This window comes from Adiantum capillus-veneris, chromosome 19 (assembly GCF_014529385.1).
Source record: "Adiantum capillus-veneris isolate H3 chromosome 19, ASM1452938v2, whole genome shotgun sequence".
Lineage (NCBI taxonomy): Eukaryota > Viridiplantae > Streptophyta > Polypodiopsida > Polypodiales > Pteridaceae > Adiantum > Adiantum capillus-veneris.
Window position 1 is genome coordinate 131,440,244 of NC_140949.1, and position 72,089 is coordinate 131,512,332.

General features: G+C 41.1%; 3 protein-coding genes across 3 annotated transcripts; 2 read left to right on the forward strand and 1 right to left on the reverse strand.

The window, feature by feature from the left end:
• Positions 1 to 10,978: 10,978 nt before the first annotated feature.
• On the reverse strand, positions 10,979 to 11,296 carry LOC147434880 (zinc ion-binding protein). The gene has a single exon (XM_086490043.1). It carries the CDS (start codon positions 11,294 to 11,296, stop codon positions 10,979 to 10,981), a length of 318 nt encoding a protein of 105 aa, XP_086346169.1.
• A 19,888-nt stretch (positions 11,297 to 31,184) lies between these two features.
• Positions 31,185 to 32,681, forward strand: LOC147434881 (uncharacterized). The gene has a single exon (XM_086489695.1). The coding sequence runs from the start codon at positions 31,185 to 31,187 to the stop codon at positions 32,679 to 32,681; it is 1,497 nt and encodes a 498-aa protein (XP_086345821.1).
• A 381-nt stretch (positions 32,682 to 33,062) lies between these two features.
• Positions 33,063 to 33,938, forward strand: LOC147434882 (uncharacterized). Its single transcript, XM_086490044.1, has 4 exons — positions 33,063 to 33,118; positions 33,244 to 33,262; positions 33,331 to 33,405; positions 33,495 to 33,938. The coding sequence occupies exons 1-4, from the start codon at positions 33,063 to 33,065 to the stop codon at positions 33,936 to 33,938; spliced, it is 594 nt and encodes a 197-aa protein (XP_086346170.1).
• The last annotated feature ends 38,151 nt before the right edge of the window (positions 33,939 to 72,089 follow it).

Below are 72,089 nucleotides of genomic sequence, written 5' to 3' on the forward strand. Positions count from 1 at the left end.
GGTGTTGTTGAAGCTAGATTTTTCGGGTCTGTCTTTGAATTGTCCAAACAGCCCGTCATCGACATTTTTGCGTTGTCTTCCCCATCCAAGCCCTTCAGATTGTTTTGGTCCGATGGAGCTGGGCTTCCTGAGGCCTATCTTTCGGCCTACCAAACTTTGCGAAGTTCGTCCAAAGAGCAGCTTAAGAAAGAGAGAGAGGAGATGAAGGTTGAATTCCAGAAGCAATGGAACATGGTTGAGGTGCATTTTTTCGACAACAAGAAAGTAATGGAGTCGGAGTTTGCTAGCAATAAAGTAGCAATAGAGGCAGAATTTGCAAGTTACAAGCAAGCATTGGAGTCTCAATTGATTGACCTCAAGGAGAAAGTCGAGCATCTTTTGATTTGTAGAGTCTTTGCATGAATTTCGAGAAGACACATGTCCTCCGTCCTTGTGGCCATTTTTGGGCTTGCGAAGATTGCCTCAACCAGTGTCTGATTCTACAGGAAACAACCCCCTTCGGTGCTTGTGATGTTGCTCTCTCGTTCTGGAAGAACTAAAAATTATCCATTAATTGGTGCTGTTTATCTAGGTATTTAGTTATCTTGAGCTTTGTTGCTGACGTTTTGCACTGAGGTATTTAGTTATCTTGAGCTTTGTTGCTGACGTTTTGCACTGAAGTTTTGCTGCTGAAGTTTTCATCTATCATTATACATTGTTTAATTGCAGCTTTTCAATGGAAAGAACGGATCCTGTGGACGGAGCTTGAAACATGTCTTCTCGGAATTCATGCAAAGACTACAAATCAGAAGATGCTCGACTTTCTCCTTGAGTTCAGTCAATTGAGACTCCAATGCTTGTTTGTAACTTGCAAATTCTATCTCTATTGCATCTTTGTTGCTAGCAAACTCCTCATCTTCATTACTTTCTTGTTGTCGGCAAAATGCGCCTTAACCATGTTCCATTGCTTCTGGAATTCAACCTTCATCTCCTCTCTCTCTCTTTCTTAAGCTGCTCTTTGGACGAACTTCGCAAAGTTTCGTAGGCCGAAAGATAGGCCTCAGGAAGCCCAGCTCCATTGGGCCAAAACAATCTGAAGGGCTTGGATGGGGAAGACAACGCAAAAATGTCGGTGACGGGCTGTTTGGACAATTCAAAGACAGACTCGGAAAATCCAGCTTCAACAGCACCTCTGACAACAGACTTTGTAGTGAGCTTTATATCACTAGTCAAAGCTTCGGTGGAAGAAGCAATGGCTAGCAACCAGAACTTGCTAAGATAGATTATCAAATAGCAATAATAAACTGGTCTCGGCAAGAGCATCCACTTTAAAAAAGCGAGAGACTTTAACGCTTTTAATGAAATTACGAAACTTCTAGATTAAGAAGTTTTTAAACATATGCTAGCTTTAATAAGTATATGTATTTAAATAGGTTATGTATACTAATGGCGGCCCCGGATGATGGACGAGGGACAGAGAAAAGAATGAAGCCTTTCCCATGCGGCCCTAACTTCTCGGCCATTCGCATTGAGTACCTTAGAAACCCTACCCTTCACCCTCTCACCTGCGGCGTTGCAACTGGTAGGAGACGCAGGTCTTGCAGCCCCAGACGACCAAAAGAAAGTACTAACTGCTCGCGGCTCATCTTCTCGCTCATGCTGGTGGCGTAGCGAGCATCGTCCAGGATGCTGGGCATCGTCTTGAGAGCAGATGACAGAGAAATGAGAGCTTCAAGCACACTCTGCTTGGGAGGCGGCGGCCCTCTCTTTCCCCTTATGACTCTCCTCTCTCTCACCGACTAACTCGCCTTGCCCCCGCTCTTGACTCTGAAGTGAGACAGAGTGCCGTGACCTAAATTCCTTGGTGTGAGGCATCTTCAACAAGTGAAAAATGGCATGAGCAACAACCAAAGGAAACCGTTTGGAGAGAGGCAAAAGTTGGGAAGCCGACGAGCAAATGGGGTGGTTGAAGCCATCTACAAGAAAGGTCGACGAGCTTCTATAGAGCAAAGCCAACCGGCAAGGGTTTAATTTGAATGTTTTTTTGAAAGTTGCTTGCTTATTTTTTTAAAATAAAATGTTCGGTTCTCACGCACGTCGAGTCTCGGCACAACAATCAGTTAAAACAGATTGAAGACTTACTCTCTTTCAGATTCAGAAACTGGCAAGCAAGAGAGTTTTGACATAAAAGAGATGATAGAGAGGACCAAGATCGAGAAGACAAGCGTTCTGATTGATGAAGGTGACTTGTTTGCTTAAAGCAATAAGAAAGTGATCAGTGTGAAAGCGATTTGTGCAAATCAGAGCAAGGGAAGTGTAGGATCGGATAGAGTGTAGAAGGGTGACAAAAATGCACTGCGTGGCCAGTTTTTTGGCATATTCGGGGTTCAGTTGAGGTCAATCAAAAGGCCAAATGTGCCCAAGTGATAAAGTGAAGTGTGGATACTAAAAAACTTGAGAAAATATCAGCAGAACTTGGAGAGAAGAGGAGGCACATCCGCAACTCAATTTTTGCTGTTTTTGGAGCCGGTTTTGGCCATAAACTGCTCATCCGAGGTTCGAGCGCTTTGATATTGTAGACTGGGGTTTTTGGCTGCTCGAGATGCAATGGAGCCATCTACTTTGTCAAATTTCTCAATTTTACCTGTTGTTTTGGCTTTGTAAGTTTCTCTTGTGAGCGAAGCCTCTGTTCAAATTTGTGATTGTATCTGGCATATTTCATCTATATTGTGTGAACTATTTGTCCCAATGGTGTTGGCCAAGCTCAATTGTATATAAACATCATAAATTCTCCTCTTTTGAGCTGAGTTTTTTGGGTGTGTGTCTGTTTGTGTCTCTGTGTGTGTTGAGTGGGCAAATGAATAGTCTCTCTCCTCTCACTCCATCGGTGTGTTCTCTGTCTCGGCCAGGTGGGTTGTGTAAGTCGAGTGGTGTCCCATAGTTTGTGTGTGTATTATCCCAAGAGTGTGTCTCGGGTGATTATAGAGGTGCTGTGTGTGTTTCCATCCTGCTCACATTCTTTTGGCACCCCACGGAGGATCCTCAGCTTCGGGAGTACAGATTGCAGATTACAGGTTACAGGGACAGGTATAGGTGATTCACAGAAGTACAGGTAGCTGGAGTACAGTGATACACTGGCAAGTAGGAGTCACTTGCAGTTGCCGTGGGTATGCATCATTTGGTGCCTGTTTGAGCGCATTGTCTGGCTGGTATTATATGTTACTTGTGGATACTGTCATTGTAGGCCTTTGTGGAGCCATACTTGGTTTTATTTGACAGTCCCAATCATTTTTGAAACTTGGTCTAGAAGATAGTCATTTATGAGACTTGACTATACGAGATTTGAATAAGCTTTCATGAGAGTATCAATAGTGTGAGGTTTTATTGAGCTGGGGGATTCCTTAATGTGAGATCCTTTCGGTGATACAGGTGGTTGGAGCACCCTTTTTGTGACCTCGCCATAGGCTATGTACTAGTGATTCCTACTTGATGCTCGGGTTCTATTGTTAGTAGGTTATGCATACATATACAATTTATATTTTGGGTTCTTGCTACTCTGCTTCTGGGAAAACTTTGCCAAAATGTTTCCAAGTTGTGATGGTTAGTTTTTTGGTCTTTTGAGGGATTTATGTTGTTATGCTGTTGAAATTTTGGCAAAATCAAAGGATACGTCAGGTGTGCTTTCTTGGGAGTTGCATGGTTTGGCTTTAATGGATGATCAAAATGGACCTCAATTCACTCCTTTTCATTTAACACAAAGAATCTAGATAAATGTTCATGTGTATGGGAAGATTTTTTTCCAGCAGCGCATAGTCTTTATGTTCGGGTCAAGAAGATTAAGAGAGATACTGGAATCCCCTTTGCTTGTTATAATTTCGTTGATTAACTATGAAAACTCATTTGATGTGCATGTGTTTGTCCTTATCTAAAGACGAGATCCATTGAAGTTTTTGGGGATTGATTCAGTAAAAATTTTGGGTTCTCGCACGTGTGTTAGAAGGGGTTTTCAAAGCATTGAAACTTGGGTAGCCATGGCTTTCTCTTCTCTAGAATTTCATGAAAGAAGTGATGAAGATGTGGAAAACTTTTTGGAAAAGATGGAGGTTGCTTGCATTAGCAATTAGCTGCATGATCCGGCACAAATGTTACATCTTCTCCAGATTTGTTTGAAGAGTGATGCACGAGTTTGGTCCAAAGCATTTGAAGAGGAGTTGCGTGTGGCCGATCCACCTGTGAGATTAAGTTGGGATAATTTACGGCATGGATTAGAAGTGGAGTTTGTGAAGACAGAAGATCCTGAAAAAGTGTGGCAAGAAGTATAGGGTTTGGTACAAAGGGAAGGTGAGCCAATAGATGCGTACATACGTAATTTTTCAATGGCATGGGAGCGGATGTGCAAGGCCTTATCACCACAGGTACCTCCACCTGACATGATGAAGAAGGATAGGTTCTTGGCTGGTCTTTGGGAGAATATACATTGGAGAGTGGAGCTAAAGAAGCTTAGGACATATGAAGATGCACTAGATGTAGCAAGGAGCAAAGAGTGGAGGCTGAGAAGAATGAGTCAGCTAGTAGGAGTAGAGTTTTTGTCTAGGAGATTTGAGTTTCAATCTATGGATTTTTTGCAAGGTCGCATGCCGAGGGTTCATCATGAACCAGTGGTTTCTGTTACTCCTCAGGTTATGCCAGCATGGTCACTACAATAGTGCAAGATGATGGGCTAAGGCAAGACACGAGACAAGTGGTAGATTTAATGAAGAATCTCAGTTTAAACATGCTAGGTAATGTGGGAAATAATCGAGGTCAGGGGAGGTTTGTAAATTATCCAGGAGATGAAGAAAGACCCAAGAATGGTGTTGGACAAAGAAATGGTAGAGTCTGGAGGCAGACGTCCACGTGTTATAATTGCAAAGATTTGGGCCACATCAGCCTGCAATGTGATAAGCAACCAAGGCTGGGGGGAGACATGTATCCATTGCCAAGATAGGTGTGCTAACTAGGTCAAATGATTATAGCATTGAGATTAAGGGAGAAGAAGGAACCAATGGATTAACCCAAGAGGAAAAGGGAAAGACAAAAGTGATAAGTGTCGTCACCTTGGAGAAGGCAACAAAGCTGGAGGATACATTGGTGATACCTATTGAGAAGAGGACCACACAGGATAAGGAAGGAAGAAGTGCCCCAGGTCCTAGCAAGAAGAAGGGGAAGAGCTATGAAGGCGAAGATGTCAAGTCCAAGAGGAAAAGAAGAGCTCATCGCAAGTTTTATGTTTCAGATTTTCCACTAGGGGATGGGCAATTAAGCTATGACTTGAAGGAGAATTTTACAAGCAGGAAAGCAGATGTACTTTTGGGTAGCTTATAGAGATGGTGCCTAAGCTAAAGCGACAGGGGAAGAGGATGGTCAACCCAATGGAGAAAGAACTAAAGAGAGGTTCACTGAAGGTGTTGGTGATGGATGAGCTACCAGAAATTTGCCCAATAGTAGATGTGTGGCACAAAAGAAAAAATATGGGACAAAGTTATGTTGATGGCGGAGCCCAAATATGTGTCATAACACACTCATGCATTGAGAAGATGGGTCTTACAGTGACTAGGGTGTCGGGCTTTTGGATCAAATTGGCAAACCATTAAAAAGTAAAATGTTTGGGTGTTGTAAAGAGATTAGAAGTGGAGGCGTATGATGCAAAGGTGGTGGTTGATTTTCATGTGATGCTAGCGGGGTTGGGAGCATATCCTATTATACTACGCAGACTATGGTTACGTCCAGTGGGAGTTGTTCAAGATTGGCAACATGGTACGATTAGCCTCTATGGAAAGACAGGTACCAAGAAGCTATATGATATGGACACAAGGAAAGTATTGGAAGAGATTTATGAAGATGAGGATAGTCTAGTGATGAAGAGTATTCCACAGTGACTGATGAGGACAGTGATAGTACTACTAGCAGTGATGAGGATGTTGATGTTGCATTTCTTTTTATGGACAAAGAAATCTAGGAGTCTGGTTTAGTTGCATTTGCAAATGAGATTGAAGATGAAAGTGAAGGGTCTTATGAAGAGATTGAAGGGATGATGCAAACCAAGGTTGAATTGTCAAAGAAGCAAGAATTGATGACACAAATGATCAATGGAGACCTCTTAGCTATGGAGAAGGAGATATATTTGCACATGCTAGCTAGTTTTCGTGATTTGTTCATTACTTCATATGAAGAGATTAGAGGGTTCAAAGTAGAAGAGATGCATATAGAGCTGAAGGAAGGTGCTAAGCCAGTGTGACAAAGGCTAAGAAGGATGGGTCAAGAGTAAATGGAGGCCTTGCGGGAGGTGGACAAGTTATTGAAGGTAGGGTTCATAGTCCCAATGGAAACCACAGAATGGGTGAGTCCAGTAGTAGTTAGCCCAAAGAAGGATGGAAAGTAAAGGATTTGTGTAGATTTTAAACCCTTAAATGCGGCCACTAAGAAGAACCCATATCCTCTTCCATTCAGCGATCATATCTTGGATTCCGTGGCAGAGTATGAGAGGTACAGTGTGTGATGGTTTTTCAGGCTATTTTCAATTGAAGATTGCTCTTAAAGACCAAAGAAAGACAACTTTCATTACGTCGTGGGGTTGTTATTGTTACACGGTATTGACATTTCGGTTGTCAAATGGACCATCTTTCTATCAAGGGAGAGAAAATTGGATATTGGAACCATTCATTCGTAGTTGTGTTAAGATTTTATGGACGACTTCTGTGTCTATAGCAGGATGGTATTGGCTCGATATGATGAATGTGGAGGATAACTAAATCCAAAGAAATGTCATCTAGCACAGCCAAGGGTGAAGTTATTGGGCCATATGATGTCAGAAAATGGCATTGAGGCCGATCCAGACAAGGTTAAGACTATTATTCTTCTTCTATCACCTACGAGTACAAAGCAATTGGCAACCTTTATACACAAAGTGAAGTACATGGCACGGTTTATCCCATTGTCTTTGCAGCTCCTTTATCCATTACAACAAGTGGCAAAGCATGATCCATTGCAATGGGATGACAAGTGTGAAGAAGTGCTTCAAGAGGTGTAAGAGGTGTTAGGAGGTTGTCAGCCATGCAGGCTCTTGATTGGAAGCAAGTGTTTTATGTAAATCCATCAGTAAGGGATGATTCCATTGGGGCCATGTTATTGCAAAGGGGAAGGGAAGCCATTATATGAGGCCAGTGTATTGTGCAAGCCGAGTGAAGTTGGTAGTAGAGAGAAAATTCTCAGAAGTAGAGCTAGTGATGGCTAGTGTTATATTTGCTTGTCGACGATTTCATCATTACTTGCTACCACGACCTTTTGTTTTCTTAACAAGTTACGTCTTTTTCCCACAGTTAGTTAATGGCACTAACATGTCAAATGTGGTGAAGAAATGGGTAATTGAGCTGCAAGAGTTTGACTTATCGGTTTTAGTGGAAGACAGTATAAGAGATACCCTAGCTGATTTGCTGACTTACAAGGAGAATTCCCTTCTTGTTAAGGAAGAGGTGGTGAGAAAGGTAGTTGGAGAAGTGCCACATATCAGCAATGCACATGTGTTGTTCTTTGATGACTCATACAGAAAGAGCCATGATGCGGCTTCAAGGGGTATAGCAGTTTACGATCAAGAGGGGAAGCTAGTATGCAAGAGAGGGTTCAAATTGGATGCTCACAGTAACAATAAGGCTGAATATGCTACTTTGGAAGCCGGATTACATATTTGTTTGAAGCATGGGATTAGAAGGTTGAGCATAAAAGGTGATTCCTTGTTAGTTGTGAAGCAAGTGCTGGGTGTGTGGAAGAGCAAGAACACCTCATTGAAGGAAATGTGTTTCAGAATCAAAGGCCTGTTAAAAAGTTCAAATCATGGAGCATCAGACACATTGAATGTGCTCTAAATGGAGAGGCACATGAAGCAGCTCAAAGCATGATTGGGGAGCTATTTGTGTTGAGGACCAATTTACCTCTTTATCATGGCCGGGAAAGTTTGGCTCGAGAAGAGGAGTTTTTGCTAACAGGAATCATTCCGAAGGATATTCATAAGTCTAAGAAGTATGGTTTTGTGCATAGAGCATACAAATACAAATTGATTGGTGATGTCTTATACATGAAAGGGATTGACTTGTGTTGAGACGTGTACCTTGGCGGGAGGAGCTTTATAGAGTGTTGGAAGAGAATCATGAAGGCGCATGTAGCGGACATTTTTCTCTAAAGATCACCTTGCATAAGATCTTGCAAGAAGGGTATGTATGGCCTAGTTTTCACAAGGATGTTCACCATTGGTGTAGGTCTTGCAATAGGTGTCAAGCATTTGCGAAGAGAGTGTTGAGGCCAGAGCTACGAAAAACCATTATGGCCTGTTACTTATCACAAGCAGGGGCAAAAGCTATATTAATGCAATAGGCCCGTTACCTATCACAAGCAGGGGCAAAAGCTATATTTTGACTACAGTGGACTATCTTTCTAGATGGGCAAAGGCTATAGCAGTAAAACAAATCACTGCAAAGGATGTGGAAAAATTTGTGTACGATGAAATAGTTGCAAGTTTGGGGTGCCATTGAAGCTACTTTCAGATAAGGGGCTACGATTTAGAGCTAAACTACTAGACTTCTTATGTGTGAAGATGAAGATTAGGCACCAGCATACCACTCCTTATTACATACAATGTAATGGATTAAATGAAAGATTTAATGGTGAGTTGGTACGAATTCTTTTGAAAGTGACAGAGCACCAAAGAAAGAATTGGGATTTGGAATTGCCTAGTGCATTATGGGCTTATCGTACTTTGATGAAGACAAGTACAGGGTTTATACCATTTCATTTGGTATATGAAAAGGAAGCACTATTGCCTGCGGAAGTGAAGTTGCCTGCGATCAAGATGCTAGAACAGCTGTTGGACAGTACATTGATGCATTCAAAGAGAGGCTCTTACAATTACAAGAGGTTCAACTGGATAGGATGAGCACATTGGAACATTATGGGCAGATGCAAGATAAGACTTTAGCAAAGATAAATGACTTGGTTTTGCGCTACAACAGTAAGCTGGACAAGACATTCCAAAAGAAGTTTCAAATAAAGTGGGAAGGCCCCTTCAATATAGTTGAGTGTTTTCCGAATGGTACATATCAACTGGCTAACCTCGATGGGACTCTACAGAAGTCAAGGGTAAATGGATTGCGTCTTAAATTATATCATGCTAGATTAATGATGGTGGAGCAAGATGAGCTGTCTGCACAACAAGTAATGTATGTGAGGGATGAGAAGACTTGTGACGCGACGAGTCTCATATCACTTTTTGCTGCTACTGATCATGAATGATTTAGCAAGCTTAGGGGATTGTGCGCGTCTATTACACGTGTCAATGCAAGAGACTTGCCGATACACTGTGTGCTAGCCACAAATGGCTCCAAGCATGCAACTAGCCTAAACTAGTAAGCTCAAAGATGACGATGGTGTGTCATTCACCGCTCTACGCTTGCTGTCGTGGAGGATTCCTCGTTGCAAAGAAGGAGCCACCGCTATGCCGCACTCAACCGCTTTGCCGCCGCCATGCCGTCATTGCAATGCTCGATCGCACTCTCTCTCTCTCTCTCTCTCACGCATGCACACACACACAAAGAGATGAAGAAGAAGAAGATGGAGATGGAGCAAGAGAACTCTTCAATTGCACAAATGAGAGAATGAGTGATTTTTTAAAGGTTTAGTTGACTTTTATATGAGCTCGTCCCATTCACACTTGGGCTCCCATGCTTAGCCAACTAACCCTTGAATGTTCCAATTAGAGTGCGTCCTCTTATCGGCGATCACCCTTACCCTTTTCCTATTGGACCGACAAGCCTGGTACCTGACTCTACCAAATAAATAATATGGCGGCCGTCGTAGGTGATAGGAATGTGCGTGAGGGTTAACATGCCCCCCTTCTTGATGTAGATTCCATCCTTGGAAGCTGTTGAGTTGAAGCTGGTTCGTCGAGGTGGAAGAGCATTTGAGATGAATATCCTTAGCCTTCTTCAGTCACTGCAAAATCAAACAACATTGGCACAATAATTGGATTCTCATATACTATTAAAAAGCATATGCAGTTTTAGGCAAACAAATTGATTGGTAGCAAAATTTTAAACCATTTGTCAGCAATAAACATTAAATTGTAATATATTCAAACGCATAATCAGTTGTAATGGTAAAACATTAAACAAGTCTGGGGTCGCTAATTCAATGGTCGAAAGGTATTAGAGGTCAACTATTAATACCACGGGCAAGCTTCTCAATTTTCTCTAATCAATTAAGTTGTTTAATCACAAGAGCCAAGTATTTCATGTCCGAGGGTTGACTAGAGGCTATACCTAGAAGACCTTGTAGTTAAGCTACAATAAAAGGAATTTCTCATGAAATCATCACCTCACTTATTTCCTTTTCTTTAACCCCCCCAAGTCTTTTCACATTGTTTCAATTTTGATGTGTGTGCTTATTTTGTATGCCTTGGGTTTTTTGCTTTTCAAGGAAAAACGCTCACATTGGGAACCTCTAGGGCTCTAGTACCATAGGTGATACCATTAGGAAGGGAATGGGGTAAAGGAGGGCCTTTTTATTTGGCAGTTTAAGGAAATATTTAAAACTTGATCAAGCTTTGACCAAGGGCTAGAATGGTGGGATAGATAGCCTAGACGTGCCTTTATAAAAATACTTTTACTTATTTTTCTGGAGAATATATGAAGATTTTACTAGATCTGGTTGGAGTTACTCTCCCCCTAAAAGCACCTTTTCAATTTTCAAATATTAAAAGTTTCCCTCTCTTGTCCCCTCTTTTTCTTCTCTCTCTTCTTATTTCTCCCCCTCCAAAAGTTTCCCAAGCTCTCTTTCTCTCTCCTCAGCTGCTAAAAAGTGAAGATCTGCAATCTTTATCCCCAGTCTCTCTCTAAAATGCCCTAACATCTCTCTCTCTCTCTCCTCCTCTTCTCATGCTAGGGTATCTTTTTGTAAAGTAGCCTATCACAAATCATTCTACCTCTGTAACATCTCCCTCTAGATTTTCAACCTCTTCCTCCATAGCTACAACATATCCTTCTAAACCTGCAACCTCTTCCTCCATAGCTACCGCATCTCTTTGTAAACTTGCAACCTCTTTCTCCATAGCTAAAACATCTCCTTCTAGATCTGCAAACTCTTTCTCTATAGTTGCTACATTTCCTTCCAAATCTACAACTTCTTTCTTCATAGCTCTAACAGCTTCTCTTCCACATCTGCAACCTCTTTCTCCATAGATCCAATAGCTTCTCTTCAAGATTTGCAACCTCTTTCTCCATAGCTCCAACATCTCATTCTAGATCTGCAACTTCTATCTTCGTAGCTCCAACTTCTAGATTCCCAATCCACTTTCGCTCTCTTCCCAAGCTTGCATCTCTCTTCTGAGTTCCATAACCTCTTTCTTGATGTGCAACATCTCTAGCTGTCTATCTCCTTTCAAAATCCTTTTCATAGTTGCTACAACATCTCCTTCTTTACGGTGTGTATGTGTGTGTGTGAACTATGCACTATGCAAGTAATTTCTAGCAAGAGTGACTTAATCATAGCTACCCGGCAAAGGATTACAATGCAGTATAGATCTACTATACATAGTGCCAATGTAGCAGAATGCAAGGGGTGTATGTAAGGCTTATGAAGGGTCACAAGTTTCAATGTTGACAAAGGATCCTAAGGTAGGTGCCAATTCCTGCAAAGCATGTGTGGTGAGTGTATTTTTTCCATGAATGACTTATTAGAGCTCTTTTTTCTTTGAAACTAAAAGAATTATTTATTAATCATCTCTTGTTTTAGCAGATTCTCCTATATTCAACAACATTGAAAATTGGTACTAGTGCGTCCAAAAGATTTATTTGAAAGTTGTTGTCAATGGTTAGAAAACTTGACTCCAATGCATTTCAACAATGAAGGCCACAATATGGGTTGTCTAAATTCAACAATGTTCAAATACTTGCTCTTGGAAGAGGTAAAGTTGTAATGTTTATATTGCAATCAAGTTCACCTATGGATTTAAGAAACTCATATTGTATTTAGATTCTGATATTGTAGATCCATGTGTTCACTTTTGATCTGCAGAAGGTGTAGTGCAAAAGTTAATAACGTGGAATTTCATGCCTACAATATTTGAAAAGTTAAGCCCTAGCGAGATATAATCAGTCACTTTGTGGCTCAATTGTAGACCAAGAATCAACCAAGCCAAGATGGACATTCAAGTGTGGAACCAAATCTCAACAACCAAGAATTGGTTGAAAGTGTCTGCTAAGCTTACAGTTGCAAAGAAAGGTACTGCAAATGGAAGGCAAGACGAAGGGGCCAAAAGACAGAGCAATAGAGTGGTAGTGAGAGAGAGAGCCTAGCTCTGTTTTCCATGTACGAAACATTTAAGTGCACCACTCATATGCTAAGCGAGTGGACTCATGTAATTGATTAAGGCAATACAATTTTTACCATCTTATTGTGTCATCCCTTTACTTGCACTAAATTATGTCATTGTTTTGAAGTTACTTTATAATGTCATTCAAATAGTTGTTATCTATGTGCACTTGTCTTGAAATACTATTGTTTCTCTCATTTTTTAGGCCCGCAAAAATTTGTGTTGAGAATCAAGTTAGCCAATAACTTTTTTCGTTGATACATTCTTGTACATAATTGGATATCAATAGTGGCTGGTGAAGGGATGGTCAAAAGGCACCATAAAACAAAGGAAAGATCATTATTCATATTTCTTAATAAAAGACACCTAAATCTAAATGTGAACAAGAAACATATAGCTGCTAATAGTATAATCAACCTTTATAGAAATCAGGAAGAGAATGGGATATAGGAGGGCCTCTTATTTGGAATTTTAAGTATATATTTAAAACTTAATGAATCTTTGAACAAATTTTATAATGTGGGGGAGGTGGTGGAGTTTAGGACAAATGCACCAAAGTTCCTTGGACCAAGTTAGTGGCTTAGACCACGCAAGTCGTGGTAGATTTTGATAATCTCACCATAACTTATGTATACAACATGAAATATTGATGGAAGTATAGTAAGTACTTAAAACTTAAGGAATCTTTGATTAAATTTCAAAATGGTGGGGGAGGTGCTGGACTTTAGGACATATGCACAAAAGTTCCTTGGATCAAGTTAGTGGCTTAGACCATGCACTTCATGGTAGATTTTGGTAATCTCACCATAACTTATGTATACATATGAAATATTGATGGAAATATAGTTTTAATATGTCAAAAACATGATAAGACTCATATTTTGATTTGAAAGGACACAAAAAATTTATTTTTGAAAAAATAGAAGTTTATGCAATAGTTGCAGTTTATTGCTGAGCTTAAATGAGTATTGAATTCCATCAATCTTTATTGACATATCGTAGAAGCTTCACATTTGTACTACATACCTAAAAATGATATTTTCAAAATAAATTGAGTCAATTTAAGAAATACCTGACCTATATTCACGACTTAGTGTAAATTCTTGCGATTTAACTAATTATTCCATTGAAGATGAACATGGGAATGCATTAAATATGGACCTTGAAAGTTACCCTTGTAATTTTTATTTTAGAAAATCACATTTGTAAGACCTCCATAATGAGGAGAAGCCATCGTACATGAGAGAAATCACTCACCCGAAAACTAAAATAACTCGTCAAAACACCAAAAAGGCTCACCGGAATATTCCCATTTGTAAGAATATATTTGTGGGTTGTGGCTGAAAGAACGGAACTTTCCATGCGAGGTCATGTTCTTGGGGTAGATTACGGCTAAATCACGCCTATTTTGCACCAAAAAACCCGGCCGGGTGGGATTTTGAGACCCGAGGGACCCGGATCTAGCCCCGTGCGCCACGGCGTGAAAATGGCCTGTTTGACATGGTCAACCCGGCCATTTTCGCGCCGTGGTGTACGGGGCTAGATCCGTGTCCCTCGGGTCTCGAAAACCCACCCGGCCAGGTTCTTTGGTGCAAAATAGGCATGATTTGACAGCCATTTTTGCATCGTTGTGCACTAGGCTAGATCCGGGCCCCTCGGGTCTCGAAAACCCACCCGACCGGGTTCTTTGGTGCAAAATAGTACATGCTACATTTTTTGAGAGAAAGAATGGAACTTTCCATGCGAGGTCATGTTCCGAGGACAGATTATGGCCAAATCACGCCGATTTTGCACCAAAGAACCTGGTCGGGTGGGTTTTCGAGACCCGAGGGCCCCGGATCTAGCCCCGTGCGCCACGGCGCGAAAATTGCCTGTTTGACCAGGACACCTATTTTGCACCAAAGAACCCGGTCGGGTGGGTTTTCGAGACCCGAGGGGCCCGGATCTAGCCGCGTGCACCACGGCGCGAAAATGGCATGTTTGGTCAAACAGGCCATTTGGTCAAACATGCCATTTACGTGCCGTGGCGCCCGCGGCTAGATCCGGGCCCCCGGGTCTCGAAAACCCACCCGACCGGGTTCTTTGGTGCAAAATAGGTGTGATTTGGCCATAATCTGTCCCGAGAACATGACCTCGCATGGAAAGTTCCATTCTTTCTGTGATTTGGCTGTAATCTGTCCCGGGAACATGACCTCGCATGGAAAGTTCCATTCTTTCTCTCCAAAAATGTAGCATGTACCTTGATCGTGGTGCAAAAAAATCTCACACTTTGATGGACCCAACAGTCTCCAATGCAACACATTCTTTCAGGTCTTTTTTGAAGTGACCACATTTTCTCAGATAAGTAGACTTCTTACAAAGAGGGTACACAAGATTAGATCCTTAGTGAACATGCCAAAGAAAGTTTAAAAGAGGAAGTGTAATACTTCTCAAACCATAGAGGAACAAACAATTGTAGAGAGTGAAAAAAAAAGTACAAGAATGATGTCCTTGCATGGAAACAACAATCACCTCCTCCCACACCACCATTGAATAAGAAGAACAGGACATGGAGAGTCATCATAGTGGCTTTGCATGATATACAAAAATATTAAAGAGCATGAATCCCATAATACCCAAAGCTCCATACTAAAGGCTAAATCGTGAAATAATTAAGAATTTTCCTATACTACTAGAGTCCAACAGTCTTTGGAATGTCATTGACAAAAAGAAATTGATGACCCTTTATCACCATTGCATACAAAGTGAGTAGATTAAAGTGTGGAACCTCCTCCATCACCTCTCTTTATCTAGTACTTAAGTTATGTTTTCCATCAGGTTAGAGTCATGTAGGAGCGCAAGCTTCATTGAGGATTCTTCATGCTCACTTTTAGATCTTCAACCTCCCTATTTATCTTCATCCTATTTCCTTTGTTCTTATTTCTCTCTGTGTCCTCAAGCACTAGCAAATCTAGGTCCATGTCCCAATCAGAAAACTGGATACCTATACACTTCATGCCCAAGTCGATGAGGCCATTGTGATCATCTACCTTGCAGTCCCTCTTAGAAATCCCTTTGACAAATTTCAACATGCAATATAAAAAATTCTTGTGAGTTTTGTATACATGCTTTAGAAAATCAATCGATAATTATATGGTGTAAGCTCTTTAAAACAATTCATATTAACACATGTGTGCCTGCATGTAGTACTAATTAGAATTCACTTAATTATTAAAAATTGAGTTCAAAAATATTTTTTTGTGGAGAAGATAAATACAGAACTAAACTTGTGTACTTGCACAATAATACAACTCTTGGATGTCATTATCTAAGACTTAATTACTTTTAATATTGAAACACCAGAACTTGAAAATTTCATGAAATACCAAAATAATCATACCAAAATTGAATTAAAGATTAAAAGAACTTAAATTAAACTTTACAAAAAGTTATGCACATAGTTAGGATGCAATACAAGTTTTCATTAAGATAATGCCCCGTGGTTGAGCTTGTACAATGATACATCATGGGAATGAGATGTGCTTACAAGTACAACCCTTCTCTTCTCCTTATCTTACAATTTTTCTATTCACTCAAAAGGAATTCTATTCAAGGACTGAGGTACTTGTAAAAATTGTAAAGATGTCAGTCATCATTGACACAACTATTGGGCACAATATCAGTGTGGGGGAATACTTGAAGGTCCATGAGCTCCTCAAAAACAATATCGAAGTCAAGCACCTCCCATACTCCCATTCATCTTCAGTATGGAAATTTCATTGACAGGCCTTCATTTACAGATTGGTATCTGCGTACCAATTTTTGCCAATAATAGAGCATTTGATGTGGCATAAGCATGGCCATATAAGAATCTCTCTTGTGAGGGAATCTCTCAACGTAAACACTCTGCATATAAAAACTTGCCAACACCCACATGGATAGATTCAAAGCCGCTGCAAAATATTCCATCGGCTCCCACTCTGCAAAGTCAGATGGAAAATATATGAAGGAAAAACACACCAAATTATGCATATATTGAAACAACCTAAGAGGTAAAATCATAAATGGTACAATCCAAAACATTTAAATATAAGCAGAACATGTACACTTTTCAAGAAATCCAGGTTGAGGCAAAGACATGTCAAGCACCAATAGAGAAGCTATATACACATGTTGTACCTTCGTAGACGCTTGCCATCTTGAGTTTGCTTGAAACCCACAATCTTCCCTTCCAATGATGTGTCTGAGAAGCCATATATTTGCTTTACACCTTGTGTAAACTCCATGAACTTGGCTGCATTTTCACCCACATAAATCATTTGTAGTCATGATAACAAGTGAAGAATCACTATCTTCTTGCATATTGTTGCAACTTATTGAGTCAATAAAACTCCCACATTGATGAGCACCTAAACAATCCATGAAAGCAATGTAACACATGCTCTGACAAAAATGAAGATTAGTTTATATACACGATTTTTATTAGTGCAAGGTAACAAGAAGTGCTAAGATATATACAAAGACAGACAATGACACTGCCACAAATCTCTACAAGAAAGATGGAAACAGAAACCAGTATGGCGATGAGAAAAGATACAAGAACATTGAAAATAGGAACGAAGCTCACTATTCTTACCAACACATATGTTGAAGAAGCCTAACAATCTTACCTAACAATGCTCCTATGTAAAATCTCCCAAAGATGTGGATGAGTGAGGGGAGATCATTTCAGATCTAGATGAGGAACAAGGACCGCGGAAGGTGTTGATGAAGATACTCAAGAAGCATCCCCCACTGCTTTAGATCTATACTTTCATGTCAAGGTTTGAAGGCGAGATTAAGTGATTAACCTCACCTTCACACCTAGATGAGGAAGAAGGATCAAAGAAGGTGTCGATGAGGATACTCCAAAAGCAGTTGTGTTGCAGATCTGTAGCTTTCCATAGAGGTGTGAAGGTGAGGCTAAGTGATCAATGGAGAAGGGAGGTGTTGATGAAGATACCATAGAAGTATCCAATGTTGTAAATCTACAGCTTTCTGTAGAGGTGTGAAGGTGAGGCTGACTGATCAATGGAGAAGAGAGGTTTCAAACCTCTGCTGCAACAAGTATTTGGAGGGAAAAGTGGACTTGAAGAGGGAGATGCAAATCTCATAGATAGAGGGGAGAGAGTAGATGTAGCAGCCTTAGAGAGAGTAAATAGGAGAGAGAGAATGTCAACACGTTTTTTGAAAGACCCCCTTTTAGGAAAGAAGGTGGGGGGAGTCAATAGCCTCTAGAGAGATAAAGAGTGGTTTTTTACCCGAGCTTTATAAAAAAAAGTTCAAATATTGTTATTTTCTTGTTTTATTAGTAAAGAAAAGACCCCTCCACCTCTAGGCCTATAAGTTTGACCACTCAATTTTAGAACCTGCCACACCCACCATTTTAGTCCACATGGCATTCCCCCATTTGCTCATTCCTTAATCTCATTTTTAATCCCATGGAAAATAAAGAGCCCCTCTTATATCCCATTCCCTTCCTAATGCATGTGAGTGGAGTACCAAATCAAGCTGAGATTTCTCTCCAGCTTAAGATTTTACATTGTGGCACTTTGATTTTTTTGTTTGTTCGTTTTCAGCATTTTAATTTTGTAACTTTGGGGGATCATATAACACTGTTACCCTCCCTAGGCTCATCACACTAGTAAATCCATTTATAATACTTAAGCTAAAGATCTAGGGACTAAGCCCACTAGAAAGCCCTAGTAAATTTCACACAATGCTGCCTAAATCGGATTAAGAACCTAAGTAACCATTGATTATTAGGAAGGCATTCCCCATGGTATTAAGAGAAGATCTCTAACGCTTAGCTTGGTCAAACTAGCTTAGTCGGACTGCTTGTTTTGTAAACTTAGACAAGTGCTTATGACAAAAAATTACATTTAATTTAATGTTTGATACTAAGCAAATGCGTTGAATATTTGCTACCAATTACAAGTAAAGCAGACAAATATGGATGCAAAAAAGATAAGGGTCAATGCTAATGGGCAAGAAACACCTGTTTGCGTTAATGATTGCTCTTGATTTGAAGTGTGAATGAGAGAAAGATTCCATGAAGGTTCAAATCCTGACAACAGCAACATGTTCCTGTACACGTGTAGAAACAAAAGAATATATTGTTGACCGCTGGGTCAACAACACAACATAACTCAAGTTTCGTACCAAAGTCTTATCTTTTGCGAGTTATGAAATGCTGCCGATTATGGCTATAAACGTCATTTGTAATGAGTAGTTATTCTAGTTTCAGAAGCTGGGGTGCAATGGCACTTCCAGATTGTAAATACAAAGCCATTTGACCCTTTCAACCCCATTTTTGGTTAAACCTAAGGTAGCCTTAGTATATAAGGTACCTAGGTCATTTTGTAAGAAAGACTTTTTTTATAATCAAAACTGAGCGCTGCCGTCTACTGTGTGTGAGAGAGAAAGAGAGTGAGTGTGAGCTTCATCCTCTTGCTACGCCCGGATCACTCAACACATTGGAGATCCGACTGCACCATTGCAGTAGGCTCGATGAGAGCTACGCGACAACGCCAAGCATTCCACGCGAGACGAAACGCACACGCCGACGCATCTAGGAGCTATTTGTGGCCGTAAGTGTATCAAACGATGTCTGTTTTCTGCGTGCTAGTAGTCTATAGAATCGTGGCGACATAAGCTACGCATAGGTACTCATAAATTTCAGTTTCGGGCACTTTCAAAATTCTGTTCTGTCATCCTACGCGTTTTCCGCAGATGGGTTTAGAGTGAGGGTTTTGAGTGTAGAAGCTTAGGGACAGGTGTATCCTAGTGAGGAGATGGCGTTCCTTAAGTTTCGTAGGAATCTGGCATGATTAGGTGAGTTACCTTCCGTATGTGTGTATGTGGCTAGGTGGTGTAGTTGAGAGCAGTGAGGTCCTTGATTGTGGTTTAGTTGGCCTTCTTGAGTGTTGTATGTGTAGGATGGTCTCAGCCTGACAAGCTTAAGAGATTTCCTCCGTGTGCCTATCGTGTCATTTGTGTCCTCGATTGACATTATGTTGATCTAGGTAGTGTTTACATGCACTTCATGGGTGTGTGAGTAGCTTCCCGTCCAACATTGGCGCCGTTGCCGGGGACACAAGGACCTAAGTAGGTTTCCTACTAACACTCGTGTGATGGTTGCTTGATTTAGTTTCGGCTAAAGAAAGCGTTTTTCTTAAGTGGATCCGGAAGAGGATATTCCGTGATCAAGTGGATAGCCAGGAAGCATGTGTCTTGCCGAGGGTCTGCGACTAGATAGGTTTAGTTAGGATCTGTGGATTAGAGTAGTTGTTGGTGGTCGAGTGATTTGTGAGGTGATAAAAGCGTTTACTAGTCCGTGTGTGGCAGTGAAGCGTTTTTCTACTCATAGATGCAAAATCCCATATGATTTGTAGGAGTAGCTTTAGGTAAGTGATCCGATTCTGATCTAGAGCTATTCATCACTGAATTATTTGCTAAAGTGCTTGATTGCATTTGAAATCACGGAAAAGTGTGCTTTTGTGGGTAAAAATGCATTAAACAAGCTTTTGTGGATATTTTTGTATGACTGACTGATGTTGTGCATATAAAAGAGCATTTGCAAGGGTTTTGTGAAGAAAACCTGCAATTCTGTAAACATAGACATCCTACGCGTAGGATGTCTCAATGGGGTACTGGAGACCAAATTTGAAAATTCTGACTGCACCAGTGGGTTCAGAGGGTAGGTTTTACCCTAGTAACATATTGACTTGAGTGTTTTTCCCTATTTTTGTTGACCAAAATCCAAAAGGCGGAGTCAGAAAATGTAAAATTTCAGAAAAGGCTTAAATTGAGTGATTTTTGCATGTTTTTGCAATTGTGAAGCATACTTGCACTTGCTGAGAGCATAAGGAAGCATCAGGGACATTTCAGTCTCAAAAAATCAGTAGTAGACATCCTACGCGTAGGATGTCTACAAGGTGATCTGGGCATTTTTTTGAAAATCTGAGTTGACCAGTGTGTTCAGAAGGTAGGTTTTACCCTATTTTCACCTGGAAAGTGGAAATTTGACCAAATTTTGACAGATCAAAGCCAAAAGACGAGAATTGCTAGACATCCTACCCAAATTGTGTTCAAAGCCTAATTTTGAGACCAAACCATAGGGTGACTTCATGTGCATGTTATACATGATGTTTTGAGTGCATGTGATAAATGTCATCTCATTTGGGTTAGTGAAAGGGAAGATTGAGCGGACTTTAGCATTTTGACTGAAAAAGGCAAGAACAACTAGTTTTGGGGTCTTTTGACATCCAAATTAAAATCTAAGCATACCATTGGGTTACTGACATCAAGGGGAAGCTGTGGGACAAGTCTGGGGTCAAACATGCCAAAAAGACATCCTACGCGTAGGATGTCATATGTGTGATTTTGCACTCCAAACTTAATTTTGAGCATACCACAGTGATCAACACCTTAAGGAGAGTCTGTGGTTCAAATTTGGATTCATTCTGAGCAGTTAGACATCCTACGCGTAGGATGTCTAAGGCATGATTTTGAAACCGAAATTCTACTGTGACCATACCATGCTGTCATATAGCCTTAGGCAAGCCTCCTAGTCAAATTTGGTCCAATTTGGAGTTGATTTGATTTAGGAATTCATCAGAATAAATATCAAGCTTTTGGAACAGATTCTTGATCATTTGACCAACCTATAGGTGTCAGAATCAAAAAGTAAAAATAGATGTGAGCTTAGCACATCAACGGGAAGCTACAGTGCAAGTTTGAGCTGAAACAGAGCAAAAACACATCCTACGCGTAGGATGTCTCCAGCTTGATTTAGGACTGCAAACCAACCTATGAGCACACCACTGTGATCAGCACATCAAGGAGAGTCTGGGGTGAAAATTTCAAGTCATTCTGAGCAAAAAGACATCCTACGCGTATGATGTCTCAAGGCCATTTTAAAATCCAAATGAAATTCTGAGCATACCATTGTGTTGATGGACTTAAGGGGAGTCTCTGGACCAAATTTTGTTAAATTCTTAGCAAAAAGACATCCTACGCGTAGGATGTCTCTAGGCCATTTTTAGGGTCCAACTGTAATTTTGACCATACAGAAGTGTTCACAGTGTCACGGAGATCCCATTTTTTTTTTCAAAATTGAATTTGGACTCATTTTGACCATTCTAAACTGCATTTCACTGTTTTGGCCATAACTTTCACAAACGGTATCGGATTGAAAAAGTTTTTATATCAAAATGTAGCCTGAGAGCGGCCTCAAAATTCATCCGGAAGTCAGGGGTGTCTGAAAGCGACAATTTGCGAGAATTGTGACGAAATGGTTGCGGTTTTGGACATAGTTTCGACTTTTCCCTAACCAAAGAACTTGAACACAGTGGACTAAGTCTACTCGAACCAAGCAAAAGCTCTTAAGCCCAAAAATCATGTCTACCCTGGATTCAAACACAGCTTACACAAGCTTGGAGATCCCGACGATAGAGGAATATCCTCCCACAATGGATCTTCCAAACTTGCAATTGATAAAGACCCATCTTGTTGAGAGAGTTTGGATGATTAGTCATGAGAGTGAAGGACTATATAGATACATTGATGACAATGAGGTCAATCTTTATAGGTGCTCAGATCCATACCTAGAAGAGATAACGGATTACAAGCTCTTATATGTCTACACATACGGAGTCGACTGTCAATGGAGATCTATAGTTGTCGACAAGTATGGACGAGAATACAGAGTTGTAGAAAGCACAAATCCACAGACTGTACTAGAAAGAGGTGGATATTTGGTCAATGAAGGACCACAAATGCCTCCACCAAACATGGGAATTCCTATAGGAATTCCAAGAAGAGAGCCACCAGGATTCCCTTCAAGAGCGATAACGAGAGAAGGATTGGGAGAGTCTCTGGTTAGATTTGTAGACAATCGGCGAGTTAGACCATCCCAAGTCCAGAAATGGTTAAACAGAAAATACTCTGGAGATAAAGATCCGAGAGATCACGTAGCGGCTTTTAGAAGAGTGATTAGAGCAGAGGAAGTTTCAGATTTTGCAACACAGCTTGCGGGATTTGGATTGACTCTAGAAGATGATGCTGCTACATGGTTTGACTCGGTGGAAAAATGGGATTTTGAGACCCTAGATGAGCTGTTTGAGGAGTTTAATGAAGAATTCTCGCCAAAAGGCATTGCTCACAACATGGTCTCGCAAATCCATATATTCAAACAGAAAGAGGATGAATCAGTACGCAAAGCATCATTACGGCTCAAGAGATACGTTAAGCTCTGTCTAAGAGCGGAATTACCTATGCAAGCACGACTGATGCTGATCTTTATCTAGGGAATGAGACATGCGGGCCTTCAGAAGGATCTGTATATGATAAGGAGGATGACGCTAAACGAGTTGATCAAAGAAGCTCTTTATCTAGTGGATAACTGTGAGGCATACAAAGAAACGGACTTAAAGAGTCAAGGAGATGACACATCCTCTCAGCACAGTGTTTCACAGATAAGTGAGTCCATTGCCAAGCCAACGGCACCTATTGATCAAGAAAAGCTTATCGACGACTTGGTCAAGAGGTTGATTCCTCTTGCAAGGTCTGATTCAGGAGAGCCAAAGTGGTGTGAAATTGAGAGAAAATGGACGAACCATACGGGGGAAGAGTGATATTATAGCATGGAAAATACTAGGGAGAGGTATGTACAACCTGTTCCAGAAGCACCTACTCCACCTAGATACATTACGGGGAATGCGCCAGGACCAGTAGGAGTTTTAAGGCCACAGCTTGTCTTAGGACAACAACCTCCGCTGCCAGGTGCTAGAATGCCGGTAGACATCAGATACATGCCAATGATGGAAGCATCAAATAAACAAACGCGAGTACCAGCTACAATGTGGTATAGCAACCAAAGTGAGTACTACCCTTTGGAGCAACAAAATGTGAGAGAAACACATGGAGTGGTGAGGCCGGTACAACCTCCACCTCCTGGGTTTCAGTCGAAAGAAAGAAGGTATGAAATGGATGAAAGGACATTGCGATTCATTGCAAATAGCGGCTTATTTAGGTCAAAGCTTGCTTATAGCCAAGAGGAAATGCTAAAAGAATCTCCTCAACCAGAGACAGATTGTCACAAAAGTCATGACAACCACTTGGTCAAACAATGTCCTCATACGGAGATCACTGAAGTAAAAGCTTATTGTCTTGAGTGTGGCATCACTCACTTGATCCCCGATTGCCCGAAAAAAACAAACCAAATCAGGAAAATCACGACAAATGTATCAGGGATTGTTCAGCTCCCTAGTAGCTCAGAAAATGAAAATGTCGTACCAGTTCAAGTGGTTACGAGAGCACAAGCTCAAAAGAAAGCTGATGAGAATCCAGAGACAAAGAACACGGAAAGTGACACGAGTCCAAAGACAGATGATGGTGGACCAAAGACAGACGTACCTAGTAAGAAAACCAAGAGCAAACAAAATAGTTGGAAAGCTAGAAAGACTAGGATGAAAGCACGCAGGGAACGAGAGCAAAAATCCCTAGCTGAGAAGCTTACCAAAGCTGAGGAGAAGATAAATCAACATGAGGAAAAGGAGGCACCTTCTCTTACACAGATGGTTAAACCTCTAGAAGAACCATCCACGGATGAGAAACCGAGAAGTGCTAGTTCAGGAGGATCTGTGTTGGCAGAGAAGGTTAATGAGACATTAGATGCCCTCTTGAAAGCTTATGATGCGAGGCTCAAAAACAACCAAACCTAAGAACACAGGTGGATGACATATCCCTATACGGAACTAGAAAAGCAAAGGTTTGAAATGTGCAAGAAAATGATTCAAACAGCCCAAGCTTTACTAGAACCAACAGTTGCAAAACCTGAGGATGTGATCCGTGTCATGCCTACACAAGTAATCCCACCAAACCAGGAAGTAAAAGAGCCAGATTCTAGTCATGAGCACAGACCAAACCTCAAAGACCTAGCATTAGAACCAAGGATAGTATTGAATACCACGGATAACTCTTCCTAGGGATTTCACCAAGCTATACCTGAGGATTGTAAAGAGATAGATGGTCTTGACGAATTGTGGAAACAAGTCAGAGAGGCCAATGAAGCCAATGACCTAAGAAGACGAGTAGAAAAGACTGGTGATGAACGAGGAGTGTTTCTACCACCAATAGAGGAATTTGAGACTGGATCTCAAATGAATCTAGACGTGCGATCGTATTAGGGCGACAAAGGATCTGTACAATCTATGGATAGTCAACCCCATTCGCTACGAACACTACCATCCTACATGGGAGAGTAAGAGACCAAGTCAGATGTGGTTGCAGTCCCATCACAGAGACTGTCTCCCAACAAGGCCATCGATTCAAAGGGGCTAGTAGATATTCTATCTACCCCAGTCACCTGTACAATAATGTTAGCCGAGTTGCTCAGAATAAGACCAAACATGTGGGCTAATGTGGGTAAATGTCTAGAGAAATTTGGTGTAAAAACCCCAATGACTCAAATCGAGGAAGGTATCAAAGAGCTTGAAATGCCTCAACTAAATACTAGGGCACTGCCATTAAACAAGGTAGGCGAGTATTACGAGGGAGAAGATGGAAACACCACCCTTCCTGTGGAATTCAATGGTGTAAAAACCATGGTTATCCTTGATAGTGGAGCTGGTGTGGCCATTGCAACCAAAGAGGTTTGGAAAAAATGGGGAAAACCTGCCTTGATATCCACACGAATGACCCTGCAGCTTGCAGACGGACACAAAGAAAAGCCCCTAGGACTGCTAGAAAAAGTACTTGTTACTTATTGTGGCATTGAATATGAACACACTTTTGTTGTTGTTGACTTTGGCAAGAAGAACAACTATGACATCATTCTGGGAAGACCATTCATGCGACAATTGAAAATGGTCCAAGATTGGGATTATGACCATATACACCTAAGACATATGGAAACCATAACAAAGATAAACTTGAGGGACCATAGCTATAGGGATGTGACGAGAACACCGGTTGAGGAGTTTTATTCCGCCACAGTAGCAGGATCAGAACTTCCAGCTTGGTTAGGTAAGCCTAAAGAATTGTGGATGTCTGAAGCTTCACAATGTGGTAGCTTGAAATGTGAGGAATGTATCCTAGAGCTGGTTATAGAGGATATGGACTATATCCCAGAACCATTTCCTGAAGAAGAGTTAGAGCCTTTTGGATGGGAACACATCTTAGCTACTCTGGACGTGTGCGCCGTGGAGGATTCTCCCACAACAAAGTTTTGTGATGAAAATGGCTATGATGTCGTTCCTTATTTTGCAGTGAGTGTAATCCAGGAAAACGAAGAGATCCAGACATCAACAAGATCTCGAAATAAGGAGCAAACAAAGAAATGTGGAGAATCAAAAGATGAAGAAGACGACGAGTTCTATGACTCTGTAGAACACTTCGAGCTTCAAGAAGATCAACGACCCGGGAATCAATGTCATCGCTACACGAATAAAGTGCATCAAAAGTGGATTCAAAGTCCTCCGTGAAGACACAGCCACCACAAGCATCCTCATACATGGCTCCTAAAAAGGATGCAAAGACTCAGCTAGGAGGAATACGACCAGAGCAACGAGCTAACAATTCTCTAATCAATGGGCTAGAAAAGTCCTCCAAGAAACTACCACCCATGAGCAAACAGACAGTAACTTTCCACTATCAGCCAAAAAATCAAGGGAAAGTACAAGAAGTCAACCTTGCTGAGGATAGTAGCGATAGTGATGAATCTTACGACATCCCCTATCATCAACTCAGGCCATCACTATCACCAACCCCTTCGGCAACAACCATGACAGGTCAAAAGAACAGGAAAACAAGTCAAAGCGAAAAAGCTCGACAAATCTGGATACCAAAAAGCCAGATCGGCCAAAAACAGATATGGATCAAGAAGACAAAGATCTCTAATGACAAATCACAAGATCCAACACCAAAACAGAAACAAGGAAAGCGTGACGAACGGGTAAGAATATCACAAACTTGCAAGCTTTCACAACTCAGGTTTGGGCTCCAAAGAAGTTGATTCAAGCACAAAAAAGTCAAGAATTCATTTGGATTCCAAAACAACCACAGTATTAACTTTCAAAGCCTGAATCCCGTCACCAACCAAGCGTACAAGGGCTGAAGCAAAGACCACTGTTGACTCAGAAAACAAAAAGGTGGATCCCAAAGAAGTCTCTTCAAACACAAACGAAGCACGGGCAAGTATGGGTTCCCAAACGAGAGCCAACAACAAAACAACCAATAATCGCAAAGAAATGGGTCCCAAAGAAGAACAACAAAACTGCTATCAGTGCATCGCCACTTGAATTCTTACAGTTCTTCCTACGATTACAGTACAGTTAGAAGAGAGCAAGTCGCTTCAATCAAGCAACGATATAGGAGCTTCAAAGACCATTACATTGCTTAGAATAGGAAGCCTTGCCAACAAATGCCAATAAGCAAATTGCTTATACCCACATCTTGCACAACATAAATATTTTCCATGCATTGACTGTGTATGCATAATAGGGCTACATTACAAGGCCTGCATAGGCACAACTTTTAATTGCCCAAGCACAACACATACCCTTTGCGATACCCTGTCGTAAAGGATGACTCCAAATAGGAAGGGGGGAGGCATTCTGAATGCGGACCTAATATTATTACTATTAGAGGGAAATGTTTTGTGAGATGCATTGAATTTTTGCGTTTTATTGTGATAATTTTTTGACGAAATTTAGAGTATATGCCCTCATAGTAGTGTTACAGAGGAGTATGGGAACAAAATCCATATATGAGCCCCTAGGGACATGTGTATAGTGTACATGGCATTTAAATTTCTATTTGAATGATTTTTTTGTTGAGTTGTTTTAAGATTTTCTTTGTTTATTATTAAAAAAAAATTAAAAAAAATCCATAATCCACATGAAGAAAAGACTGACGAGAGGCCTGAGCACTACAAAGAGAAGAAGGTACAGGAAAACGATGAAACTTCACAAAGTATGTCTCAGCAGCCACTACAACAGCCGAAGAACTTGTCACAAAGCAGTGTCAACATACAACCGACAATTCATACAAGTCAGAGTCGAGTAGCTAAGCCACAAAATGAGTGAGGTGTTAGTCCCAAAGCTTCAAGTAATATTCTCTGTGGTCTAAGCGTCTTAGCTATTCTAGGTACTACTTAAGCTGGAAGAGTTGAGCATATCTAAGTTGTGTCGCTCATGCTGGTATAGGTGAGCAAAAGAGTCGAAGTCTAAGTACTTAAGTCTGGTGAAGTGAAGGAGAAGGTCCAAAAGACACTCACGTACTGAGCACAGTGAGATACGAGTGGAGAAACTTCTACATCGAAAACCCTTCTTGGAAAGGTGGAAGCTATTGAGACATCTTTTGATGTCACATGTGCTACAGTTATTCCTAGAAACACCCATCATCTCCTTCTTTTACATTGCATGCTTTTGTTGACAAATTTCTCATATGCATATAGAGTGTCCCATAATTGGCACTTGCATCAGGCACTCTTTCCATGTTTCACCCAAGCACTCACCTTTCATGAACATGTACTTCACGTTCAACGGCTCAACTCCAATAAGAGCGTATACCAAAGGTATTTTTTTCCCACCGGGTTTTTTCCCTTTGGTCATCCAGGTTTTAGACCCTAATCTAAAGACACCTATCACCATCCTCTTGTACATATTCCTTCTACATCAACAATAAGGAAATGCTACTCAAATCAATTGACAAATGAATTGGAGCACCAATTTCAGATCATAGCATACTTCTCCTCAATGGCGAGTCGAAGAATGGCCTACAATGACAAAGCTACAGACAACACTAACAACATGATTGCACAGGAACAAAGAAGTCCCCACTGAAGAAGAGCCACATAAAAGTAATCAGAGGATCTCAAAAGATAAATGGTTATGATGATAGATGTCCGCTCTAATGGATCATAGTTCTTGTTGTGGTTCGACAAAGATACAAGCAGTGCAACAGATGAAGCCAAAACAACAGCAAAGTGTTGACCGCTGGGTCAACTACACAACATAACTCCTTACAAAGTTGTCATTGGCTCACAAGATCAGAAAGCCAATCACTCAATTCTACAGATTGTAGAAGTTATTTCTGAGAATCACAAATAAGCCGAATTCACAGATTGGCTGGAGCAAATGATGGATGGAGCTTTCTCTATCCATGATGATAAGAGTCAAGTTAAACGACATTGGGTTCTTTTTGAATTTAGATATGGTAGTAGACCTATAATGACAGAAACATATGCTGCAGCTCGGAGCGTGGATGTGAAAGACATAAATTTCGTCATCAATTATGATTTTCCTGAATCATGTGAAGACTATGTACATCGGATTGGACGAACAAGACAAGCTACGGCAAAGGCTATAGTCTATACTTTCTTTCCAACAACAAAAGGACAGCAAAGACCACATCGCCATCGACAATCAGGTCATGTCGGGGACGACATGAACGCGGAAGGGGGGAATGTTGACCGCTGGGTCAACAACACAACATAACTCAAGTTTCGTACCAAAGTCTTATCTTTTGCGAGTTATGAAATGCTGCGGATTATGGCTATAAACGTCCTTTGTAATGAGTAGTTATTCTAGTTTCAGAAGCCGGGGTGCAATGGCACTTCCAGATTGTAAATACAAAGCCATTTGACCCTTTCAACCCCATTTTTGGTTAAACCTAAGGTAGCCTTAGTATATAAGGTACCTAGGTCATTTTGTAAAAAAGACTTTTTTATAATCAAAATTGAGCGCTGCCGTCTACTGTGTGTGAGCGAGAAAGAGAGTGAGTGTGAGCTTCATCCTCTTGCTACGCCCGGCTCGCTCAACACATTGGAGATCCGACTGCACCATTACGGTAGGCTCGAGGAGAGCTACGCGACAACGCCAAGCATTCCACGCGAGACGAAGTGCACACGCTGACGCATCTACCAGCTATTTGTGGCCGTAAGTGTATCAAACGATGTCTATTTTCTGCGTGCTAGTAGTCTATAGAATTGCGGAGACATAAGCTATGCATAGGTACTCATAAATTTCAGTTTCGAGCACTTTCAAAATTCTGTTCTGTCATCCTATGCGTTTTCCGCAGATGGGTTTAGAGTGAGGGTTTTGAGTGTAGAAGCTTAGGGACAGGTGTATCCTAGTGAGGGGATGGCGTTCCTTAAGTTTCGTAGGAATCTGGCATGATTAGGTGAGTTACCTTCCGTATGTGTGTATGTGGCTAGGTGGTGTAGTTGAGAGCAGTGAGGTCCTTGATTGTGGTTTAGTTGGCCTTCTTGAGTGTTGTATGTGTAGGATGGTCTCAGCCTGACAAGCTTAAGAGATTTCCTCCGTGTGCCTATCGTGTCATTTGTGTCCTCGATTGACATTATGTTGATCTAGGTAGTGTTTACATGCACTTCATGGGTGTGTGAGTAGCTTCCCGTCCAACATATATCTAGGAGGCACATCAGTGGGAAGAAAAAACTTTGCTAATCACTAAACTCTAAAACAGAAACACTCCAATTGTACTAATCCTACCTACCCTCCATCACTCGAGTGATGAAGATCAAAGGTGTTTGATGACATAGGTTTTTGTTTCAGTGTATCGGATGTGAATGTGTAGGTATGGGTTAATGTTTTGACTTTTATTGTGCATACTCGTTTGCTAATTGCTCTTGCTTTTTTTTTTTTTTTTTTGTGAGTACAAGGCTTTATATATACATTCCCTAAGATTGGGAGATTGAGAGGTCAGGGAGGAAGGTTGAGAGGGGAGTGAGTGAATGATGATTGTCAGCAAACACTTCCCCCTTCCTTGGGTAGATCATACCATTTGAAATGTGCTCGTCACCCTTTGAAACCAATTGTTCCAGTTGGTAATAGGTGAGGATTTTTGCGAGTAGTTTTCTATTACCTTAGGTGCCTCGTTGAGTTGCAAGGGTGGTAAGGTACTCTCCCAGGATCAAACTTGAAGTGGTTCATCAGGTGATTCTTGAACAATGGGAGGTGTGGATTCCTTTGTATCTTTATAGAGATCCACTATTGTAGGTGGAGGCTGTGGAGAAGCTTTTACCTCTATGGATGCATTACATGAGGAGCTAGAAGCTTTATGGGACCCCCCCCCCCCTTTCTCAGCTAGGTGGAACAAATTGTTCTTTCTTCGGTACCCAAACTAGCTCTAGAGCTGGTGTGTAGCATTCTGTGATTTTTTTCTTTCCACGATCGTCAATTCATTTTGGAGCTACATGATTGGGCGCACATGGGTCAGGTCACAGGTAAGAACACAATCTACATTTTGGCACCCATATTTGATCTTTTCCTTGATAGTAGCCTTGGGCTTCCAATAGTCGTTTAGGAATCCACCACCACGTTTCCTTACATTTTTTGGGAGCGAGTGGGATGATTCTTACAAGGCTTCTATTTTTTAGCACTAGCTATGGTCCATAGTAGAATCCGTACGTACGTACGGTACCTTTCCGTACGGTATGGTACAGTACGTACCGTACGGTACAATACGGCATAAAATTTTTTTTTGGGCGTTTTTTGCTCGGACAAATTCCGCTAGGGAGCGCTTCCAGTTAGTCTTATTAGTGTGAAGGGGGGAAGCCTTAGGATTTTTTAATTGACCACTGTAGCAAAAGAGTCTCTGTTCTGTTACAGAGAAGTCTGCAGAGCAGTGCACAGAGTCCTGCAGAGCCGAGCTACGCGTGTGAAAAGGTACTGCTTCTGCCGCCATGCACTCCGTACTCTTCTCTCGCACTCCGTACTTCTCATGTGCGTGCACTCTTTTGCATTTGCAATGTGCAGGATTCATTATGCCGCGTAAAACCAACCCCAACTGGTCGCTCCACACCAATGTTTTGAGGATCATCACGACCACTTCTCAGCAAGGTTCTGGTATACGCTTATGGCAATGCAAGTATTGTGGGGACCAATACACCAACACTATTACGCGAGTCAAAAAGCACTTGACAGGCATCGGGTGCACTGATCAGATTGGTGCATGTGAGAAAATACCACCACCTTTGAGGGAGCAGCTTATTCAAGAGTATTTTCCTGTTGGTGCTCCTGATTTGAGAGGTGCTCCCAGCACACAGGATGCTTTACATGATGCTTTTGTTGGAGAGTTGGAGTCTTTAGGTGCGGAGACAGAGGTTGGAGGAGGTTCGGCCTCCATGCAACCCCCTACTTCCAGGAAGAGAGCACGTGTTGGTGGTGAAGGTGAGGATTCCTTGCCACGTGAAAAAGGTACATCTGAAACATCAACGCAGACCACTTTGCCTAGTCGCATCTCTTCTCAGGCTTGGGTGAAAGAGCGTCAAAGGGTGGCAGAGATGGAGATATGTCGCACTCTTATTGAGTGCAACATATCTTTCAATGTTTTGCACGCAGATCAGTGGAAAAGAATGGTAAAAGCCATTGCACAGGTGGGGCCTACTGAGACATGGACAGGTCTTGATTACACAAAGATGCGCACCACTATGTTAGATGAACAAAAGGCCTTAATTGACAAGGCGCTTACGCCTGTGAAAGCTGGATGGAAGGAGTTTGGATGCACCATTATCTCAGATGGTTGGGCAGACATACGCAGACGACACATAATCAATATTCTTGTGTCTTCTGCTTTGGGCACCTATTTCTTGCGTGCTGTGGATGCAAGAAAACTAGGGGAAAAGATCACGGCTGAGTTTATTTTTGGTCACATCAAAACAGCCATAGAGGAGGTTGGCAAGGAGAATGTTGTGCAGGTGGTGACAGATAATGCAGCTAATTGCAAGGCAATGGGATTTATGGTGGAGCAACATTTTCCTGGCATAGTGTGGACTCCATGTGCTGCACATTGTTTGGATTTGCTCATGGAGGATATTGGCAAACTTTCATGGGTGCAGCCCATAGTTGCAGATGTAGTCAAGGTCACCACATTCTTTCGCAAGAAACATCAGGCTCTTGCTATCTTCCACAGCCATAGCACTTTGGATATGGTTCGACCTTCAAAAACCAGGTTTGCCTACATTTACTTGGTTTTACAGAGGCTCTACAAACTTAGAGATCCACTACTACAGACAGTGGTGGATCCAAAATGGCGAGGCATGTCAAGATCGCAGAATGAATCTACAAAATACTTGCAGAGGTGGATCCTTGATGAGAGCTTTTTGCAGGAAGTGCACGCTCTTTCGGTGGCACTCAAGCCAGTCTACGTCCTCCTTCGATTGACAGATATGGAGGGATCGACCTTGGGACTAGTCTATCATCTGTTTATGCAGATGAAAGACCACGTTTCCAAATGCGATCTGTTGACCATTGATCGGTAAGGGTTCCTCATGTTCTAATGGTTGTAACTTGTCTATTTTAACCATCAAGTCTAAGTTATAAAAGTTAACTTGTATTGACAAGTTGTTTTGATATTTCAGCCGATCAGATTTATTGGGATGTGTTGAGAGCCGCTGGACTTTCATGAGCCGTCCCATACATGAGCCGCTGGACTTTCATGAGCCGTCCCATACATGCGATGGCTTCCAAGCTTCATCCTCTCTACAGGTCAGAGTATGTTGGGCTCATGTTTTCAGAGGATGATCAGCTTGGGATAGACAAGGAATTCACCAACTACATGAATGGCATTGGCGCTTCTTTCACGAGAGAAATTTCTTTGAGGAAGGAAGCCACAAAGTATCCTTTGATGTGGTGGCACTCGTATGGGAGAGTTGGTCTTCCCAACCTCTCACGCATTGCTCTTCGTATCCTTTCCCAGGTTAGGAAACTGCCATCCATGACTACATTGTATATATCATTTTAAACTTCTAACTTCATCTTTATATTACTTGACACTTGTCACTCTCTTGCTGATGATTGCGCTCTTGCTTGATCACTGAGCAGGATTGCTCGGCTGGAGCATGTGAGCGCAATTGGAGTGCTTACTCTCTCATACACACGAAGATTCGAAATCGCCTTAGCACTTCTCAGTTGGAGAAGTTGGTGTATTGCAGAGCCAACATGAGGCTCGTGCGGAGTTACCATTCTTTGGGGCAACCCAAACAGGTAATTACCTTGATGTTGGCCACTATAAACTCAACCTGCAAGCATATGCCGTAAATAAGTCAGTTTAACTTTATTTTACTCTTCAACAGGTTGATGCGACAGAGCTGAAAATGGTAGACGATCCTAGACCAGAGGAGGTGGACCGACAGATTAGAGACGAGCAGGAGCAGATTCTCAGAGAGCTGCATAGAGAGCTCGAGAGTGTGGATCGTCGTGTGACTAGATCACGTGCACGAGCTCTTAGCCTTCCTCTACGCACGGTGGGAGGAGATCCAGACACTGTGAGACGAGAGAGTATTCGCAGGGGGAAGCTTCCTATTCGCTCCATTCGCAGGCGAGCGAATGAAGCTGTCCAACTCATCCATGCAGAGATTACTGATATGCCTGAGGAGGCTTGTGGTGCAGAGGTGCTTGTACAAGAGTTGACATATGCTGAGCCTGACCTTGAGTTTGATGAGGAGGGCAATGTCCTTGATGATGGGGGCTTGCTCTCTACCGACGATTCATCTTCCGCATCTGACACAGACTTTTGAGGCCGCACGTCTTGATGCACACTGGTGACTTCATGCTTTGGAGGACAGGCTCCAGCAGACTTTTATTGTTATTATGGCATTGTAGTATTTCACAGTACTTTGTTTTGGATCTTGATTCAGTTTGTATGGTATATGCCCACGTCTGGCTAATGCCATGGACATGATGTTTGAACTTTGTAGTTGTTATTTGGTCTTATGATTTATGGTCATTGGTTTTCTCATTGAGTATTGAATCTTGAGTCATTAAGTTTTTTGATCAATATGTTCATTTTAAGCATTGCATTGTTAATGAGGCTGAATTTTGAAAGGTCTGTGAACTTAAATTTAGTGTAATTGTCTTTTTTTACAAATGGTACGTACCTATCACGTACCTAAAAGTTGGTTCAGTATGGAAGTACGTTCCGTACGTACTTAAACTGTACCGTACACTACGTACCTTTCCACCTTGCTATGGTCGCTAAAGAAGCTTTAGGGACCCACTTGTATGTTTTCTTTGTTATATTAGGATGAGTCTTGTCAGAAGCTATATGAATTTCTTGTAGCATATTCAAGGGTACACGCATTTCCTCCCCCTAAGATGTTACCTAGATCGTCCCCCTCTTTCCCCAAGTGTCTATGGTTGCTACTAGGTGGACCCAATCCACATTGTTTGACTCAGTCATCCCAGGTAGTACATCCATATAAGGAGAATCTTCCCCAACATCAGTGTCCACTTTACACGTGTAACAATACTGCAATGGGGCCGAGTGAACTGTGGTGTCAGATCTATGATCAATTATAAGCTTGTTTCCTAGAGGATGTGCTCAACCAGTTACATTTACAAGATCCACTCGAATGATAGAATCTTGGAACTGCAAGTAGACATGGTTTGTAGACCAGTCATGCATCATTTTTGCTTCCCTCATGTATTAGGCAAAATTTGCACTCACAAAGGGGCCCTTTAAGGAGTTTGACTTTACCTCTCTCTACCAAAATGGGCGCATGGATAAATTTTTGCGAACAAACTCCAAAGTTGGCGAAGGTTTAACAGCAGTTAGAATGTCCTCTTCAAGATCTATCTACTGATATATAGCACGCCATGAGATTCCTCATATTTTAGAAGATTCTTTTTTTGATTCACCTATGATGTGACAACTCTGTCGGAATTCAAGTGAATCAAAAAAAGAATCTTTTAAAATATGAGGAATCTCATGGCGTGCTCTATATCAATAGATAGAGCTTGAAGAGGACATTCTAACTGTCAAACCTCTGCCAACTTTGGAGTTTTTTTGTAAAAATTTATCCATGCGCCCGTTTTGGTAGAGAGAAGTAAAGTCAAACTTCTTAAAGGACCCCTTTGTGACTCCAAATTTTGCCTAATTTGAAAGGACGTCCTAGATCATCTCCGATGCCATAGTGTGCTTAAAGAAATCCATAACAATGAAGGTAACTCTTATTTTATGTCCAAAGACCTTGATCTTGAGATCTTCTAGCATCCCAATAGGTTTAACAATAGACCCATTCGCCATCTTCACTACTATGGTTGTGGTCGCAAGGTGAGGCCTTTCCATAGTTTTTCAGCAATTTTTAGTCAATGCTAATCCCAGCGCCACCATCAAGGATTCCCTTCACAGTTAATCCCTTAGTAGTGATTGGTATGGTCGCATTGGATTCATCACCCTCAAAATATTGTCCCAACTTGTTAACATGTATTTCTATAACAAGGTTCTCATCTAGGTTGGGTTGTGGATCGAAGTGTTCCTCCTCTATTGGGATCTCCCCAACTTCATCCATCTATGCAAATTGTGGTAGCCCAAACTTTAGTTCTCCATTGAGGAAGGCTCGAAGAGCTGAGACTAGCTCAGGGTCTTTATATAGTTTGGACATGATGGTGGTTCTAACTTCTGAAGACATGAAATCCATCAATTTGGCAATGTTTAATGGCATATTTTGGGCTTCAGTCCCTTGACTTGAGGCAGATGGGATCTCCATTTCTTCGATAGGATCAGGTAGTCCCTTTGTAAACATTCTTTCCATTAAGAAGTGAGTACGCCCACTTTCACATGACTTTAAGTCACTTTCTTCTTGGATGACACTAGGTATGGCTAAGGCCTTGTCTATGGACTTGGTGAGGCTGTTGTTGCGTAGGGAACACTGTGTCTGTAATCTCGATCTGCCTAGGTGCTGGTTCTAGATCCCTTTGGGTATCTTCTACAAAACTACTTAATTGCTTGACTCACTCAATCTCCTCTATAGGCTCGGGGGGTTCACTATGTGTAAAACTACCATATCATGTGCGTTCAAGACATGTTTGTAAAACCCCTTATCTGTGAATTTTGTTAAGAATATAATGTACCCTTTTCTTTTAAAATCTGTAAGGTTTTTTTCAAATTTGAAAAAATAATGCCCTTCCGTATATATATTTCTGTAAGTTTCAAGGACTTTAAATACCCTTCTGTTGAACTCACGTGATAGGTTACATTTTTATTAGGTGACCTACCCGGGTCTATAGGGTTTGGATAAGTTCCTATCTTCTTCTTGGATCATGGCCATTGTGGCTCATGAAGATCTTTCTTCTTGGTTTCTATCTTAGTGGTCGTTTTGGTCTCCATGGTTTCACCCGAATCAGAATCCTCTTCAGCGTCGTTCATATATACGGGGTCGTCACTAGTCCCTATGTTGGTCTTTGAACAAGGGCCTAACTTCGCTGCTTTTTGAGATCTCTTCCTTCGTGTTTTCTTATTTTTTCTGAGATTGGGCAACTGATGCCGTGTCTTTTTCCTCAAGAATATAATTTTGTTTTTGGAGCACGATCGTGTGAGTACGTTTACTGGCACCAAAGGTGTACTTTGTGATGGCTCCTCAGTAACCTCAATCAAGTTTAATGGCGTGATCTTCAGTGCATTTGGATTATTTGGACATTGGGCAATCAAATGATCTATGCCATATCAATTACACATGAGTATCGGCATTGTAGACGTGCTCACTTGATTGGTTTGCATTAGTGTGGCGTTCTTTTGTAGCCTAATAGGACACTTGGCCATACGATGTGGACCTCCACACTCATAGCATTGAAGAGGTGGTCTCTTGGCAGTGTAATTGATATTTTGGCCTCTTGCAGCAAGATCAACTACTTGATAAACAGGTGTGACTTGTCCCCAATAGTCTTCCATGTAGTATTGTGGAATTTTTTCAAGCGCATCCATCCCATAGGCAATATTAGGGTCTATATCTTCCTCACAGCCTTCCAAACAATCAATAGATGACTCAAAACCCACTTGATTCACATAAGTGATTCTTGGATATGGTGGTTGTGGTCCTAGCACTGGAGGTGGTAAGGGTGTTGTTTGAACAACATTTTGGGCCCTAGGGACCATGTGTTGTGCTGTTTGTTGAAGAGGTGGGGCCGGCATCAATGCAGGCACTCGAGGTGTGTCTGTCCATGCTAAGATTGGTATATTGGCCATTGCATGCTTAAATACTATGCAAACCTTAGCTTGATGACCAAACCTCCCACAGGCATTGCAGTTCCCATTGAATTTTACTCTAAAAGTAGAGCATTCACTGGTACTATGCGGTCCATAGCATACTGAGCATCATTATTGCTCCCTTCTTGGATACATATGATTGTTTTGCGGAGCATGATTGTCTCTAAGACTCTCTTGATAGGCCTTGGTGAGATCTGCTAAAGTCATCTTAGATATCTTTGGCTCCTTAGCAATAGGCTTTAGGATCATTGGCTGATGCCCCGATGCTTGCGAGCTAATAGATTTAGGCTCAACAAACACTCTTTCTCCTTGAATCATTAAATTATCCTCCAATTGGATCGCATTGGTGGTGACTGCTTCCCAAGTGGTGATACCTCTAATGACTAGACCATTTTAGATATCCTCATGTTGTAATCCACTAATGAATCTACCAAGCAACTGATTATTATTAAAGCGCTCATTTGGATTACAACGAGAATTCAAATGCTTCAAGTGACTAATAAAGTCTCTCACCCACTCTCCTTCCTCTCGTTGGGCTTTCTGGAGCTGAGAGGCTACACCCCAAAGCACTCCCTCTTGTATGTATTCTTTCAAGAACAGTCTCCTAAGAGTAGGGTAAATCGTTTTTTCTTCCACCCTTAGGGTTCTATACGAATCCCCTCCCTTCCCACTTAAGGTTAGGCTTAAAGAATTACTCTTATGTAGGTCATTGTGTTCTCTTAGAGAATTGCATATTTGTTCAAACACTTCGATATTTTTTCTCACATCCCCTTCTTTGTGTGAGATTGGATATTTGTACTGCTTTACTTCTAGGTTCTTTATCAGGCCAGTTACGCATATTCTCAGCAATAGATTGACTGATAGCTTGAGAAAATGTTGCCAAGTCACCTAAGTGAGCAGGAACCGTGGGTGGAGGTGCTCCAGAGACTACATGCGGAGTAGGTATTGACATTGGGTTTGGCACATAGGAAGCCCTTGGGTTCCGCATTTGATACAGTGTGGTGCCATATAGTGGCCCAAAATTCATATGTGTGGCCCTAGGCATAGCAGACATCAGATGTGACACGCTAATGCTAGTTGGTATGGTCCCATGGAAATAAGAGATTGGTGTTGTGGTTTTGGAGCATAGGTTGTTGAAACAATGGGAGGGGTAGGGGCTACATGAGTGCAAGGACCTATACGTACATACGATTGATACACACTTGTAGGGGTTATTGTCGGCATTGAGCTACCATATAGCGATCTTTACTAACATGAGGTCCATGGCGTGTTTCTTGGCATGCCCATCATTGGAGTAGGCATGGTAACCGTGGTGTCATCAAGAGAAAGAAGAGCTAGACTTGGAAAAGTAAAGCTATCACTTGTGGGCTCAGATTGCACTGAGACCCCTGGCAAAACAACATATGGAGGATCCATCGGCCTTACCGCGGGAGTCTCCAGTTGCGATAAGGTTGGTTGTTTAGCCTTACCTGTATCCAAGAATCTCATGAGACCCGTTGAAGGCATGTGGATCCCCTTGTTCTGTCTGTCTAGCTCAATAAGCCTATGGATGACCTCAGAAACTCTTTGTTGTTGATCCTAGTAGCACCCGTTGTGGATTGTAGGAAATCTAACCAACCCACATGATAGGTGCGACTTGTGTATAGGTCAATTAGAGTTTTCGTTTGTAGTTCGTACTCCCAGTTCTCATTTAAGAGCGCTCCATCAAGGATTGAGGTACTAGGGGTGTCCTTTGAACTAGATGCAATGTGGCTCTCTATGGGTTGACTCTTAGTGGCCGCTAATTTAGGAGCACTCGTTTCCTCTCCTAGCAAAGATATTGACTAGGGGATTTCTCTTTTAACTCTCTTTGTTTCTCCGCGTTGCATAAGCACTCAATTTCCTTTTCCCTAGCCATGATGATATAGCACTCAACCTCTTACACTTCTGTAAGGCTTCTACCATAAGGTAATATAACCTCGGAGGGAAATAACTCTGAAGAGTCAGGGGGTGCAGTGAATGGAGTATTCACGTGCACACTCTCTAAGAGCATAGGGTCTACGTTGGTCATGAATGGCAAATTTACTTCCCCGGCCCCCTCATTTACATCGTTAGCTCCATGTTCGGAGCGAGTGGCTCTACTAAAGGTTTCCTTCAAGCGGCTAAGCACGCTCAACCTAGACCGTGGACCCGTGGCATGCATGTCTTGGCTTGAGCTATTAGGATTAGTAATTGTGTAACCCTCCATGACGTCGTAGTCAGAGGAAGAGTCACTAGCCGCTATGTTTGGGTCTTGGTTTGTACTACCTTGGGTCCCTGCCGAGGGCTCGAAACCTAAGGTAGGTGGATATTGAGAACTCGCATAAGTCGAAATGCTCGCTAGTTGCTCCGTCTCTAGCACACGAACAGAGCGCAGATGCATGTGCCTTGGGCACCCTACAAGTGTCCGTGAATGACCACGAAGGTTAACCGCTTGATTTTTTGGGCGTTTTGCACTCCGTTTTCACTCATTTTTTTGTTTTTTAATGATCGGTTTTTTGATTAAAGCGTGTGATTGCTCAAAACAAGCGTATCAACCAGAAGGTCATGGTGTGCTTTACAGCACAACGTTCCATCACCTGAAGCTCTGTTGGTCCTCAAAAAGATCAATTTTTAGCTACGTGTGAGGCTAAAATACGTAATTTTAAAGGGCGATTGAGGCCTGAGCCGGAGCATGAGCTTGGGCTTGGGTCTGGAGATATTCCCGATCCCGACCCTACGTTTAAAATTTTTAACTTTTTAATAATTTTTTTTGAATATTTTTTGTTTTTGTTTTTTTTTGGGATAAGGTCGCCGCAGCCGCGGTGTGCACACGAGCACACACACACCTAACCTACCTCCTTACAACTAATACAACTACTGTTACACACTAGCACACTACTACAGTAACTCATTAGCTCTAACAGGTCTACTTACTACTTACTGTACTTTACACAGAACTAGTATTATGGATCTACTACCTTAATCCTAACACCTTATCACAGAAAAAACACAGTACCTTTCCATTCCTTATTAACAAAACAATACACAGAAGCAAAACAAACTCCTTCTCAAAACACACACCTTCCTTCTCTACCTTTCCTACAATTGAAATTGCACCACAAATAAGCACAGAGTGCCATTCAAGCTTATTGTATGGCATTTCCCTGGCAACGGTGCAAAAAATGCGCGTGCGTCTGTCGTAAGTGTCAATGCAAGGACCTTGCTGGTAGACTATGTGTGATCCACAAATGGCTCCAAACATGCAACTAGCCTAAACTAGTAAGCTCAAAGATGGCGATGGTGTGTCACTCATCGCTCTATGCTTGTTGTCGTGGAGGATTCCTCGTCGTGAAGAAGAAGGAGCCGCAGCTGCGCGGCGCTCAATCGCTTCGCCGCCGTCGCCGTGCCGTCATTGCAATGCTTGATCGTGCACTCTCTCTCTCTCTCTCTCTCTCTCTCTCACCCATACACACACACACACACAAGGAGATGATGAAGAAGAAGAAGATGGAGATGGAGCAAGAGCACTCTTCAATTGCACAAATGAGAGAATGAGTGAATTTTAGGTTTAGTTGACTTTTATATGAGCTCATCCAATTCACACTTGGGCACCCATGCTTAGCCAACTAACCCTTGAATGTTCCAGTTAGAGTGCGCCTCTCATCGGCAATCACTCTTATTCTTTTCCTATTGGATCGACAAACCCGGTACCTGACTCTACCAAATAAATAATACGGCATTCGTCGTAGGTGATAGGAATGTGTGTGAGGGTTAACAGGGATGGGAAAATTATGTTAGGTCTTTTTTGGAAGAAGTCATTGTGCATATGTATATAAAAATGCATGGTGCATCGAATAAAGGATTGCTCATTTTCAAGATCCAGGTGGTTACGTGGGGCCCACATGTGTACATGTAGGACAGCATGTACATAGTGCATCGATTTTCACTATCACCAGTACTAGCATGTTTTTTTCTATAGTAATGAGGATTTGGTAGCATGTAAAAATTCTCAAGGAAGCTATCAGTGGGGGCACGCCATGAGGTAAGCAGGTGCGTCAGATCAAATCCAGTGGCGTCAAGAGGTCGAATGGGGTCAAGACTTGTATGTGGATAAGTACGGACACAACGTGGGTGTTTTCTTGTGATGATTATGCAGAAAGGTCATCATGAGGACTATATTTGGGGGCCACTTCACATGGTTGCGGGATGCAATCTTGGAAAAAGTTGAGTGCTAGGTGTGTGGATAGATGTAGAAGGGTGACAAAAATGCACTACGTGGCCAATTTTTTGGCCTATTGGGGGTCCGTTTGAGGTCAATCAAAAGGCCAAAGGTGCCCAAGTGATAAAGTGAAGTGTGGACACTAAAAAACCTGAGAAAAGACCAGAAAAACATGAGAGAAGAGGAGGAACAACCGCAACTCATTTTTTGCTATTTTTGGAGCCTGTTTTGGCCATAAACTGCTCACCCGAGGTTCGACTTGAGAGCTTTGATATTGTAGACTGGGGTTATTGTCCGCTCAAGAAGTAATGGAGCCATCTATTTTGCCAAATTTTTCACTTTTACCTGCTATTTAACCTGTGTAAGTTTCTCCTACGAGCGAAGCCTCTGTTCAAATTTGTGATTGTATCTGGCATATTTCATCCATATTGTGTGAGATATTTGCCCCATTGGTGTTGGCCCAAGCTCAATTGTATCTAAACATTAAAAAATCTCCTCTTTTGAGTTGATTTTTTTGGGTGCGTATGTGTGTGTCTCTTTGTGTTGAGTGGGCAAATGGATAATCTCTCTTCTCTCACTCCATCGGTGTGTTCCCTGTCTTGGCCAGGTGGGTTGTGTAAGCCGAGTGATGTCCCATAGTGTGTGTGTGTGTGTGTGTATTATCCCAAGAGTGTGTGTCAGGTGATTATAGAGGCATTGTTTGTGCCTCCATTCTGCTCACAATGTCAAAGAATTCCCTCACCATCACCTCCCTTTTGGGAGAGAAGATCTTCAAGATCTCATTCTTCTCGTTGTTCTAGGGAGAGTGATAAGAAGCTTGAGAGCAATTAGAGAAAGAAGAAACCATCTAGCTCTCTGTCATCATCAAGCTCATCTAGTTCTGAGTGTATCTTCTACTCAGACAGAGATTCTTCCAAAGCACACAAGAGGAGAGGCCATCCATGCTCTCATGCTGCTTGGAAGAGAGCATCTTGACTCAAAAAGTTCAAGGAAGGAGGTAAAAGAATAACCTCCTCTCCTTCAATAGAACTTTTGGAAATGTGGACAAAGGTTTAAGATTTATCTAGCAATTTGGTGCAGCGTTTGGAGATGAAAATCTTTTGGAGTCATCCAAACCCCGACATGTTGCTATGCATCTCCAAAAATCAACCCGTCAGTGGTGGGCAAGCTTACGCTCCAATGGAGAAGCTCCAAAGACTTGGAAAACATGTAGAGTTGCTATCATTAAGCAATTCTTATCCAGTGGGGCTTCCGACCAAGTGCTTTTATCATGGCAAAGCCTAATGATGATGGAGAAAACATGCAAAAAATTGTGGAAAGGTTTTGGGATCTGCATCTTAAAGGTATAGTATACAAGCGTATCAACTTTTGAAACTATATCAATACGCAAAGACCTCGGACCATGTCGGAGCTTATCCACCATGCAGTGGTAGCCTCCAACATCTTCATGACTCCTTTGCCAAACCATTAAAAGATTCTATTTTTGCTTACATGATATTTGTTAAGGATGTTCCTAAAAATAATTTTGACTCTTCTAATGGTTCATTCAAGGTAGAAAGTGATTTCCATTCATTTATGAATGAACATGTTAATCTTTTTATCAATGAAATCTTGGGAGAGTTACCTCGTAAAAGGGGGGATGATGACCATAGAATTGAGCTTATACCAAGAAGCTCTCCTCCTAACAAGCCTCCATATTGACTCTCGCCAACTCAACAAGAGGAGATTATGTCACAAGTTAATCAAATTGTGCAAAAAGTAATGGTAAGATGTAGTTCTTCACCATTTTGTTCTTCTATTTTATTAGTGCACAAAAAGGATGGTGCATACAGAATGTGTGTACACTATCGTGCATTAAATAAGATGACAGTGAAGAACAGATTTCTAGTCCCCCAAGGATTGATAATTTGTTTGTAAGCTACAAGGATCTACTTACTTTAGTAGAATAGACCTTAAAAATGGCTATCATCAAATACAAATTGTACCAGAAGATATTCACAAGAGAGCCTTTAGGACCACCTTTGGCTTGTATGAATGTATTTTCATGACCTTTGAGTTGACAAATGCTCCATCCAAATTCAATCAAATGATGGAAATAATTTTTTGTGTACATAGGGCTTACACTAGAGTCTTCTTTGATGATATTATAGTCTACTCTAAGTCCTTAGAAGAACACAAAGAGCATCTTAAAAAAGTGTTTCAAGCATTGCAAGAGAATAAATTATTCATTAATCGCAAAAAGAGAGAACTCTTCTTAGAAGTGATTCAATATTTAGGTCATATTATCTCAAAGGATGGTATCCATATGGATCCACAAAAGCTTGAGGTGATAAGTGAATGGCATAAACCAAGGAATCTACGTGAGCTACGAGGTTTTATTGGAATGTGCTCATACTATAGAAGATTCATTGCAAAATTCTTGGCCATAGCAAGACCATTACACAAGAAGAACGTCAAGTGTGTATGGACTGAAAAAGAGAGAAAAGCCTTCACTAAGCTTAAAGAGAGACTTATGAATCAACTCATCTTAGTGCTAGCAACCCTCTCAAATCCATTTGAGGTCCATTGTGATGCAAGTGGTGATTTCCTTGGAGCAGTACTGCTTCAAGAAGGGCATCCCATAGCATATGAAAGTCGTGGATTGCACTCTGATGAGATTATTCTTGTCATCTATAAAAAGAAGCTTCTAGTTGTCTTACATGCCTTGGATACATGGAAGCATTACTTACATGGGACACCCTTCATCATTTGAACAGATCACCAAAGTCTCAAGTACTTCATGACACAAACCAAGCTTTTCGACAAACAAATGAGATGGGTAAATTTCCTTTTGCAATTTCATTTTCACATTACTCATGCTCCTGGTAAGCACAATCAAGTAGTTCATGCACTCTCATGTAGACCTCAATGCAATGCTGTGTCAATAGCCTCTCACAACGGTCTAACCTCTATGGTAGATGAGGATGCTGTTGAACCCGCTTTTTGAGATATTATGTATGTCATAACACTAGGGAGGATGAAAAATTAGCACGCAGGTATTATGGACCATTACAAATTCTATGGAAAATCAATGAAATGGCTTATGAACTTAATCTGTCCTCTCATTGTCAAATTAATAATGCATTCCATGTAAGTCTACTAAAGGGCTACAAGTGTGATCTGCCACAAGAGCCAATAGCAAAAGATCCTTCAGAATTTGAAGGGGTTGAAGAGATATTGCAACCCAAGCATATAGTCCGCCACCACAGAGACAAGGTGCTATGCAATGGTAAGGTACTACGTAAGTATCTCATTAATTTTAAAAACTACCCTTTTAAAGAATGGATGCAAGAGCCACAATTAAAGAATAATATGTCACTTGTAGCTACCTACAATGAATTGCATGCAAAGCCCTAATGTTTCTACAACAATGTATTCTCAATGAAAATGCAATGAAGAAAAACACGATTCTCATTCTTGAACCCTGTTTTCTTAGGTTCTTCATTAATGTTTGAATGTAATGAGTATGCATACCAAATGTTTCACACTCGCGACAGAATTTCTCTCGAGTATTGAGTAGACTTGCAATCTACTACGAAAAGGTGATAGTGCTAATAGGGTAGACATACTTGCGATAGATTTTCTCCCAAGTATGAAGTAGATTGGCTATCTACTTTGGAACGATGTCGAATGTGCTAAAAGGGGATCCTGAGAAAAAAGCCAACGGACGAAAGATACCTCTCTTGCATAAAAGCATAGTAGAGACCAACTATGATTTCAAGGGTGGGTTAATGTCACCATATTTCATTTTTGGTCTACTTAAATGAATATTCTCTTGCTAGAATTTCCCATTCTAGTGAGAAATTTTAACATGTAATGGCCTAAAAACTTGTGTGTAGCGGAAATTAAAATGAACATAGTGGGCATTTCATTAGAATAGATTCCTAATGAGAATTACAAGAGTGCTCGGGTGGAGAGAGAAACAAAAAGCATAACACCTAGTTAGATACCATGAACAATACTTTCAAAAGAGAGAGAAATTAAGCTATTGACAACAGTTGAGGACCGGATTTGCATGGAGCCGGTCCCCCCTCCAAAAGGCTTTGTATTATGGTTTCTCCCATCAAGAGAGACATTGTACAATACAATTCTTTGTGTTCCTTCAAGACTAGCTAGTGCAATGAAGATGAAAGCTTCATGCACTAAGGAAAACACTTAGCAAACACAACATCAATTATCCCCGGTCTTAGACCCAAGACCTCACACACCTTCAAAGATGGTGAGAGCTAGCAGGGTATGAGAGTAGATTGAGAGGAATAAGGAGTATCTTACAAGAAAGATGTACATCTCCTCACATAATCATTCATATTAGCATAGCTTAGCTTAGTAATTAGCATGGTAGAGGAGATGAGAATGCATTGAAGCTTGGCTCTTGGTTGGATTTGCATCACAAAGCCAAGAGTTGTTGGTGTAGCCTTGTATCTCACAAGCTTGGAGTAGGTGATGAGCTCTCCATTAAAGCTTGGGAAGAGATAGTCTTCTCTTTATTCAAACATGAGATTGTGTGAGTGTGTGTGTGATAATGCCTTGCAAAAATCAGCCCCCTCTCTCTCTTGGGCGAGCCCTCTTGCTATTTGCTCTTGCAGGCTCCCCATTGGACAGTGCCAAGCTTAGCCAATAGGAAAATAGGGGTAAATTGAAGAGCCTTCTGACATGTGTCCCTCTTTCCATTTTTGAGAGAGTTTTATCAATTAAACTTAATTGATTTAAATGAATTAAATCCCCATTGGACCTTTCCCCATTCTGGCCAATAGGAATTAAGTAGCCCATTGGGCTGCTCAATTCCTATTGGACCCCTTCACGTGCTATCCAATAATCATCCAGGAGACTTAATTTTCATTGGTTCTTTTTATTAAGTGTTTTAAAATTAATTAGACTAAATTTACTCTAGCCTTATTCTCATTGGTCCACTTCAAGGGTCATCCAATAGGAATTGAGCACACTTTGGGTGCAACTAGCTTAGGCATCTGACATGTGTCCCTTATGCCCTTTGTGTTCAAATGGGAGCTTGTGTGTGTGTGTAAGTTTTTTAGTCTTTCTCTCTCATCCCCCTACCTTTAGGGCTCGTCCCCTCATGTGTAGGGATGTGTGTTGACTTTGGAGAATACACAAACCACCCAATTTATCCTAAGCTTTAACCCTTTGGACATAACCTTTGAATTTTGGAACCTTAGCATTTTGGAAGTCTTAATGGGCCGAACCTTAGGGTCTTTTTAGCCCATTGTTGCACATGGCTCTTTTGTGCAGATGGCCCCCCCTTTGGATCCCTATTTTTGCTAGAAAATAAGACGTAGCTAAATAGTTAATTGAGTAGATTATTTAATGGAGAGAGACAGGTTTACATACACGAGATTATAGAGTAGAAAGAGAGAGAGAGTACACACGATATACGTGGTTCACCCAATGTGGACTACGTCGACGGGAAAATAGCCACTCAATGGCTTTAGTACTTCAAAACAAGAAGTAATTTACAAAGGGATTATACCCTTAATAGAGCTCCCGCCTTGCTTCACTCTCACCACCTCACACCCACCTTGTTGCATCAACTTCACACTATGAAATGTGTATAGAAATGGCCTCTCTTATGAGAGGCAGCCATGTGTAGCCGCCCTTGTGTGAATAAGTCCAAATCAGACCCTCCAATCCGCCCATGTGTGGCCGCCCTTGTGTAGACAAATCCGCTTTTGAATTCGGCCACCGGCCACTGAATTCGGCCACCGGCCACTGGCCATTGAGTTCCGACCACTGGCGACCGGCCATTGACTACCGGCCACCGGCCAACCGACGGTTGTTTTCCGACCACGTTCCGGCCGCCGTCCGGCCATAATATTCCGGCGAGGGAAAAAAAAGTCTCGGGGGCTTGCGCCCCCGAGGCCCCTGATTTTTGGCCGTGAAAATTTTGGTTTCCGGCAAGTGATTTTCCTTTACGCACGATGGCTTCTCCTCATAATGGGGGCCTTACAAATGTACACTTTTACCACAGAAAATTACAAAGGGTAAATCAGGCTCCATACTTAACAATCTCCCACTTGGAAACTGATCTCCAAATCAAACTTGTGAGGACTGCTTTCCATCCTGGCTTCTTATCCTTGAATGCCGATTAAAGATGAGCAAAAACTCAACTTCTCCTTGTTGACCACCTTTGTAAACATGTCTGCAGGATTTTCACTTGTATGCACCTTTCCTAGCTTTAGCTGTCCCTCTTCCAAAAGAGTGCGTATGAAGTGATATCTCACCTCAATGTGATTTGTCCTTGAATGAAAGGCTGAGTTCTTCGCAAGATGGATAGCGCTTTGGCTATCACTATACAAGACACAATTGTCTTGTTTGAATCCAAGCTCTTCTAAGAATCTGTGAAGCCACATAATTTCTTTGCTTGCCTCCGTCATTGCTACATACTCTGCTTCCGTGGTAGAAAGTGAAACCACTTTCTGCAGCTTTGAAGCCCAGCTTACTGCTGTGCCTCCAACCGTGAACACATAGCTAGTAGTGCTCCTTCGAGTATCTTTGTCACCTGCCATATTTGCATCAGCATACCCTTCTAGAAAAATATAAGTTCCTCCAAAACACAAAGCATTTGTTGTTGTCCCTTTTAGATACCTAAGTATCCACTTCACAGCTTGCCAATGCTGTTTACCCGGGTTGTCCATGAACCTACTCACAACTCCCACTGCATGTGCAATGTCTGGCCTTGTCCAGACCATAGCATACATTAGATAACCTACTGCTGCAGCATATGGAACTTTAGACATATAGGCTATCCCCTCTTGTGTCTTTGGACACATTTCCTTCGTTAGTTTAAAATGACCAGCCAAAGGTGTAGAAACTGGTTTTGCATTTTGCATTGCAAACCTTTCTAGTACCTTCTTGATGTAATCTGCTTGAGATAGCTTTATTGTCTTCTTCGTCCTGTCCCTTGATATTTTCATACCAAGTATCCTCTTTGCAGCACCTAAATCTTTCATTGAAAAAGATTTAGACAGCTCCTCTTTTAGGTCTTTGATGTCCTGCATGTTAGCACTTGGAATCAACATGTCATCAACATACAACATTAGGATGATGAATTTCCCATCTCCCAAATTCTTCGTGTAGACGTAGTGATCCGAGTTCCATTTTGTGAATCCATGATCCAACATCCATCGATCAAACTTCAAGTACCATTGTCTTGATGCTTGTTTTAATCTGCAAACCATTTTCTCCTTACCTTTTACTTCATACCCCTTTGGTTGAAGCATGTAGATTTCCTCCTCTAAGTCACCGTGAGGAAATGCCGTATTTACATCCATTTGCTTGAGATTTAGATCATGAGCAGCCACAAGGCTTAAGACAAGCCTAATTGAGTTCATTTTTACAACAGGAGAAAATATTTCATTGAAGTCAATACCTTTCTTTTGAGAAAACCCTTTTACCACAAGCCTAGACTTGTACCTTTTCTTCCCACCTTCTTCTTCCTTCAGCTTGTACACCCATTTGTTTTGAAGTGCCCGCTTACCTTTAGGAAACTCAACCAGCTCCCATGTTTGGTTGCGATGTAGTGAGTCCATCTCTGCTTGCATGCTCTTCGTCCATTCTTCTTTGGATTCATGTTGCATAGCTTCTTCGTATGATTCTGGCTCTCCAGAATCTGAGATCAAGAGATGGTTGAAGGAAGGAACAAACCTTTCTGAAGGTCTACTTGCTCTTGTAGATCTTCGGGGAATAGGTTGAGGCTCCTCATTTGGTTGACGTTGTTGCACATTGTCACCGTTTGCAGTCCTTGAGTCTTCACCGTCCTCAAGCTCCATGTACTCATCACCTTTTTCTTTTGTTTGTTTTCTTTCCAAGTAATCTTTGTACATATTTTGTTCGTTAAAAATTACATCTCTACTCCATAGGCGATACCCAAAGTCACCTTCTCCATATCCAATGAAGAAACACTTTTTAGACTTTGCATCTAGCTTTAATCTTAGGCTTCTATCTATGTGCATGAAAGCCTCACACCCAAACACTTTGAGAAATGCATAATTCACCGGTTTACCTGTCCATGCCTCTTCTGGAACTCCCCCATCCAATGCTGTTGAGGGTGACCGATTGATTAAGTACACAGACGTACTTACATCTTCCTCCCAAAGCTCAAGCGGTAGGCCTACATGTAGCCGCATGCTTCGTGCTCTCTCCATGATTGTCCTGTTCATCCTTTCCGAAATACCATTTTTCTGAGGTGTCCTTGGGGTTGTCCTTTGCCTCCGAATGCCATTGCTAGCACAAAAGCTTTCAAAAGCTTGGCTGCAATATTCACCTCCATTGTCGGATCTGAGGCATTTAACCTTGGCACCTGTTTCATTCTCCACAAAGGCTTTCCACCTTTGAAATATGGAAAATACATCGGATTTATTCTTCATGACATAAACCCATGTTTTTCTAGTCGCATCGTCTATGAATGTTACATAGTACAATGAGCCACCAAGTGATGGTGTACTTGCAGGACCCCAAACATCAGAATGAACCAACTCAAGTTTTTTATTTTTTCTTTCATTTCCTGATTTTTGAAATTTTACCCTCTTTTGTTTACCATAAACACAATCTTCACAGAACTTTAAGTCCACTTCTTTCAAACCTGGTAGAAGCTTCTTTGTTTGAAGAATTTGCATTCCTTTGCACTCATATGCCCAAGCCGGTAGTGCCACATTGCACTGTCAACTTCTATAGTTGCAGCACAAGCTGAAGGTTGCGTGCTAAAAGTACACAAATAATGTGTACCGACCTTTTCTCCCTTGGCAACCACCAAAGATCCCTTTGAGATCTTCCACCGTTTGTTTCCGAATGCAATGTTGTGACCTTCATCGTCCAATTGTCCTGTAGAGATTAAATTTTTGTGAAGAGAAGGAACATGCCTAACATCTTTAAGCTTCCATTCATTTCCGTTAGCAGTTTTGACAGAAACTGTACCGTTGCCGACAATCTCACAAGCTTCATCATCTCCCAAGTATACATACCCAAAAGTACCTTTGGTGTAGTCTTGGAAATGTTGCTTGTGTGGTGTCGCATGGAATGAAGCCCCGGAATCTACTATCCAGGAATTAGACACATTGTCTAATGAGAGAATTAGAGCATCTTGCTCTACTTTACCTGCCACATTGGCCTCCGATGTTGGCTTGTTGTCTTGAGACTCAGTATCCTTCTTCTTCTTGGACCAAAAATCCTTCTTGACGTGGCCCTTCTTGCCGTAGTTCCAACATTCAATAACTGACTTTGTGCGTGACTTGCTCCGCCTTGAGCGATCACGACCCTTTTTGGTTTTTGAACCTCTCCTTAGGCCTTCCTCTTGTTTCCAATGACAATGCAACACTTGATGATTCTCCTTCGTATCTCCTCGCTTAGGAGAACACCCACAACATCATCAAACTTAAGAGTATTTGTGCCAGAAATATTGGTAGTTTTTGCCGCTCGTTGAACTTCTCAATCATGAGCTTCCCTTCCTCCGCCATAACTCCCACTCAATTCAAGGAATCCTTTCCTTGAGATAATTTAGCTACGAGAAAACCTTGCTCTGATACCAGTTGTTAGGAAATAAGACGTAGCTAAATAGATAATTGAGTAGATTACTTAATGGAGAGAGACAGGTTTACATACACGAGATTATAGAGTAGAAAGAGAGAGAGAGAGTACACACGATATACGTGGTTCACCCAATGTGGGCTACGTCCACGGGAAAGTAGCCACTCAATGGCTTTAGTACTTCAAAACAAGAAGTAATTTACAAAGGGATTATACTCTTAATAGAGCTCCCGCCTTGCTTCACTCTCACCACCTCACACCCACCTTGTTGCATCAACTTCACACTATGAAATGTGTATAGAAATGGCCTCCTTTTATAGGCCAAAAGGGCTACCCTCTCTTATGAGAGGCAGCCATGTGTAGCCGCCCTTGTATAAGTCCAAATCAGACCCTCCAATCTGCCCATGTGTGGCCGCCCTTGTGTAAACAAATCCGCTTTTGAATTCAGCCACCGGCCACCGGCCATTGACTTCCGACCACCGGCCATCGGCCATTGACTACCGGCCAACGGCCAACCGACGGTTGTTTTTCGACCACTTTCCGGCCGCCGTCCGGCTATAATATTCCAGTGAGGGGAAAAAAAGTCTCGGGGGCTTCCGCCCCCGAGGCCCCTAAAGTAGCCCCTGATTTTTGGCCGTGAAAATTTTGGTTTCCGGCAAGTGATTTTCCTTTACGCACGATGGCTTCTCCTCATAATGGGGGCCTTACAAATGTGCGCTTTTACCACAGAAAATTACAAAGGGTAAATCAGGCTCCATACGACATCATTCCACAATGGATGACTAGTCCATTTGGTGCTTGAGAGCCTGAGGCTCCCGCAAGCATGTATGCACATTAGTCCTATCAGTCTTCCATAGTAGAGTGACAAGCTCTACTTGGTGTTTGGGAGACGTCGTCTCCGCAAACTTGATCTAAGCATGCATACTACTTCATTTTTGTGCACAATAAAGAAAAAAAAAAAAAGAGTCTTATAAGACAAAAGAAACTTTGTTCATTTTTAACATTTTGTACATCTGCTTACTCTTGGGAAGCATTGTAAGCATTGACAAGGTTTAGGTTATCCTTTAATTGTATGCCTTGCATCTTCAAAAGGATAATTCTTAAACTTAATAAGATATCGTCGGATAGTCTTACCGCCTCTTAGTACCTTGTCTTCATGTCGGAGAATGGACTCGGGCTGTAGCACCTCCTCTTGGTCCTCGATCTCCGGTGGGTCTTCAGTAGTTGGTTCTTGAGGTGGCTCTCCTTTGTAAGGCTTTAATAGGCTCACATGGAAAGCATTGTGTATGAGCCAATGATTGGGAAACTTGAGTTGATAGGCCATCTCATTGATTGGCCTAAGAATCTGGAAGGGACCATAGTACCTTTTTGCTAGCTTAGCATAGTACTTTTGGTGTCCCGTAGGATTCTTGCCCGTCGTGTGCCTTAATCGAGCCTTGGGAAACTTTAATAAGACCCAATAATTTTCTTTAAAGGCTTGGTCTCTTCTGTGCTTGTCAGCAGCAGCCTTTTGCCTTTGCTGTGAGATAGAGATAGCATCCTTAATCTTTTGACAAGATTCTTGTAGGTCTCGGCTATACTCATCTACAGCGAAGATCTTCCCATGTACCTTAAGTAGCAAGGGACTTTTTGATCTCCCCTCAATTACCTCGAAAGGTGTTTTTCCTGTGGAAGTATGTATAGTGTTATTGTAAGCATACTCCACTAAGGGTAAGTACTTCTCCCATTGGGATCTTTGATCTACTTCCGTTACATAGGCTTTTAGTAGATCGAGAATGGTTAGGTTAGATATTTCACTTTGGCCATCCGTTTGTGGATGATGGGCCGAAGAGAAGTTTAGCCTTGTCCCTAAATTCTCAAAGAGACCCTTCCAGAAATTACTGGTCATTCTAGGATCTCTATCCGACACTATGGACATTGGCAAGCCATGGTACTTGAAAATTTGTGAAATGAAGAGGTTTGCCATTTGATGGGCTTTGATAGTCTTTTTGACAGGTATAAAATGAGCTTGTTTATTGAACCTGTCTACTATCGTCCATATTCTCATATTCCCATGGATGGACTTAGGCAATCCAAAGATAAAATCCATGGATATGCTCTCCCATGGTGAATTAGGGATTGGCAAGGGTTGAAGAAATCCAAGTTGCTTCCCTCTATCAAATTTGGTCTTTTGGCATACCACACATTTAGAAACATACTCTTGTATGTTCACTTTCATGGTAGGCCAATAGAAATATGTTCCAATTCCCTTTAAGATAGACTGAATCCCTCTATGCCCCACATAAGGTGGAGCATGAGATTCATACATTACTTTCTTACGTAGTGAGTTGGTAACACATAGTCTATTGCCATAGAGAAGATAACCATCTTGTAAAGTAAATGGTTCTTCTTTCTTCCCTAATGCAAGGGCTGAAATCATATCTCTAAAATCGGGATCAATAGCATACTCATCTATCATTGAAGATAGATCATTGTGAGTTGCTATGGAAACCGCATTCACTCTCGGCCGTCTTGAGAGTGCATCAGCTACTTGATTATGCTTGCAAGCAATGTGAGCAATATGAAAAGGAAATTGTGAAAGAAAATTTTCCCACCTCATTTGCTTGTCGGAAAGCTTGGTCTGCGTCATGAAATACTTAAGACTTTGGTGATCTGTTCGCAGAATGAAAGGCGTCCCCAATAAATAGTGCTTCGATGATTCTAAGGCATGTAGAACTGCAAGGAGTTCCTTTTCATATATTCCTAGAGCTTGCTCAACAGGGTCGAGCCTTCGACTCTCATAGCCTATGGCGTGCCCTTCTTGGAGCAAAACAGCTCCAAGGCAATCACCACAAGCATCACATTGGACCTCAAATGGTTTTGAGAGATCCGGTAGTGTAAGCATAGGTTGAGAGATAAGCTTTTCTTTAAGCTTTTCGAAAGCATTGTTCTCCTTAGCAGACCATGTATACCTAACGCTTTTCTTTGTTAGGTCATGTAATGGTCCCGCAATTTGGGAGAACTTTTCTATGAAGCGTCTATAGTATGCACACATACCTATAAAGCTTCTTAGTTCATGAAGATTCTTTGGTTTAGGCCATCCTTTTATAACCTCCAACTTTGATGGATCCATTTGGATGCCATCTTGATAGATAATGTGACCTAAATACTGAATCTCTTGTAAGAAAAATTCACTTTTCTTTCGATTAACATAAAGTTTATTCTCTCTTAAAACTTGAAATATTACCTGGAGGTGTTGCTTGTGTTCGTCTAATGAATTAGAGTAGATGATAATATCATCCAAGAACACTCCAGTGAAGGTTCGATGAGGCCTAAACACCTTCTCCATCAAGCGGTTGAATGTGGCTGGTGCATTGGTCAAGCCAAAAGGCATGACAATATATTTGTAAAGACCAAATGTGGTGCGAAATGCGGTCTTTACAATGTCTTGATCAACTATCCTTATTTGATGATAGCCACTTTTTAGGTCAATCCTACTAAAGTAGGTCGATCCTTGTAGCTTATCAAATAGGTCTTCTACCCGTGGAACGGGAAACCTATTCTTGATAGGGATCCTATTTAGTGATCTATAGTCGACACACATACGATATGTGCGGTCTTTCTTTTTCACTAATAGCACAAGTGAGCAAAATGGAGATGAGCTAGGCCTAACCATGCCCTTCTCAACTAACTCATGCACTTGCCGCATAATCTCCTCTTGTTGAGCTTGAAAAACTCTATAAGGAGGTTTGTCAGGCGGTGAACTTCCTGGAAGAAGTTCAATTGCATGGTCATCATTACCTTGTTTAGGAGGTAGCTCACAAGGGATGTCGTCAATAAAAACATCTTGAAACCCTTTGAGAAAATTGGATAACTCTAATTCCTTTTGGTTGCTTTTATTTTCTTTTGCTAAAGCATTAGGTTCATTTTGAGAATCTTTAACAAAAATCATGTACACGGAAATAGAGTTGTTTATTGACTTGTTGAAAGCTGGTGTATGTACAATGGGGATAGTGTTACCCATTTCCTTAGCATCTATATACATGTCTTTTTTCCTAAACTTAAAGGAGATTCTCCTTTCAGGAAATTAAACATTGGCAGCCAGGTGGTCAAACCATGGTGCCCCTAGGATTACGCCCTCATGCTTGAGAGGAGAGATAAAGAAGTCCTCTTTGTCCACATAGCCTTGGACATGAAGCCTCAATTTCCCGATTAAGGGAGTGACTGAAGCTTCTTGCCCCTTGAAGGCACTGTCTGCGGGTAGGACATCTCCCATCTCGTAGGCTTGTATGCCTAGCTTGGTGGCCAACTCTATAGATATAAAATTGTGAGTAGAACCAGGGTCAAAGAGAATAAAAGCATCATGTTCTCTTACCTTTCCCCAAGCATGGCATAGAGGAGATCCTTTGTGGTGAGTTTGGTGAGTCTCCTCCTCTTGGATTTCAACCAAGGAAGCTCTAGGAGGATCTTGGCGGTTGTTCTTTTGGGGACAAGCGCGGTACGCATGCCCTTGTTCGCCACACTTGAAACACCGGTTATCCTTGCGATAATGCTCAAGCTCTTCAGGAGAGAGTTTGTTTTTACCTTTGTAAACTCCCTTCTCTTTAGCTTTGTTGGAGTTGCCCTTAGGAGACTTTTGGACATTGTCCTTCCCCTTAGGCTCATTGGAACCCTTGTTTTCTGTGGGCTTATTATTTCTTTTAGCCCCCGTTTGGAAATTGATTTGAGAGGCCACCATAGTATGGTGTATTACCACCTATATAGTACGTGGCCTTTGGGAGTTGACATACTCCGCCATTTCTTCGGTTAAGCCCGCACAAAATTGTTGCTTTTACTCTCCAAAATCCAACTTTTTGAAGACAGTGGCTTTGAGTTGTAGGTCCCAAAACTTGTCTACATATTTGTGGATGGATTCATAGGGAGAGAGCTTTAAGCTTCGCCATTCGGTGAGTACTTTGTCTTTGGCATCAGTGGCCAAAAACTGCTTCATAATGGAAGCTCTTAAAGCTTTCCATGTTTGTGGAGCTTCACCGTTGGCTCGTAGGCTAGACCACCATTGTCTGGCGGACTTTTGAAAGTGCATAGCTACATGGCATAGCTTAGAGGACTCCATGAAGCCCTCATCTCCAAACGCTGCATCAAACTGTTGGATAAAGGCCAAGACTTTTTCCATAGCACCAAAGGTGCCATCATGGGTAAGGAAAGAGATGCTCTTCCCTCCCTCTTTGAACTTCTTCAGCTTGGATGACCTCTTCCATGTGGCATAGGATTTCCTATGGCCTCTTCTTTTTGACGGTTCAAAGGTTGCACCATCACTTTCTTTAGAAGGTGAAGAATTTGAAGAAGGTGGAGAAGAGGGTGACCTCTTTCTCGCCTTTTTCTTGTCTTGATCTTCGTCGTCTTCACCATAACTTTCATAAGAGGAAGAGGATGAAGAAGATGGAGAAGAGGGTTTCCTCTTTCTCGCCTTTTTCTTCTCTTCCTTTTTATCATCCCTCTTTGAATTATGGTGTGGAGAAGAGTGTGATGGTATTCTTCGCTTTGGTGGTGATTGAGAGCATTTAGCCCGCCGTCTTCGTGGAGCCATCTCCGCCGAGGTGGCGGGAGACTCACTTCTTTCTCGTTCCTTCGGTGGAGGCTCTTGAGTTATCCTTTGGGAAGGAGATGCATCATCAAGAAGTAAATTCTTGAGCCCTTCTTATGGATTCTCTTCTTCTTCCCGAATCGGAGAGAGACCTCTTTTGGGAGTCTCACAAGGAGGCTTCCTAGGTGTTCTCTTGTCATGGTGATGAACTTGGAGAATCCCGTGAGCACGAAGCTGTCGTTGCACTTCACTTTGGAGAGATGGATTGCCCATGGCTTGTTGAAGCCTAGAAACAAGATAGTTAACAAGCATCGAAGCATCATTAGTAGCTTGCTCATTAGCAAAATCAAAGTTATCAACATTAGTTTCACTCTCTTCACTATCAACCATTCTAACAACTTTTAGGTGTAAAATTTTTAGGTGTACTTTGGCACTTCAAGCCCCAGTTGCTACTCCTCTTTACCCCTTTAGAAAAATCACTCAAGCTACTGTACCCGAGGCTCGAATACCATTAATTGCAAGGAATAGAAGAGAGGGTCTTTCAACACCAAAACAGCACCGGCTCCTGTCAAGCTTCTAATAGCTCAATAGTGGTTAAGCCGTAGGCAAGCCCAGTAGGACTCCACTATTAAGACCATAGCTCTCGACGGTGATGCCCCATTAACTGCACGAAGGTACGCGCACTGCAAGGCTGAAAAATCCCTATTCTACTTACTCACACGCAATTAATAATACCAACCATTTATAGCTACCTTGAGGACCTCCCTTCTTGAGCAAGAAAAGAGAAACCTTGTGCTTTGATACCAATGTAACATTTAATGGCCTAAAAACTTGTGTGTAGTGGAAATTAACATGAACATAGTGGGTTTTTCATTAGAATAGATTCCTAATGAGAATTACAAGAGTGTTGGGGTAGAGAGAGCAACAAAAAGCATAACACCTAGTTAGATAGCATGAACAATAATTTCAAAAGAGAGAGAAATTAAGCTATTGACAACAGTTGAGGACCGGATTTGCATGGATCCGGTCCCCCCTCCAAAAGGCTTTGTATTATGGTTTCTCCCATCAAGAGAGACATTGTACAATACAATTCTTTGTGTTCCTTCAAGACTAGCTAGTGCAATGAAGATGAAAGCTTCATGCACTAAGCAAAACACTTAGCAAACACAACATCAATTATCCCCGGTCTCAGACTGAAGACCTCACACACCTTCAAAGATGGTGAGAGCTAGCAGGGTATGAGAGTAGATTGAGAGGAAGAAGGAGTATCTTACGAGAAAGATGTACATCTCCTCACATAATCACTCATATTAGCATATGTTAGCTTAGTAATTAGCATGGTAGAGGAGATGAGCATGCATTGAAGCTTGGCTCTTGGTTGGATTTGCATCACAAAGCCAAGAGTTGTTGGTGTAGGCTTCTATCTCACAAGCTTGGAGTAGGTGATGAGCTCTCCATTAAAGCTTGGGAAGAGATAGTCTTCTCTTTCTTCACACATGAAATTGTGTGAGTGTGTGTGTGATAATGCCTTGCAAAAATCAGCCCCCTCACTCTCTTGGGCGAGCCCTCTTGCTATTTGCTCTTGCAGGCTCCCCATTGGACAGTGCCAAGCTTAGCCAATAGGAAAATAGGGGTAAATTGAAGAGCCTTCTGACATGTGTCCCTCTTTCCATTTTTGAGAGAGTTTTATCAATTAAACTTAATTGATTTAAATGAATTAAATCCCCATTGGACCTTTCCCCATTCTGGCCAATAGGAATTAAGTAGCCCATTGGGCTGCTCAATTCCTATTGGACCCCTTCACGGGCTGTCCAATAATCATCCAGGAGACTTAATTTTCATTGGTTCTTTTTATTAAGTGTTTTAAAATTAATTAGACTAAATTTACTCTAGCCTAATTCTCATTGGTCCACTTCAAGGGTCATCCAATAGGAATTGAGCACACTTTGGGAGCAACTAGCTTAGGCATCTGACATGTGTCCTTTATGCCCTTTGTGTTCAAATGGGAGCTTGTGTGTGTGTGTGTAAGTTTTTTAGTCTTTCTCTCTCATCCCCCTACCTTTAGGGCTCACCCCCTCATGTGTAGGGATGTGTGTTGACTTTGGAGAGTACACAAACCACCCAATTTATCCCAAGCTTTAACCCTTTGGACACAACCTTTGAATTTTGGAACCTTAGCATTTAGTAAGTCTTAATGGGCTGAACCTTAGGGTCCTTTTAGCCCATTGTTGCACATGGCTCTTTTGCAGATGGCCCCCCCTTTGGATCCCTATTTTCCCTCCTTTGGATCCCTACTGTGGCCAATCTTCTAGCTTAACCAATATTCTAGCTTTTTCTCCCCTGGCACTTCCCCACATTAAATGATCAGTTTAATATGAGAAAATCATTTAGGAGAATTAGATATTGATTATTATGACAAAAATAAAAATTAGTAGAAGAGCCAATTATGTACAAAGGGCAAAGAGATGTATTTGTGAACTAGCAAGCTCCAAAATTTAAATGCATTCTTCACAAGTGCCATCGGAATTCAATAAGGATTCAATCGGAGTTTTATGGGGCAAAGAAAGGATCTTAGCGAGTCCAAAAGAGTCCAAAACAGATCGTGAAAGCCTCCAAAAGTAAAAAGAATAACCAAAATGTGGGAATGAGAGCCAAGGTGTTATTATCCACACTTGCCAATCTAAAGCTATGTGGAGATAAGGATGTGGTCCACAAGCCTCCCATGCACAAGATAGTGTGAGAGGAGTGGCTCTTAAAAATAGAAAACTGCTTTTTCAGAACCTAGGGTGAGTATTTTTTGAATAACTAAATGAAGAGGGATTTTTTGTAAAAGTGGGCCATGTGACATAATGAAAATGGAGAGATGCACAACTTTGTAGTTCACAGTTTCTTCATTTGAGGACTGCAAGAGGGAGTTTTTTACGTTTTTCTGCAGGGCTCTGCTAGAGAGAGCAAGAATTTTTTTGTCTTCGTGTCTCGTGAAACTCCATGCAATCCTCAACAAAAATAATCTCTCCATGCTCTCCTCAAGGCTCGTCATCTTTTCTCTCTCTCTCTCTCTCTCTCTCTCTCTCTCTCTCTCTCTCTCTCTCTCTCCCCCCCCCACACGAGTCTCTATATCTATGGATGCTCACCTTTATACTATTTAACTATGCAAGTTACTACTTATTAATGCTTACATATCTTATTTCCAACCTAATCCTTGCTTAAACCTCGTAGATCCTATCACCCACAATGTGTTTAGGACCTTGGGATTGAGCTCAACAAGGTGTTTTAGGTGAAAATTGTAATCACAAACTCTGCCAAATTTTAGATCTTTCATCTCTTCAATTTGTGTAGACAGAAGTGCGATTAGTCAGTTGTATTCATCAAAAGCTCTTCTAAAGAAGAATAATTTATTAATACAAATTCCTTTTAGAAGGGGGTCGGCTCCAAAAAGTCTGGCCCTCAAATGGTGGGCGAATTCTTCTCTCTCTCTTTTTTACAGTTTTAGTACATTTGTGTGATGTGTGCTTGAATCTAAGTTAAGCATGCTCTGCCATTTACATGCTCAAATATGCTTAATATTATAGAATTGGTTGATTACTCTAGCTAATCTATAATTTTTGCTTCACCTTAGTCCGAATTCTCTGACAAGTGGGAGCAGGCTATGCAATCTTAGTATAGCTTGATCTTAGTCAATGAGACTTGGGAATTGACAGAGTTACCAGAGGGTAAACAAGCATTGTCTTGTAAATGGTTGTAGAAGAAGAAGATCTTGAGCTTAAGTATACGGCTAGATTGGTTGCTAAAGGATTCAAGTAGAAGAAAGGCATATATTTTGATGAGATCTTTTTTCCAGTGGTCAAGATGACTACACTACATCTTGTGCTTGGTCTAGTAGCCATAGAGGACATGGAATTGGTCTAGATGGATGTGAAGAAACTTTTTATTTAGAGGGATATCCAAGAAGATGTCTACATGATACAACTAGAAGGTTTTGAGATAAAGTATGAGAAGCCAAAAGGGTAGAACTAGTGTGTAGACTCAAGAAAGCTTTGTATGGACTAAAGCAAGGCTCAAGGCAGTGGTACATCAAGTTTGATAAGTACATTCAATCCCAAGGTTATGTACAAAGCCAAGAGGATCACTGCTTGTACAATAGGAGGTTGAACAATGGTTCCCTCATCATTCTAATCTTGTACGTGGATGATATCCTTATAGATAAGTAGTCAAAATATGAGATTGCACTTCTCAAAGACTCCTTAAGCAAGTATTTTTCTATAAAAGATTTGGGCGATGTACATCACTTTCTTGGCATGTGTATCAAGAGAGATCATAAGCATGGAATACTTAAACAATCATAGAAAGAGTATAATCACAAATTCTTGCAACATTTTAACATAAGGGGGGGGGGGGGGGGGGGGGGGGAGCATTGAGTACTCCAATGACTACATATGTAAAACTAAGCAAGAATGATTGTCCCAAATCACATGTTGCCCTACTATTGGACCCATGTGATAGGCATTTTTTAAATTGTAGTGACCCCCAGCTTAGAGCTACTGGACTAATATCATTGTGTTCACAATAAAGGTAGGAGGTTTTATTCCACCTAACAACTATCTTACCATCATGGTTAACCATACAAGACTAGCCAAGTTATATGCATGTCTACTTGAGAATCAACTTAGCTAATGGGTAGAGAGATAGGGTATCAAAACTCAAGGAAAACAAAGAGAAATTACCCACATGTTTGTATGTTGTATATGTAATATTGAATTCAAAGCACTTTAACTAAGATATACCCATCTACAAGAGTCTATTCAAGAATTATACAATTTACAATTTTACATCAATATGAAAAGTTTGACTTACATTAGAGTATGCAAGTAATAACATAGGGGAGGAGTTCTCAGTGCCCAACATAGCATGGAGGCTAAGCCATTAGCGAGATTTCATCTAGAGGTGCCTAGTGACTAGTGTTACCCTTAAATGTGTATGAATGAAAGACTACCCAAGAAAATGATAAAGTGGAGGATCAATATATATGTACACTATATTGCTAGAGAGAGAGAGAGAGAGAGAGAGAGAGAGAGAGAGAGAGAGAGAGAGAGAGAGAGAAAGAGAGAGAGTATTGGAGAGTGAAACAAAGTACATAGATGACACAAGAGAATCACAAAAGAGAATGTTTAGATACCTCATCTAAATGAAACAAGAAAACCATGAATTTATGCTATCAAAATCTTGATATACCATACCCTAAAAAACCATAAATGACTAAGAAAACCCACCAAACCCTATGTGGGATCAGTCGGTCCACCCATCCAATTTTGCTCCTACTATGGACAAAACTTATTTCACTTTGTTGGGAGAGAGAGATCCAAAACACCTCTAACTTACCTGATCCCAGTAAGCCAAGGTCCCTTCACCTCCCTCCATGAAGCTAATCTCTGAAAGGATTCCAAGTATCAATACGTGGTAGGATATCAATACCAACGATACTAGTTTAAACATGATGCCTCTTTGGTGCCTTGATGTGTTATCCATGTAGGTCATTCAATGTCTAACGCATTAACTAACTGTGTAGAATAGCCTAACAAAAAAGAAGAAGAATTAGGCAACACTTGCAATCAAGCAAAGCTCCAAGTCATTGATCCTTTCATCTAATACTAAGTGATGTAGATGGTCCTAATCTTCACTACAAGGGTGCTTTCTAAGTAGGGACGTCTGCAAAATTTATGAGTGTCACTTAAGTAAAACGCAAAAATTTCCCCCCCAAAAAATAAATGTGTCGCTATTGACTTCGCTAATAGCGTCGCTGAGTGTGTTGCATGTTTGTGACATGCATAGAGACTCTTACAAACTATAAGGCATCATATAAGCAACAAATTTCTTAAGCAACGCTCAAAACTTCAGAAACAAAGCCCAAATTTGTCGCAGGACCCATTTTTTCTCTTGGGGGTATTGAGCAAAGTGTTTCTCCATCGCCTCTTATGTGAAGCAAGTCAGCCTACCCCCATCCCATCGCTCTTCAGTGACTTCATCTCTCCTTGGCCTCACCCATCCATCTTTCATTTGCGAGGTACACACACACATGCACACATACACACTAAGAAAGAGAGAGAGAGAGAGAGAGAGAGAGAGAGAGAGAGAGAGAGAGAGAGAGGGAGAGAGAGAGTTAACTGAGTTATTGTCAATTAACAAAAGCAGCTAAAGATTGAAGATGTACGGATGCACATCTAAGATCAAAGTGAAGAAGCAGTAAAGATTGGAGTTACACATTTTCCACATTTTCCCAAAATGGTCCCGTATTGTAAATTCTCGATTTATTTCAAGCCATTGTAATATTTTAATGTGTTACGGGCTCAATGGGAGTTCCAAGTTGTAAAGAACATGTCAGTTACTGTACCTAGGTTGCAGATATAATAAGTGTGGACTCTCAAAGGTCTTGGGGGCCAGACATTACACATTTTAGACCTTGGCTAAGGTATAAAAGCCAACTTTGTAAAGATTTTATTAAGTTTTTGGATAAGAAATACACAATGTGAGCTAACGGCGCTCACTTCTCTCCTTATCGCGCTTCCTACTCCCTCTTCGGTTGTCACATTGCGAATGTGTTTGTTGCATTGCAACCGCAGGTAAGAGCTCTACGCATTGATGTAAGCAATTAGCAATATTTCGTAGCTTTTGGCGTCGCCAACCCGCGGCCTAATTTCATCATAACTAGGAACTTACACTCTCAAATAAAAAACTAAGCATAGGTGGGGTATTGGGGCATCATTGCTAAGCATTTAGATGCATTCTAGGTCGAAAACGACTAGGTCAAAAATCCACTGTTCTTAATAATCGCAATTTTGGAACTTGACCTAAAGTGGGGTTTGAGGCCATAAGCATGTGTGCTTAGGTCTTATAAACTTGTCCTAGAAGTTTCATTACAATTGGATGTCATTTGATGCTATAACGGATGTGATTTGCTTGCCGATGAGCGATTGGCTTTTGGTGATTTCAGTCACTTGAGTGTAGCCTGAGTTAGATGCGAGCTGTTAGTTGTTTTCCGAGAGATTGACAACCTCTTGTAGCCTCTATGCACTAGTCGAGTCAGCTTCGTCCCATGGTTTGACAAATCGTTGTTCTCGCTAATACTGTAATAAGATAGGATGGTGAGGTTAGACATGCGTCCCACATTTGGCACTGTTCTCGGGGATCAAAGAGACCTAAACTAGGGAAAACCACGACCGTCTTGTGTAATTGTCCAAAACTTGGCTAGAGTTCAAAACTTTCTTTTTAGAAACTGGATAGATTAAGAGTGTCGTCTTTTGGTGTGTAGAGGTAGCTTGGAGGTAAGTTGTACTTGCAGAGTGCCTTTAGGATTGTAGGATTGTAAATTTAGATTAGGATTTGGAGAACGATTGTTAGACGAGACAAGTCTTAAGATCAAGGCTCTAAAAAACATAAAAAACACAAGAAAATGAGTGTTTGTGGACACTTTACACAACCCCATTACATGAGAACCTAGGAGTAGGGTAAGTAGGATCCGAGGTGAATTTCAGAACATTGCTCACTCCAAACGAATCATCTGTGATTTGTTTATGTGAAGTTGCAGAGTTTCAGATCTACGGCTAGAAATAGCACGAAAAGACTCCAAACCACTCAATCCAACTGGAGAGTAAGCCTAAAAGTTGTATGAACCAATGGGTAAGCTCAAGGGCACTTTGAGGTAAAATTTTCAAAAGTTTGCCAAAACTCAGATTATTTACTTTTTCTTGACATTTTTGGCCAAATTAAGTTTTGACTTGATTTGTAGGCTCAAAATAGATCATGAAAAGACTGTCCAGTGAAAAAGTTCAAAAAGTGTCAGTCTTGGGCCAAAAGTTAATAATTGCGATTATTAACTTTCAGCTCAGATTTGACCAAGGTTCATACCATTGACTCCTTGCATGTATACAAAAAACTTTTGTAAAGGCCCAAAAGATTTCGATCACCAAACTGGCAAAAAACTGGGTAAAAACTAAAGTTTGTACTCACCTTTTGAGTCTTGAGTGTAAATTGGAGAAAAATTTGTCCAAACTTGATGAAACTTGATTCATAAGCTTATATTGATGTGATAAACATGTGTATATGCTCAGTTGATAAAAAAGATGAAAAAGTTACCAGTTATAAATAATCACGATTATTTACATCTGTCCCATTTTTCAACTTTTTTGACCAAGTCAGCGTACCACTAGTTTTACCATGTTGTAATAAGCCCACAAACCAAATTTGGTAAGATTTGGATCACTGGATTGAAAATTGTGACCAAATTTGCAAAGTCAGTCTGTGAACAGAAAACTAATGACCATTTGACCAAAAATTGTCCAAACTTGATGAAACTTGGCTAGAGACCTTAAGTTGAGTTCTTAAATAGATCTGTGTCAACATTGGGACAAAAACTTGCAAAAGAATTTCCAGAGTAATAATCGCGATTATTTACATCTGCTCCAAAAATTGACAATCTTGCATATTTGGGCATACCATAAGGTCAAGCATAGCAAGTAGACCCCATAAATCAATTTTGGTGAAATTTGGATCACAACAGTGAGACTTAAGCCAGATTCTTGAAATCAAAGTCTGCGACACGAAACAGTTGATAAACTTGATGAATCTTGTCCAAATTAAGTTTTAACTTGATTCACAGGCTCAAAAGAGATCATAAAAAGACTGTTTAGGAAAAAAGTTGAAAAATTTATTCATTTTAGGTCAAAAGTTAATAATCGCGACTATGAACTTTTGGCTCGAAACTGATCAAGGTTGATACCAGTGATTCATTACATGTGTACAAACAACTTTTGTAAAGGCACAAGAGATTTGGATCACAAAACAGGCTAAAAACTTGGTAAAATCTGAAATCTGTACTGATTGTCGAGAACTTGAGTCTAACTTGGTGAATCTTGTTCAAATTAAGTTTTAACTCGATTCATAGGCTCAAAATAAATAATAAAATGACTCTCCTCTGAAAAAGTTGAAAAAAGTTATCATTTTAGGTCAAAAGTTAATAATCGCGATTATGAACTTTTGGCTCAAAACTAATCAAGGTTGATATCAATGATTCATTACATATGTATAAACAACTTTTGTAAAGGCACAAGAGATTTGGATCACAAAACATGCCAAAAACTTGCTAAAAACTGAAATCTGACTGAATGTCAAGAAATTGAGTCTGACTTGATGAATCTTGTCCAAATTAAGTTTTAACTTGATTCATGGGCTCAAAAGAGATTATAAAAAGGCTGTTTAGGGAAAAAGTTGAAAAAAGTTGTTATTTTAGATCAAAAGTTAATAATCGCGATTATAAACTTTTGGCTCAAAACTGATCAAGATTGATACCATAGACTCTAAGCATGATTGCAAACATCTTTTGTGAAGTCTCATGAAGTTTGGATCACAAAATAGACCAAAACCTTGATAAAAACTGAAATCTGTACTGAATGTCGAGAAATTGAGTCTTACTTGATGAATCTTGTCCAAATTAAGTCTTAACTTGTTCATAGGTTCAAAAGAGATCATAAAAAGGTTGTTTAGAGAAAAAGTTGGAAAAAATTGTCATTTTAGGTCAAAAGTTAATAATCACGATTATGAACTTTTGGCTCAAAACTGATCAAGATTGATACCATAGACTCTAAGCATGATTGCAAATATCTTTTGTGAAGGCTCATGAAGTTTGGATCACAAAATAGACCAACACCTTGATAAAAACCGAAATTTGTACTGAATGTCTAGAAATTGAGTCTCACTTGATGAATCTTGTCCAAATTAAGTTTTAACTTGATTCATAGGCTCAAAAGAGATCATAAAAAGGCTATTTAGGGAAAAAGTTGAAAAAAGTTGTCATTTTAGGTCAAAAGTTAATAATCACGATTATGAACTTTTGGCTCAAACTTAAAACTGATCAAGATCGATACCATAGACTCTAAGCATGATTGCAAAAATCTATTGTGAAGGCCCATGAAGTTTGGATCACAAAATAGACAAAAACCTTGGTAAAAACTGAAATCTGTACTAAATGTCGAGAACTCGAGTGTGACTTGGTAAATCTTGTTCAAATTCAATGAAACTTGACTCATAGGCTTATCTTGACATGCTAAACAAGTGTACATGCTCAGATGACCAAAAATCACCAAAAGTAAATAATCGCGATTATTTACTTCTGGAAAAAAAAAGTTCTTAAAAAAAAACTGGAGTAAATAATCGCGATTATTTACTTTTGCTCCAGAATTAAAAAATTTTGCACAATTGAGTATACCACAGTGTCAAGCACATCAAGTAGACTCCACAAATCAAATTTGGTGAAATTTGGATCACAAAATTGAGACTTAAGTCAGCAGATTCTTGGAATCAGAGTCTGCGGACACTAAACCGTTGATAACTTGGACAAATCTTGATCAAAATCAACCAAACTTGTCCAGAGACCACAACAAGGTAAATACTTGGCAAAACAAGCTAAAAAGTGTAGAAATTGAGAAAAGTAAATAATCGAGATTATTTACTTTTGAACCCTAGAAACAAGATTTTGGACTTTTGAGCTTGTACAGTGCTAGAACAACATAATACAAGGCCACTGGTCAATTTTGGGTTCCATCGGATCCAAATTGGTACCTGTTAACTCAGTTTCAAGTTGCAGATTAGTCCTATAGCTCCTTGCAAGGATAAAATTTGGAAATCTCATTTGTTGACTCACTTAGCTCAGATTGAAGAACTAGGTTCAGGCAAAGAATTGAGAGCTTGACAAGAGCTGAATTCAAGTCAAGTGGAAAAAAAAGATAACAATCTAATCTACAGGTTAGGTTATTCAAGGCCTAGATTTTCATCAGTTCAAAGGCTGCAATCAATTCTGACACTTTCGAGCTAGAGTTAATCAACTCTTGTGAGTTTAAGAGAAATCGACTGCCAAAAGTACTTTGGCAAAAGTAGTCTTATGAAACGTGACCAGATTTTTTTTTTTTGCTAATCAATATCAAAGTCTGCTAGGTTTTACAGAACCAGTCGACATGGACTCATCTCAAGCTGATAGTTCAAGTACAACGGAGCAAGCTAGTAGCAGTAGCAATACATGCACAAGTACAACAGAGCAAATTTTACAGCTTTATGGCTACAATGGAGATAAAGTTTTGTATACAGATTCAAAAGGCCATGGATACGTGATGAATAACAAAAGCAACATAGGATCCAAGATCTTATTGATCAGAGTAAAACCAGATTCGAAGAACTCCCAGATGTTCACAAAATTCAGTGGAGCCATGTATTGCAAGCTTAAAAACGAAGTGCAGATAGAGGTGCAAAAAATCAACCCAAGTGGTTATCTAGAAATCTGCACAAGCCAGCAAAGCATATATTTAATGCATATGCAACCAGGCTCATTGTACATGGATTACAGTGGTCAGATCTACAATGGAGAACCAAAAATGCAAGATCCAACAGATCAACCAATAGAAGCCAATCTAATTGGAGAACCAAGCCAAAGATGGTACAAAGGTCAAGATGGAGCAGTCTACAGCTTGATGCTCAGTGTTCTAAAAGAAGATGCCAACAATTTGGCAAGCACAGAAATAGAAGCTCCTCTTCAAGAGCTTGACATGATAGAACCAAATGAAATACCGCCCATCATGGCATATGGATGAGATTGTGGAAGAAAAGGTGGACATTTTGCTGAAGATTGTCCAAGAAATCTTGACAACAGGGATACATCAACCGCCAAGCAAGGTACATAGAAAATTGGAAATGCGAATCTCGATGTAAGTGCATCTAAGTTGTTACTTTTAATGCAATCGGATGATTCTACATTACCATTAGAAGCACCGGTAATTGCACTACAAGTTCAAAATCAGCATAAAGATGCACAGGCACGTGGAAATCTTAAAATTGATTCTCCGAACAACAAATTCCTGCATGAATTTGGCAAGGTGTCCAGATATCACCAAAGGTTGAAAAGACTGTTAGGTTTGCAAATGATTTTGCATCCACTGACACAAGTGTGCAATCATTCACAAGTCTAAGGGACATATCAAACAGAATGATGTTAGCATTATATGGTACACATAACTCATATGCACACTATGTGGACCAAAAAGGACAGCTGTACAAAAAGGATCAACCAGTGTTTGAATGGCCCACATACCAGCTCATAGAAGGGCGTCCAGTGATAGATCAGAAAGGATGGTTCATTTCAGAGGAAATAATCTATTATAGCCCATCCTCTCTAGAGCTGAGGGATATTACCTGAGTGAACTCAGAAAGTTGTTCAGAGCCAAACTCTCCTCCATCAGAAATCAAGCTTCGATGTTGTGACCAAATAAACATATACTTTGATCAAAATAGTCGTAGATATGGACGAGAGTCTAGCATCTATGATGCCTTGGGTCCTGAAACCACAGAAGCTCATACCATAGGAGACCCATGGGATAGGCAATATCAGGGCAAAGATAATGCGATCTACAACTTGACTTGGGGAATACTTTGTCATGTTTCACGGAGATACATAGGAAACTATGTAGAAGGTTTATAGATGCCAAACATCAACAGTGCTACCCAAACTGTACCTTCACAATCCCAAAAGGTGAGACTCAACCAGAGCCAAACAGTTTTGAGCTCTCACAATGAAGCAGGCTATAGTGATCACCCTAGGAAGGGGGGAGCTGCAAATTTATCAAGCTCAGCTCTAGTACTAGAAAAGGCTACACCAGTTAGAATCCCAAGAAATTCTAGCCAGCAGACCCCTTCAAAGCAGAAACTATTGAAAGATCATATGGTTGTTGGAAGTTTTCCGTTGACCCAGAAACCATCAAAATCTGCAGAAAATTTCTTCTATGAAGATCATCAGGGACAAAAATTTCAGTTGACCTCCACATGTCAGAGTCAAAAGCCAACAAATCCCATAGTGTTCAAGCAATTGCATGAGACCAAGCTCCCATATGCATATCGAGATGCAAATAGAAATGATTCTCAGCAGGTTCATGACCTTGTACAAGCCCCTACGGATGCTAAACCTGAAGTCAAGGACTTTCTGAAGATGATGCAAAGCCTCAAGCTACGAGAACAAGTGTTAAAAAAGACAAAATCAATGGAAGCTAAAGTCCAAAAGGCCACACAAAGGTCACCATCAAAATTTCCTTCGAAGAGACTGATTTTGCCAGACAGTACAATGGACCTTTTAAGGTCAAAGGCTACTCAAATGCAGGAGGACAATGCTCAACAATTGAAAAAAAGTACAGTATCATTGTCATACGAGTCGACATCAACAGAAGCAGGTGATCAAAGCAAAGCCAATGTAGAAAAAGTTCAACCCACGGACACCGCCACCACAAAAGCACTCAATAAAGAAAGAAATCTTGAAATGATCAAGTGAAACATTGTTGGTGAGAATGAAGAAAAGCTGTCAAAAGAAGCAAAGCTAGACTTTCAGCTAGATAAGAACCTCATGTCCTTTCGCACTTGTAAAAGATGTGGTCCACCACAACTGGAAGATGCTCCTGAATTTGTGAGCATATCACGAGACAAACGAGCAGAATGTCGGGGAATCATCTCCAACACCATTGAAGTAAGTTCACAGATCATCAAACCTCAATTCCACGTGATCACAACAAAAAATATGCCAGAAGACATCATAATGAGAATGCCAATGGCCCAGAAGATGTTAGAGATACATAATTCAATGAAGATGCATTCTTCAAAGGCAACAAAGAATGAAGACAAAGATTGGTCACCCGCGAATGACAGTACAAAGTCCTCAAGCACAGTTAAAATGGAAACTGATATTAAAGAAGATCTTATTGAAGATGATTCATCTCTATCGAACTTCAGAAGAGCATAAAGAAAATCAAGCAATAGCAACTACGATAGCTATGGAGCAGACAATGCCACCAAAGCTAGAAGGAATGAAGATCAAAATTCCAGACAAAGGTAAAGCTAAAGTGGAACTTCTATCGATTAGCAAAGAAGATGTGACAGCATATGTCTCTACATTAGAGAACCCTCATGGATCAGCTTCTTCAAGCAAGTCAGGCTTTCAAAACTTCAAGTCAATCACTGACCCAACGGAAACCTCTAAGGAGACACCCTGAAAAGCAAAGGTATATCAGCCAAAGTACTCAAGAAAGCAAAGAAAAGTTAAGCAAGTGTTTGTTCTGAGCAGTTTAGTCAAAGTCAATGATCCGATTTGGGTTAAATATGGGAAATCAACACAGAAAGACAAACACATGGGATGGATAGCATCACACTGGAGCTTAAAGGAACAAAAGTACTATGGAGGTAATAGACAGATATGGGTGCCAAAACCACAGGTTAGGGCATATGAAGTAATGTCAAATCCCTCCCAAGAAAGAAGGCCCACAAGGTATCAACCACGACAATATCCTAGGATATCTAAGAAGCAGGTATACAACAGAACAACATCGAAAGAGGCTAAAGTCTATGTTAACCCTCACGGCACACGGACACCCATCACCTACGATGGACGCGTATTATGTATTTGGTAGAGTCAGGTACCGGGCTTGTCGGACCAATAGGGAAAGGTAGAGTGATCGTCGATGAGAGGCGCACTTTAACTTGGACATTCAAGGGATTAGTTGGTTAAGCATGGGCGCCCAAGTGTGAATGGGGTGAGCTCCTATAAAAGCCAACTAAACCTAATTTTTACTCATTCTCTCATTTGTGCAATTGAAGAGTGCTCTTGCTCCATCTCCATCTTCTTCTTCTTCACCTCCTTGTGTGTGTGTGTGTGAGAGAGAGAGAGAGGGAGAGTGTGTGTGCGATCGAGCATTACGAAGGCACGACGGCGGCGAAGCGGTTGAGCGCGGCACGACTGCAGCTTCTTCTTCATCGCGACGAGGAATCCACCACGAAGGCGAGCGTAGAGCGGTGAGTGACACACCCTTTGTTTTCTTGAGCTTGCTAGTTTAGTCTTGTTGTGTGCATGGAGCCGTCTGTGGCTCGCACACGGTGTATTGGCAAGTCCCTTGCTTCGACAGTGCGGCAAGGAGCGCACAGTCTACCACAACTCACAAGAGGATACGGAACAAAGATGGATCTCAAAAAATGTTCTTCTTGGACAAGGATTCTACACAGGGTATGCAAAGATTTGGCTACCAGTCAACCGAAAGCCAACTGCAACTACACCAAACCTGCATGAAGATCTCAAGAAACCAACAAGACCTAGTGTGAAGCAAAGTCAACAAAGGACTTCCAAAGGTCCTAAAGAAATTTGGATTCCTAAGTCTTCCAATGCTCCTAGTCAAAAGCCGAAAGCCGACATCCAACAGAGGTCTACAACAACATCAAAGACTCCTTACAACAGGTCCACTTGGAGAATCAAACGG

Bases quoted from the DNA above. Each gene is read 5' to 3' on its own strand.
- LOC147434880 (XM_086490043.1), bottom strand. From the start codon at position 11,296: ATGTTGGAGCTATGGAGAAAGAGGTTGCAAATCTTGAAGAGAAGCTAT.
- LOC147434881 (XM_086489695.1), top strand. From the start codon at position 31,185: ATGCCGCGTAAAACCAACCCCAACTGGTCGCTCCACACCAATGTTTTG.
- LOC147434882 (XM_086490044.1), top strand. From the start codon at position 33,063: ATGGGAGAGTTGGTCTTCCCAACCTCTCACGCATTGCTCTTCGTATCC. The intron at 33,406-33,494 runs GTAATTACCTTG...ACTCTTCAACAG, and splicing joins CTTTGGGGCAACCCAAACAG to GTTGATGCGACAGAGCTGAA.